The 52,500-nt window shown below is 46.3% G+C and overlaps 4 protein-coding genes across 7 annotated transcripts in view; 1 reads left to right on the forward strand and 3 right to left on the reverse strand.

Moving 5' to 3' along the window:
- Window positions 1-3,939: 3,939 nt before the first annotated feature.
- On the reverse strand, window positions 3,940-7,486 carry c3ar1 (C3a anaphylatoxin chemotactic receptor). The gene has a single exon (XM_083670458.1). It carries the CDS (start codon window positions 7,482-7,484, stop codon window positions 6,462-6,464), a length of 1,023 nt encoding a protein of 340 aa, XP_083526584.1. The 5' UTR covers window positions 7,485-7,486; the 3' UTR covers window positions 3,940-6,461.
- Window positions 7,487-8,183: 697 nt separating this feature from the next.
- Window positions 8,184-10,618, reverse strand: srp19 (signal recognition particle 19). Its single transcript, XM_083670893.1, has 5 exons — window positions 10,487-10,618; window positions 9,785-9,860; window positions 9,486-9,557; window positions 9,289-9,397; window positions 8,184-8,798 (listed from the first exon to the last, which is right to left on the reverse strand). Exons 1-5 carry the CDS (start codon window positions 10,522-10,524, stop codon window positions 8,668-8,670), a joined length of 426 nt encoding a protein of 141 aa, XP_083527019.1. The 5' UTR covers window positions 10,525-10,618; the 3' UTR covers window positions 8,184-8,667.
- A 2,409-nt stretch (window positions 10,619-13,027) lies between these two features.
- On the reverse strand, window positions 13,028-48,618 carry apc (APC regulator of WNT signaling pathway). Of its 3 annotated transcripts, XM_083670510.1 has the most exons (16): window positions 48,472-48,618; window positions 37,557-37,709; window positions 28,484-28,568; window positions 27,989-28,178; window positions 26,535-26,643; window positions 26,059-26,172; window positions 25,645-25,728; window positions 23,948-24,028; window positions 23,105-23,203; window positions 22,373-22,751; window positions 22,079-22,174; window positions 21,733-21,872; window positions 21,494-21,571; window positions 21,007-21,123; window positions 20,597-20,811; window positions 13,028-20,396 (listed from the first exon to the last, which is right to left on the reverse strand). In XM_083670510.1, exons 2-16 carry the CDS (start codon window positions 37,689-37,691, stop codon window positions 14,090-14,092), a joined length of 8,229 nt encoding a protein of 2,742 aa, XP_083526636.1. In that variant the 5' UTR covers window positions 37,692-37,709; window positions 48,472-48,618; the 3' UTR covers window positions 13,028-14,089. The 3 variants fall into 3 exon arrangements, with proteins under 3 accessions (XP_083526636.1, XP_083526635.1, XP_083526637.1); XM_083670509.1 differs by lacking the exon at window positions 48,472-48,618 and having other exon boundaries at window positions 37,557-37,721; XM_083670511.1 differs by lacking the exons at window positions 37,557-37,709; window positions 48,472-48,618 and adding an exon at window positions 28,687-28,782.
- A 2,419-nt stretch (window positions 48,619-51,037) lies between these two features.
- Window positions 51,038-52,500, forward strand: part of epb41l4a (erythrocyte membrane protein band 4.1 like 4A) — a gene marked incomplete at its 3' end in the record, with an annotated part of 52,476 nt that continues 51,013 nt past the window's right edge. For both annotated transcript variants that reach the window (XM_083669479.1, XM_083669480.1), the window contains exon 1: window positions 51,038-51,146. In XM_083669479.1, coding sequence (XP_083525605.1) covers window positions 51,048-51,146 — 99 coding nt within the window. In that variant the 5' untranslated portion in view covers window positions 51,038-51,047. The remainder of the gene's footprint in view (window positions 51,147-52,500) is intronic.

Raw genomic sequence — 52,500 nt, forward strand, 5'->3', positions numbered from 1 at the left:
TGCTTTGGGCGAGCCACTCTTCGACAATACAGCAAGCAAGCAACAATCAACAATGTAAATGCAAAAAAATAATAATCATAAAAACAATAACAGTAACATATTCCTTATCCTGAACCTCACAATACACCATATTCACATCATATCACTTCCAACTCTTGAGGCTTTTCATTGAGGCAGATATATCCAATGCATGGGTCACAACATAGTCTCCAAATTAATACATTCTGGGGGATTGTATTATTGTAAAATACGTCAAAAATGTAGGTTAGGCATTAACTTAGAGTGGTTAAGGTTAGGTATTAACTTTGAGTGGTTAAGGTTAGGCATTAACTTTGAGTGATTAGGGTTAGGGTAAGTCAGGGGAAGGCATTAGCAAATATTATCATAAGCAAAAACAATTAGCAACAATTAGCACCAAAAATAAACTAGCGTCCCCAGCGGGATTGGAACCAGCAACGTTGGGTTTCTCTTTATTACCCTAACCCTGACCCAGACTTATTACCCTAACCCTAACCCAGACTTATTACCCTAACCCTAACCCAGACTTATTACCCTAACCCTAACCCAGACTTATTACCCTAACCCTAACCCAGACTGTATAGTTAACGACCCGCCAGAACGTACTGATTTGGAGACAGCTGTGTCTTATCTATTTCAGCAGAAGGCACCTTTTACAGGCCACCGTTGGACGGATTCTACATTGGAGGCGTCCAGGATCAATGGTTAGGGTTAGGGTTAGGGTTAGGGTTAGGGTTAGGGTTAGGGTTAGCCAGGGCTGTAACAGGTGTAGTGGAGAGGAAGAAGGTTGAAATGGCTGATTCTGCCCTCCTCTCCCCCGCCGGCCCACGGGGGCTGTGGAGGCGCTGGCCTGGGTTTGCATTAAGCCCAGTGTCATTGGATGGCACCACCCTGACCGGGTGGTGTGCGTTTGTGTCTGTGTGCGTGTGCATGTGTGTATTCATGTGTGTGTGTGTGTGTGTGTGTGTGTGTGTGCGTGTATATATGTGTGTGTGTGTGTGTGTGTGTGTGTGTGTGTGTGTGTGTGTGTGTATGTGCGTGTGTGTGTGCATGTGTGTGTGTGTGTGTGCGTGTCCGCGTGGGCGAGTGTGTGCGGAGCCCAGTACCCAGGGGAGAGGACTGGTGGCATTCCTCCCTGCTTCTGTGTTTAGACGCTGGAGGACAGAGCTGAACAGAGGCCCGGTGTTATTGTTTCACACACACGCACGGCAGTGAGATAGGAGAGGAGGAGAGGAGGAGGGGAGGAGAGGAGGAGAGGAGGAGAGGAGGAGAGGAGTGATTGAGTGGCCATCAAAGAAGCTGCCAGAGTGCATCTGTTGGACGACAGGACGCCACACCTCTGGACGACTGTTTCAGACTGATAGCAGCGCAGCCAGCCCCCGTCACACAGAGGGAGAAGACACGGGGCTCCACCTCTGCAGCCAGCCCCCGTCACACAGAGGGAGAAGACACGGGGCTCCAACTCTGCAGTAAGTCTCCCTTTAACTGTGTTTGTGAAGTGTGAAATGTGTTCCTCTATCAGGTTTCTTTCAACTCCCTCAGATGAGTGTGTACCTCATGAACTATTTACAGAGTATGTGCCTGCACTCACCATGTGGGAGCAAGGTGCAACTTCAGGAGAACTTACAAAGTTCTGAATGTAACTTAATGCTGACCTCAACTCTAACCCTGAAGTAGTGATGGATCAATAGCCCTCCGGGTGTACAGTAGGAGTGATGTTACTTTAGGATACATTCCCTGCATGAACACAGATATAAATATTATTCATTCAAAAAGTATTCATACTCTGAGGGTGATGGCCTGACACTCCTGTTCTCCTAGAAGTTCCTCTCTCTTTGTTTCAGGAAATGAACGTGGCTCGGATTCACGATAAATACAAGTTAAAGAAATTCTGGGAGCAGAAAATCGAAAACCACAGCGAGATGATGGGGAATGAGGAATCAAGAGTGAATAGCAGTGCTTTATCAAAGTGAGTATCTCTGTCAGGAAGCACATGGTCTTATCAACCAAGGTATCAATGTCATGAAGAATAGTGCTGTAAAAAAGTGGATTTTTCTAACCTCAGGGAAAAAAACGTTTTTCTTCTGTCTTATTATAGCTGACTGTGGAAGGTAATTACCAATGAAATCCTGTCTCATACAATCCCATAAGAGACTACTTTGAAAAATGACTATAGGTCACTTGAGCTCATTGGCAGCAGTGTAGAGAGGGGAGAAAGCCATTTCCAAAAGCTCAGGCTATTGAGTAATTGGCTTTCTGAATTGTTCAGCCTCCATCTCCAGAGAAATCTCATTTGGACCAAAAATAGAATGTTTCTGCAGTGAAAACGATTTTCACACCACACAGCCTGGTGGTCGGTATGTAGATTACACCACCGGCTAGAGAGCTGAGGGTAATATCAGCACCCCAAATCTCCCATTAATGAGTATCTGTTCTTGTTGAAATGTTCCTCAGAACCTAACCCCCCGGTAACCAAGACAACCCCACCTTGCACCCTTGAAGCGCAAATGACAAGCAAATGAGTTTTAATCGATGGCAGGCAGGGTACCGGGATCTCGGATAGCGACTGGCAGGCAGGCAGGCAGGCTGGCATCATTGATTGGAGAGTCTGAGCTTGTTAAAGTGCTGGTGGTAATGAGCTGGTCTCCGGGCTCCGTGTCTCCAGGCTGCTATCTGCTCCGCTCCGGCCCAGGCTGTGTGCTCTGCACTAAGGTCAAGGGGAATTAACACATACAGCGGTACAAATGCAGCCTAATCCCTCCGCTCTGGTCCTCTGACTAATCAATATGTGAGTGTTGCCTTTAGAACAGCTGGGAGGGGCTCACAGAGCAGCCTGTAATGAATATATGGATTGTTCACACACACAATAACACACAGGGCTTAAAGGCAGATCCTCTGTGTATTAATATGTGTGTCTATGTGAGCCTCAAATCCTCTCCGCTACAGAAAAGACTGCAAAGGCCAGAACTGCAGGGAGTAAGAGGAGGGCTGGGAGGGAGTAAGAGGGAGGGGGGAGGGGCGGGTAAAGCGGAGAGGTTGGCGTTGTCTCACAGACAAACACCCGCAGCAGTATTAGGATTGCACCGGTGGCGTTGTTACGGGATAGCTAATATGATCAAAGTGGTTCAAGTAACACATGGCATGGCATTTGGCCAGACAGGGGCCTGAAATGCCATAGATCCTAATTAACATTCCCTGTCTGGGCGTTGATGGACACGTCGTAGGTGTGAATAGGATCGGATGTCAGCGCTACCTCTTGTTTATGCGGGTGGCAGTAGAGGCGACATCATTCCTGAATCAATGAGTCAGTCCTCGGTCCTGAGAGCCAGCGAGGATCACCAAAGAGGCACCAGCTTTTCTCCAACAAAATGGGCACCTATCTAAAATTCGTAAACCTGTCCGAGGCATTGTGTTCTTGTATTCAATGTAATGACAAATAAACAAAACTTGAACTAGTTCTGTCCCCCGACAGGCTGCGTGAGGAGTGGGTCGGCAGGCTGAAGTTCCGGAACCAGAACCAGGACAGCTTCTACGAGGAGCAGATCAGGAGAGCCAAACAGGCCCAGGAGGCTTTGAAGATCTAGACCCTGACCATCCCATCACAGACATGACAGACACCTACACCTCGATTTCACATGACAGATATTGAGGTGAAGTCATACATGTGAATTTTTATTTGATGGTAATATAAGGTACAATGTTTGATATGTTGCATGTTTAACATGACGTGGTAAGTTAAGGAACAATACACTCACCGGCCACTTTATTAGGTACACCTGTTCAACTGCTCGTTAATGCAAATATCTAATCAGCCAATCACATGGCAGCAACTCTGCATTTAGGCATGTAGACATGGTCAAGACGACCTGCTGAAGTTCAAATCGAGCATCAGAATGTTGAAGAAAGGTGATTTAAGTGACTTTGAACGTGGCATGGTTGTTGGTGCCAGACGGGCTGGTCTGAGTATTTCAGAAACTGCTGATCTACTGGGATTTTCACACACAACCATCTGTAGGGTTTACAGAGAATGGTCAGAAAAAGAGAAAATATCCAGTGAGCGGCAGTTCTCTGGGTGAAAATGCCTTGTTGATGCCAGAAGTCAGAGGAGAATGGCCAGACTGGTTCGAGATGATAGAAAGGCAACAGGAACTCAAATAACCACTCGTTACAACCAAGGTATGCAGAAGACCATCTCTGAACACACAACACATCGAACCTTGAAGCAGATGGGCTACAAAAGGGGGTCCAACCCAGTACTAGCAAGGTGTACCTAATAAAGTGGCCGGTGAGTGTATATATACGCCATTTAGCTGATGCTTTTATCCAAAGCAACTTACATTGCAGTGAGTGCATACATTTATCAGTATATATGGTCCCAGCAGGAATCAAACCCACAACCTAAGTGTTGTTAACACAATGCTCTACCAGCTGAGCCACAGAGGACCAGACATAAGGCTGTTAGCGGTGTGTGAGGGAGGTGACATGTTGAGGAAGAAGAGATTGTGACACATTATAACAAGTATAACAGGTGCTAAAGGAAACATGTCTGATATTCCAATGTGTTGCATTTGCATGTTTTTTGTTCTGCTGTGTTCTGCTCACCCCCAGACCCGGTGACAAAACTGAGAGAGAGAGAGAGGAAGTTCCATTCTTAGGCAATGTGTGACTGAAAATGATCAAAAATAGTGTGAAAGGTTCTGGGTCGCTTCTGGAAAATCCAATGTTACCTAGTTCCTTTTTTCTGAGAATATCAGTATTACGAAATTTGGGTACAGTGAAGAGAAATAATCTGAGTGTGCTTTAGTCTGATAATGTTATACATTATGCAATAATGTTAGTCTGATGTTGCATTCATGTTAGTTTTCTTTAAACATTGTCCTTTCTTCTTAGTTTGATGTGACAAGAAAATGACAATCAAAATAAACCCCTTTCAGAAAAGTCTAAAAAAGTATTTATTTGTACAACTGAAAATTGAGGAAGATATTACATAACAGAGTGAAAAACATGTACTGTAAAAATCACTGAATGGCCACTCATGGTGCTGTAACTACACTGCACAAATAAACAACAACTAAAGTTGAAGTTCCATTCCCTGCAGAGGAACACTTAATGGTCTGACTTCCTCTCCAAAGCCCATTTAAAATTAGTAATCACCCAAACAGCAGGAAATGAGTGTTTGAGAAAATGAAAACTGTCAACAAGATGGTGTTCGGAATGGAATCAACTAAAATGAACCCAAGCCGTGTTACGTCACATCACATCTTCAGAAGTTAACCCTCTACAATTCACCAACACCAGAAGGGTAAAAGTGAAGCGTTCAGGTTGAATTCCATTGCCTCTAGCACCATCATGTGGCAATTAGTGGTTTCAGCGAACCACCACAGAGAAATGACAATATCTAAAAGGTTCCTCTAAACTGGACAAGGTCGATCTTTGGACAGAACCTTTCATCAGGGCAGAAGATGAGGGATGAGCGGTGGATGACTTCACCGGACAGTCGTCACCACGTCCGTCCGTCCGTCCGTCCGTCCGTCCACCTCACTACTTAGTGACTGATAAAACATCATGTCTTTAAACAAACAGTGTAAGAATCAGGCATGGACAACACTTAGAAATCTTTGGGTTTTTCTTGTTATAATTGGTCAATGTTTAATTTCTCTATTGCATGTAAAATACAGACCTACACAGCCCTTGTTTTCCATACCCGACCATCCTCGTTTAGAAACTCAAGAAGTCAGAGAAAAGCAGATTTTGGCATCAAAGCGTGTGGGAAGTACCAGTTCTATAATTAATTATTATATTATATACTATTATATTACATATTATTTATTAAATTATACAGTACCAGTCAAAAGGTTGGACACACCTTCTCATTCAATGGTTTTTCTTTATTTTTATTATTTTCTACGTTGTAGATTAATATTGAAGACATCAAAACTATGAAGGAACACATATGGAATTATGTAGCAAACAAAAAAGTGTTGAACAAACCAGAATATGTTTTATATTTTAGATTCTTCAAAGTAGCCACCTTTTGCTTTGATGACAGCTTTGCACACTTTTGGCAAGGTGTGTCCAAACGTTTGACTGGTCCTGTATATTATTAATATATAATTATATTATATTATAGTTAGCACATCATAAAGCCCGTACTACATAATACTGTACAGCGTGCAGGATGACCTCTGTAAGACATGTAAACATGGGGTACAGAAATCTAAATCCACACGCTATCTGTTGATTTCAATGTTCAAATTTCACTGCAGATATAACAAAGCCTTACTCCTGGTAATGATTAAAGTGTGTATCTAAGAACCCTGGACCCAGGAGTATATTCAACTTTGTCTTATGATGACTGTTGGATAGATGATTCACTTACTTAAACAAATGTATTTGTTGTAAGTCGCTTTGGATAAAGGCGTCTGCTAAATGCCATCAATTTCTTAAACCTGAGCCTCAGATGAGTTGGTGGCCCGTGACATGTTGGTGGCCCGTCCTCGAGAGGACACCGTGGAGCGGGTGACGTCCTCGCTGAAGGCATTCTCAAAGACGCGGCGTAGGGAGAGCCTGATCCTCTCCTTGAAGTCCTGGCCCATAAACACGTAGAGCAGCGGGTTCAGGCAGCTGTTGACGTAGGCCAGGGAGATGGCCAGGGGGTCCAGAGCACGGCCCACATCAGCGTACTCCATCACCAGCCCTAGTGTGTGATAGGGCAGCCAGCACACAAAGAACGCCACCACCACGCTTACAATGATCCGAAGGGCCCTCTGGGACTTGAAGCGTCCACTGCTGACCCTCCTGGCGATGAGCAGGTAGCAGAGGGCGATGACCAACAAGGGGACGAGGAAGCCGACCGCAAACCTGGTGACGTAGGTGGCTCTGACGGCCCCAGGGGTGCCCACGTAGGAGCACAGCGTTCGGTCGTTGACGTGGTCGTAAAGGGTCTCTCTGTGGACCATGGAGGGCAGGCTGAGGAGCACGGCCAGGACCCAGGCCACCAGGCAGAGGAGCGAGGCCAGGGACAGGCTCCGGTGGTTCTGGGCCCACACTGGCCGGATCACCAGAGCGAAGCGGTCCAGGCTAATCAGGGTCAGGGTGAAGACGCTGGCAAACATGTTGAGAAGGACAACCGAGGGGAGGAGCTTGCACAGGGCCGCTCCGTAGGGCCAGCGGTGGCTCAGCAGCACCTCCGCCATGGAGAAAGGGATGGAGACGCAGCAGAGGAGGTCGGCCACAGCCAAGTTTACAAACCACGTAGTGTTGACTGTCCTCTTCATCTTCACCCCAGCTATCCATATGACGAAGGCGTTGCCCGGGATACCGAGGACACACGTGATGCTGTAGAGGACCATGGACACCACCCTTATGGAATGGCTTTCCTCTTCTGATACAGAGGTTTCATTGAACATATCGAAGACATCTGAATAGTCCAGCTCCAAGTAGTACTCTGAGATATTCCCGTTCATTGTGTCCCTAGAGAGGAATTGATACATGTTACTAATATTCTAAATCATCACAACAGTCAATAACTCTGGAAATCAATCCTGCTTGAACATCGTAACGAGTTGTTTGTTTACTCACTGTCCCACATCAGGCCGTTTCCAGAGCTGGCAGAACTTAGTGGCTTTAAACCATTCATGTTTACAGCTCAAAAGCAATTTTCATCAGAAGAACACATGCATTTGATTGGTAAACTAAATCATTTCGAACATGTAAAAGGTTACACTTTTGGTCATGGCAATTTGTTCAGTAACACATTTCACAAATACACATGAATATTATTATTACACATGAATTCATGAATATTATTTTAAAATGTGCGAAACATACCGTCTTTCTGTTCTCCCTTCTGACGAAGTGAGTTCACAGGAGGTTGGCCCACAAGTGAGAGAAAATAGCTTCAAACCCACAGGAAACTAAACAACATTCTCAAAAAAAAACTGCTGTCGATAGCATCTACCCAACTACAATCACTTCAATGGTCACTCCCTTCGCGTTTCTGATAAATCCTGTCATCAAACAAAACTGAAACCATGTGAAACACACGGACGCATCCTACTGGTAAGATAATTAGATGACGTGACTTTAGAGAGCAGAGACTGAGAACTTAATCATTCATTATTTGCATGAACGCAACAGAGCTTGAAATTAAAACCAACGCAAAACACTTTCCCCCGGTCATTTATTCATCTCTCAACACATCAAATGGACCAAGGAGAAGAAAGCAGAAACCTAATTCTGGTAAAAACAAACTAAAATACAAGTCAGGTTAAAAAATAAACTTTTACATGACTGTTACATTACTAACTAGAATGCAATAGATTATTGCTGTAAAAAAGGTAATTATCTTTATAATAGTTTTTCCCTCTTTAATGTTCCTATAACCCCAGGACAGTCATCTAATTAAAACAGCTGTCCATTGAAGGACAAAATACATTTGAGATATAAATAATTCACAAAATGTACATGTTTGCGTTATGACTTTAAATGAACCACAGCATCATACATGTATCCAACACACACATACATACATACATGTGTCTTCTCAATCTCCCTTGCTCACATATGTACTTGAAAACAAGGCAGTTCTTGCAAGATTTTTCCTTATGAGCAACAATACAAGGACCCTTTTGCAACCAGGAAGGAACTTCACTTCCTTTTCTTCTTGCTCTTCTTGCCTCCCTCACTCTGCTGAGAACCAGAGTCCGTTCCTCCAGTCTTCTGAGTCCTGGTCTTCAGTTTGGGGATCATCTCGGCCACATAGACCATCACATCTTTTCCTGTAGAGATAATCAGATAGATTTATGTCATTAATGATAGTCTTACCTATCACAAAGCTGCACAGTCAAGCCAGTATGCACGTAGGCCATTAAAAGGCAGTCCTTATAGCTGTGAGTGGCCTCATCCACTTGAAGAGCGAAGCGCTTATCGATAAACTGCTCTTTCACATCCTCAGTTATATATCGTGATGGCATGAGAGCCGGCAGGTCGTTTGAATTGTAACCTAGCAACAGTGACAGTGTTTAAAACTCTTATGTGCAACATATGTCAACATATTTCCGCCTGGGCGTTTTTGTACAATGGGCGTTTGGGTTTTTCCCCCACTACAGTACACTTAATTTCTCTCTCCCATCTCCCTGCCCCCCTGCGGTCCTCCCATCCCATCTCCCTGCCCCCCCCCCACCCTGCAGTAAATACAGCTACATTTTCTTTTCTCCTAGTAAAAGGCGGTCTGGGCAGAGTGAACCATGGCTGAGCATCACTACTCACTTGACGCAAATTTGTCTGAGCAGAGAGTCCCGTCCTCCTGCTTCAGCTGCACACGTACCCTTCCTCTGAACGCCACGTCCCTGTTCCACTCTCTGGAGTACATCTTGTTCTGCGTTGGTGAAGTTGAACAACATGATTGTCTCACACCACACTCTGACCTGCTATCAACAGTGATTTGCGATAATATCCACCATTACCTCCACGAGAACATTGGCCCCGGTCGCTGTCAGCACATCACGAATCTCAGCACACGTAGGATTTTCCACAGCCTGATTGGACACATTTAGAGGGAATAAAGCCATGATGTCAGCCTTACCTTCTACATACCCTTGTAAACATATCAACTGACTATACCTACATACCAAGAGTTAGACTTTGCTGTGGGCAAGAAGGAAGGGAGTGAGTGAGTGAGTGAGTGTGTGTACGAGGAGACGTCTGCTGCACTCAACCATGGTGTACTGAACCAGACTAATAAGACAAGATTCTTCTTTGTCACCTTTTCTGTCGGTATTCTTCTCCCCTCTGCAAGGGTCTTCTTACTGTTGACATAGGCCGGGTATATGCAGATAAACCTGGAACACAGCGGTCACAAAAGAACCGTCAACATCAACGATGATCCACACAAACGAGTCCAGATCTGGAGACACAGCAGGTTCTTGTCAGCCGACTGACGGAGGCCAGGCGGAGTTACTCAGCTGACGCCACAATCAATGAGCTAGCTAGCTAATGGAGGCTAGCTAATGGAGGCTAGCTTGGTACACGACACGTGAAACAGCAAAACCGCAATTAAATGTATGTACATGAACGACGCCACACCGTAGATGGTGTTTCACCAGTACGATGTTTAAATGACTTCAGTCAGGGACTCCACAGCCTACAAAGAGGAGAAACCTGCTCCTCTGTGTCTCAGTTGGTAGAGCATGGCGCTAACAACGCTTAGGTTGTGGGTTTGATTCCTGCTGGGACCATATATACTGAAATGTATGACCTCACTGTAATGTAAGTCTCTTTGGATAAAAGCGTCAGCTAAATGGAATATATATATATATAAAAACGTGTGTTTGCGGACAGCTGTGCTCAACGGATAGCACAGCTAGCTGGTTAGCACCGCTAGCTAGCTATCGTATCCGACACGAGGCAGCAATACTTGACGTTTCACTGCCACGTTTGATGGGACACCTTCAGATGGACACTTTACCTTTCTTTGTCAGCCGGGTTTTCGCTGAGCGGCGCCATGGTGTCCTGGATCAGACCCGGAGGAGCAGCAGCGTCAGCGGAGCAGCAGACCCGGAGCAGCAGACCCGGAGGAGCAGCAGCGTCAGCGGAGGAGCACACAGCTGAGCCGTACTTCTGTGATTGGTCAAGCTGTCATTGGTGGAGCTGTCATTGGACAACTGCATTGAGGTGTCGTCATTCTAGCGCGACGCCGCTTCGCCTGAACTACAGTGCGGACGGAGTCGCGCTGTCTGTCGTCAGAATGTGGCCGATTGTGACTACATTTTATAGATTTAATAACAACGATAAGAACTGAACTCAGCCTCGTTGCGCTGCTCTGAGACGTTACCTGACGAGGCCGAAAGCCGCATCTTAATGTTGTGTACAAAGTCTTACTAGCAAAACATTTGTATGCAATACAGGTTTAAGGTCAGGGTTACCGGATGAAAATCTGTAGTTATTCCTTAGGTGATATAAAATCATCCTTTTTGGTGAATAAAGACTTAGGGCCCCGGTTCACAAGTTCACAGCACAATAGCATAGTGCATTGTAATGCAGCATCCTGGCGTAGACACTTCTTGTAACAGAGATTTTTCTTTTTTTGCAGCTTTGGTAGCATTTGGTAAGAGTGTGCTTCCCTCACTCACTCATTCAGCAACAGACTGCCTCAATGTCTAATAGTCCCAAGAAGCAGGTCACAGTCAAATTAATAGATTTTATTTTTTAAAGACAAATGCCATGCCGGCCACAGAGGAATTTAAAAGTAGCCCAAAAACTTGCCACCCTCGACCAATACATCTTCACCTTAGAGAAAAAAGGAGATTTACAACACACCACCTCATCTGTGAAACATGGTGGAGGGGGTGTTATGGTTTGGGCATGTACAGCTACCACTAGAACTGGCTAACTCTGAATTGATTATGTAACTGCTGACAGCAGCAGCAGAATGTATTGTGAAATGTACAGAAACATCTTGTCTGCTCGAGAACAAGCAAGTGCCTTCCAATTAATTGGATGCCGCTTTGTCATACAGTAAGACAATGACCCCAATCATACTGCCATAGCAACTAGGGAGTTTTTTTCAGGCTCAAAATGCATGCAAATAAATTTCACACAATCAAAATCTGCAACTCTGGAGAGTGGAGCCCTCTCTGAAAATCATCAAGACTTTGAACCGATCCTTGAGTCATTACTGTGCCACGGTGGTAATGTTAATTGTGTTTTTCTCTTCCTCATCTTTAATCACAGTCTGTCTGCCATTTATAATGTCCCTCTTTGATTACCATGGCAGTATGACACAGATTGCAGTGAACCCGCAGATAATGTTTATGAGTGAACCAACCAGAGGGGTACTTGTCTGTCACCTTCTCTCATTCTTCTGAAATCAGACAGAAGCTTCTCAGGATGTTCCCTAAGTGTCTTCTCTTTAAACTGCTGTCTTGATTTGGCAGATTTTTTGTTCTTCTGGATAGCACAGCTATTTTCAGGTCTCTCCAGAGATGTTCGATAGGGTTCAAGTCCGGGCTCTGGCTGGGCCACTCAAGGACATTCAGAGACTTGTCCCGAAGCCACTCCTGCGTTGGCTGTGTGCTTAGGGTGTTGAAAGGTGAACCTGTTGAAAGGTGAACCTATCAAACATCTCTAGAGACCTCAAAATAGCTGTGCACCAACGCTCCCCATCCAACCTGACAGAGCTTGAGAGGATCTGCAGAGAAGAATCTCCCCAAATACAGGTGTGCCAAGCTTGTAACATCATACCCAAGAAGATTTGAGGCTGTAATCGCTGCCAAAGGTGCTTCAACAAAGTACTGAGTAAAGGGTCTAAATACTTATGTAAATGTGATATTTCAGTTTTTTATTTTTAATAAATTAGCAAACATTTCTAAAAACCTGTTTTGGCTTAGTCATTTTTTAGTATTGTGTGTAGATTGATGAAGGAAAAAATGAATTGAATCCATTTTAGAATAAGGTTGTAACATAACAAAATGTGGAAAAAGTGAAGGGGTCTGAATACTTTCCGAATACACTGTATATACAATCTCTGGCTATCATTGAAAAAATAACCATTGCTTCTCTTTCTTTCAAGTCCTCAAAGTATTCCCTTGTCTTCATATGGCTTGTTTCCTCTAAGTTTGCCTTCTTCTTTCAGAAATTGATGAAGCCTTTCACACTACAGTCATTTGGACAGAACCCAACAATGTACAATGCATTGTCTAAACTGTGTCCTGCCTTGTGAAATGATTCTGCAGCAAATTCAATTTCCCTCTTAGAGAAAACGGTGTTCTACTACTAACAATGAAGTATCACTGGTAGTGAAAAACAGACTCCCTGCACAATCCTTTCAAACGTATAACTGATGGATATAAATCATATTTCCATCTCAAAGTTATCCATCAAAAGCAGATTGAACGTTTACAGTACGTTATTCTTACGGTCCATTATACATATCAACATATCCATAACTTCAAGTGATTAATAAACATCAACCCTTTCTAATAACACCAATGAGACCCTTTTTGCACCAAAAATGTTAACGTTTATTATGTTGATTTACAATTTGTAAATTGACTTTTTTCCTTGAATATCCAACCACTTTATTGCATGAGAAAAGAAAAAAACATGAACAGTCACACAGTGTAATTTTTGGCAGAACAATACATCTCCTGATTATGTGCTTTAGCAGTTACAGTGACTACAGGGGAACGTAAAATGGGCTTTAAAAATTATACCAACACCAAAGCCCTACAGTAATAATTTATTATTTTGAAGTGTTCATTCAGTCTTTCAGAGACAGTCTCTTAAAAAGCAACCAACTCACCTGATAACAATAAACAACAAACAGCAGAGCAAGTATCTATCTACTCTCTTATATAATCTATTTCCAATGTAAATATTCTCATCCCAAAAAGCTTGTCAAGGTTACAGTTAATTCCTTACTTTCAGCGCACACATAAAATAGTGTAACATGTTACACTACAGCTACCAACACATCATGTGACCACAGAAATGTTCATCTTTACTTCATGAAACAAACCATCGGGTCAGTACATGCAAAGAGGGAAGTTTATAATACATTTGCAGTAGTAAAAATGAGAATTACTTTTCTGACCTAATGCAGGTGTATAATAAAAAAAAAAGAAATTCTAATGGAGTAGTATTAAATTCCACCTTAAGTGTTTTAACATCCCAAATATGCAACTTTAAGTGATTATCTTTGTCAAGTCTTACAAGATTCAGAATCTTGACAGGGGTTTAAATTAAATACATACATAATTAAAATCTGTACAGTACAAATTCACATACAATATCCTTCAGAGGTCTCTCTCTCTCTCTCTGATAACCAAGTGTCCCAGCCACATTCCTACCAGCAAAGAAACAGTGCCCTTAAATTAGGCCTCAGCTACAATATCCCTCTAGTGATTCGCTATTCACATGTTCTTGTGTTTACACCAAATGTTGTGATGAATCCTTGATCTTTGCTTTGATTGTTTGCTTGTTGTTTTGTTCAGGTCTTTACAAGAGGTCACTAGGTATGTTCAAGACATTTTCCTAGATCCTAGGTGTGTGTAGTACAGCCCCAAGAGACTCACACTGAGGTTACAATATAGGACCCACTTTCTCCAGCACTTTCTCCTTTAGAGTCTCTCTTTTTTGCACTGGTTGTGACAGGCGTGGGTATCTGTGATGGGCGCGGCGTGGCACTGTCAGCACTGCTCTTCCTGGGGCTCGGGGTGTAGTTGAAAGGGCTAACCCTGGCAGCAACGGCCCCACTAGGTGAACTGTGTTTGCTGGAATTGGAGGAGCTAAAAGGGGTGCGTTCAGTGACAGGTAGTTCATGGGCCTCAGGGACGGTGCTTGTGTTGCTCTGAGCCAGTTTGACATCGACCCCCTTCTTTTCCAGACTCTCACTGCTTCGAAACAAGTTTAAATTCGTCTCTGAACCTAACCTGCGAGCTGTCGTGTTTTCGTTTGCAGTGGACTGTTTGGCAGGCGTTTCGGTTGTATCCCGATCAACACATGGTATTTTAACCGGAACACTGTCAATTACTGGAGGTGTGTTTCCTGTTGGGGATTTTCCAGACCTTGGATTGTTAATAGGACAGTCCTCAATCCTGACCCACACATCCTCTGTCTTAGACACTGCTGGGCTCAAATGGTGCCCGGTTGCCATGTTGGTAGAATCACCGGAAGAATCTTGTCCTTCTGACAGAGACATTTCACTATCCTTCATCTTCCTCCACGTTCCTTTTAAAGGTGGGTTTCCATCTCTTCCATGTGGGGATCTCAGGGTTGGACTCGCTGGTTGCCGTTCATCCTCACTTTTGCCCTTTTCGCTTGATTCAGAGGAGGCAGAGAGGATGGAAGAGGAGCTGCCGGTTCTCTTCCAGGTACCGACCCTGGGAAGAGAGGAAGAGTGTTTGCTGTTCTCCCTCTTCCATGTTCCTGTTCTGTTGATGGGGAGCCTAGAAGGGCTCTCTGAATGGGACCTGGAAATATCCTGTTTCTTAAGAGGTTTTCCATCACCATTTTCTGAGGAATTTTGACTCTGAGGAGACTTTCGCCAGCCGCTGCCTTGATAGGGCAGAGTTAATGACATATCTGGCAACGACGGGCTTGAGACAGGCGTTTGAGACTGGCTAGGCGAGGAGGGGGACAGAGATTCGAACGAGGCAGATTCTTCCAATTTCCTCTTCAGTGTTGGACTAGGGGCCTCTTTGATAAACGTTGACTGGCGAACTAGGGCCGGTTTCTCTGACCTGTCAGACTCACTTCCACTAGACTTTGTGGATGACATCCTGGACAAATCCGCCTTTTTAGAAGTGCCAGCAACTCCACACTGGTTCAGACTCTTTGAGGCAGATTCACTTCTTGGGATTCCACTGGTGCTTCTTGGCAAGCCACTGTGTTTGGTTGGTGTCTGCTGACCCATCTGTCTCCCTGGTGAGGTGTAGGCCATCCTGCCAGAGCCAGATGATTTCGTTGATGATGCTGTGCTTGGAGAAGCGGTACGGGGCAGTTGGGATAATTTGTTTGAGGGGCTGAGACCATTTCTTCCAGGTGAGACAGAGGTGCGGCCAGGTGACTGCATGGGTCTGGTCAATGATTGCTGAGCTGGTCTGGATGGTGTGGAGTCTCTGGATCCAGATCGTGACGAGGCTTTACTTGATCCTCCTTGTGATCCGGGCGGATCCCTGGCAGGACTGGGGTCAGATTTTCCAGGTGGTTTGATGCCTCTGGGTGAGTTACCAGAGCTCTGTCCTTGAGTGGGAGTTTTTGAGACTGGGCCACGAGCAGGGGGCTTCTTTTGAACTGGGCTAGTGCTAGGGGAACTGCTCCTAACACCAGGAACATGGATCATTGTCCTCCCACGAGAGATCATGGGGACAGGGGCTTGCCTCTGCTGAGATGGAGTCTCAAGACTGGGACGTGGCTTTCCTGTTATTAGACTTTTATAAACTTTCTTGCCCCCTTTAAGGGCTTTGGCTTGATCCTCTTCCTTCTTCTTTAACTCCAAAGAGCTCTTTTCACCAGGTTTTAATATTCGTGGGCCTCCTTTGTTGGAGGGAGTCTTGTTATCTTCTGAATTAGAGGGCAGGTGGAAGGGGGATCCAATAGATATTCCAGATTTAAGGGAGAGAATTGAGTCAGAGTCCGATGACCCTTGTCTAGAGAGGCTAGCTGCTGCCTGGTGCAAGCTGCTAACGATGGAATTGGCACCCTCTTGGATGGCCTTCCAATCAAAGGACTCAGAGTCTGGTGATAAGGCTTGCTCGGAAATTGGACTGTGTGTATCAGTTAGGTCCAGAATGAGATCGGGCTCTTCAGCCAAAATGCCATCCATGCTTTTCTCGTCAGTGACACCTTGGTCATCCCCCTTATTTCTGGGTGTCTGTTTCTTCTTTTTTGGCATGGCTGAACTGATGCACTCTTGTAAAAGGTCGTCTTCAGAATCAATGCTGAGAGAGCTAAGCGAACTATTTCTTGAGAAGCACACAGGGGTGTCCTCAACATGAAAGGCTGTCGGTGCATAACCAGAGGCTTGGGGTCTAGGAACTTCCACCTGAGTTGTGTCCTCTTTCGGCTGGAGGTCTTTGTTGTTGTTTTCTTGGTCTATATCGCTTAATGAGCTGAGAGACGAATTTCTAGAGAAACACACCGGCGTGTCTTCAATGGAAAACTTCTGCTTCTCATCTGGCACCGGCCCTGTGCTTTCTTTGGGTGACTGCGGAAAAACTGCAGGCTTCTGTAAAGGTTTTGTTGGCGCGGTCTGTAACGCATGTGCACGGTTCGCCCTCAACAGCTCACCACTGCTTTTTGTTGATTTTCTCTGTTCCTTGTCTTTTCTGAGTTCAGCCTTTTCCTTGGAGAGGTCAAGATCATCGTCCTCAAAGTCCAACGAGCTCAGCGAGTCATTGCGTGAGAAGCAGTACGGTGTCCCCTCTATTGGCGTGTAATGATGTGGCGAGTCAAAAGCAAAGCCTGGGCGAGTTATCCGAGTCTCCTCTGCATTTGGCGGTTTATCTGTGAAATCTCTGGAAGCCATTTTTGGCTCTTGCTTTTTGGTTTCTTTATTCTTATCAGGATACGGCCCTGCTGAAAAGCTGTTTGGAGCATCTGGTCTCTTCAGCATCCTGGCCCTGTACTCACTGCTCTGTGGCATTGGCTTCACTGGGGAAGTGGGCTTTTTCTTCTCAGCCTCCTGCTGAACTAGACTAACGGGAGATGATGATGGGTGCTGTGGCTGATCATTCATTTTCTGTACTCTAAAAGGCTTGTGGGTTTTACCTTTAGGCATGGCTGAACTGATGCACTCGGCTAGAATGTCATCCCCTTCATTTTCTGTCGTGGCAGCTTGTGCAGTGGGAGTGACACCAGCATCCTTTTCCTCTGTACTTTTCCCTTCTGGAATAGTGTCCCTTCTTTGACTGGAGGACAAATCTGCACGAGGAGCACAGCTTTCAGCAGTAGCCAGCTCATTTGGGGGTGAATCGATGGTAAGGTCACTAAGAGATGTGGCTGTTGAGAAATTAATCGGGGTTCCTTCAACACAGTATATCCTTGGCATGTCCTCTCCATGAGTTAAGTTCACATGCTTCTGCTGTCCCCGGTTTTGTGAGGGAAGTAACTTGTACACAGGAAGTTGGCTTGGTTTACGGGCAACAGGCGGTGGTATTCTGGAAGTGGGGGACGGTGTTTGCTTTTTGGGTTTTCTTGACGACTTTGTTGGCATGGCTGAGTTGATGCACGCCTCCAAGATCTCTATATCATCGTCATCGGAATCATCCAAGATGTCTTTTTCCGCCTCACATGACGAGGCCTTCTCTTGACCCGTGGGTTCATTAACATCGTCCGTCTCATGCTCAGCCTCATTTCCATGGTCGTCCTCATGGACAGGCGGCATTATCTTGAGCTCGACATCCTTCTGGATGTAAGGTTCATCGAGGCTTAAAGCACTGAGGCTGGACGAACAGGAGAACCCATCAGGTGTGCTCTCCGTCGCAAAGTGTAACAGTGTGTCATTATCTGGAAGCACCTGGACCTTCTGAACAGCGGCATGGACAGCAGCATGCCTTGGAGCCATGTCTCTTTTTTCTGAATGAGGAGCTTCTTTCTTGTGTTTCATTGGGGCCGGGTGTTGCGGGGGTGGTGGCGTTTTGCTTCGGCTTGGGGGCATAGTCTGGCCGGGACTGTCAGGAAGATCGCTTGGGCTGATGATTCCACTGACCATCCCACTGCACAGTTCACTCTGTACTGAGCTAGCAATGGAATTACTTTCAAAGCTGTCCAGGGAGCTCACAGATGTGCATCTGCTGAACATAAGTGGCGTCTCCTGCACATAGTGTTCTGGGGGGCTTTTGGGTGTCTGCGCACCACTTTTGGATGGTGATTTGGCTCCAGATGAAAACTCGACAGCTTTGTGATGTCTGGATCCATCCCCGTGACCGTGACTCCTCGGAGGCTTCATCCTGACATACTGCACGGACGACTGGCTCTCAGTTGTCCGTTGAGCCCCAGAGGGCTCCTTCTCTGAAATGGGAAGGGTCGGGTAGTTACTAGCAGCGTTTACATTTCTCTTACAGCTCTCCATTTCATCCTCATCCGACGACAAGGACGACAAAGAGCTCCCCCTAGAGAAACAGATGGGAGTGTCCTCAACGCAGTACGTCTGTAATGTCTCTTGATTCTGGCCCCCCCGGGTGGGCCCCCCTACTCTTGCCTGAGCCGAGGAGGGATGAAGCTGCTTCTGTCTGCCTGAATTCTTAATGGACGTCACAGAGGATGTGGAACTGTCTTGGCTTAGATGGTCTTTGACTGAGCTCTGAGTGGAGGATGGCTTTGAATGGCTAAACAAGGATTTTTGGGAAGAGGTCTCTGAATATTTCAGACTGTAATCAATTGGCTGTTCCACATGGTGTTCCTCGTTGTACTTCATACTGTAATTGGTTGGCTGATCGTCAGGTTGTTCCTCCTCAGAGTATCGTTCACTGTAATTGGTTGGTTTGTCATCACCGTACTCGTCTACAGCGCATATGGTCTGGTTGATCTTTTTGTTCATTCCTTGACTGGGACCGGCACTGCTTTGATCAGGGCAGTTGGAGTTTCTGGATCTGAAACCTCCAGGCATTTCCGTTTGCACAAACCTGGGCTGATACTTCTTAATTTTCTCCTCCCCCTCACCGTTTCCCTCTGTGTACATCGGGTAGCCAGGGCTCTGAGATCGCACAGCCCTCTGATCAGTCCTCTTCATATCGTCCTCAAGGTGCTTAGGCCTAGCCCACCTCTCATTTTGGCTCGGACTTTGCCGCCCAGAGTTAAGCTGCTCGTCAGAATACTTCAAGCTGTAGTTAATGGGTGTGTCGAGGTCTCCGTCGTCATCTTCCATGTGATTAGCGTTGTGGATCTTGTGAGCAAGGTCAGCAGGATACTTCCTGTAGACACAGCACTTCCCCTCATCGTCCTCAGAGTAGGAGTCCACAGAGGGCTTCATCTGTCCCCTCTTGCCATAGCCATCAGTGCTGTTGACGCTGTTAAGGCTGTCATTGGATGCCCTGTACTCTAACTTGGGCATCGGACAGGGTCTGCCTGAGTGGTCAGGCTTGCTGTAGGTGTACACATTCGGATGAGCGTGAGCTGCAGTCACACGATGGGGCTCGGGCGGGTTCTCTGGCGTTCTGTCATCCAGGCCGAGGTGAATGCTCTGCACCTCCTCCATCACCATGGCAATATGAGCTGCGGTTGTGGGGATCCTCTTCGACTCCAGCTCTGGGTGGAAACCTCCGGGCGCTCCTCCCCTCCTCTCTCTGTCCAGGCTGCGATCCCTCTCAGCCCTGACGCTGTCCGCATTCCCCCGGGTCTCTCTGGGCGACGGGCTGGACAGGACCGGTGTGTTCATGTAAGGAGAGCGCACAGGCACGTTGTTGGGGTTGAATCCCTCCGATCTGGAGACTCCGTCGTAGTCGCTGTAGACGTTCTGCTTGTGTCTCGGCTTGCCCCTGTGGGACGCCTTGGGGCTCAAATTGTCAATGTTGTCGAATGTCTCCGAGAGGTGCTGTGCGTCCAGCTCCTCTATCAGGGCTTTCTGTTTCCTGACGTGGAGGGAGGGCAAGCTGGACCCGGGGGACATGATGTTGGCATCTTTGTATTTGGCAGGACGATTGGCCATCAGGTTCCTCAGCGCCGCGGCGCTGCCCATGGCGATCATCTTGTGCTTCGAATGGATGAGGTTCTTCAGCATGCTCACAGCGCCCATGTCCCACAGCGCCTCTTGGTCCTTTGCGTTTCTAGCGGAGAGGTTCCACAGAGTTCCACACGCGTTGCTGACGATAGTCAGGCTGTGAGACTTCAGGTGCTGCAGAAGAGTCTGGAGGCAGCTGTTCTCTCTCAGGATTTGCCTAGAAACAGATAAAATAAGTCTTGTTAGCTTTCAAGTATGAGAAGAACTAAGGGGAATCCATTACAATAATAATTATATTAGTAATAATGTTAATAATAATAATAATAAATCTAATTATAATAATGTTAATAATAATAATAATAATAATAATAGTAATAGTAATGTTATTAATAATAATAATGTTTGATTTTAGAAAACCTGTGATCTTCATTGGTGGCGATGAGACTGGACACATTGCGCAGGATGCCGCCTCCGCTCTCGATGATGGCGAGGGTGTTGGTCTGGCTCCTGTACGTCAGCGTGCTGACCAGGAAGGCCAACGCTCCCTCGACAGCACAGATGTCAGCTTTGTTCTCAGTGCAGTGAGCCGACAGATTCCATAGGGCACTGAGGACACTTTTCAGAGTCGATTCCTTTAAGAGAGGGAGAGGACAAAACTTTATCACTCAATAAATGCACCCTCTGCGGCGAGCAAATCTGATTATTTATATCACACATAACAAAGCGAAAGCTCCTAAAGCACTGTCCTAATCACAAAATTGCATCTCCTATTTCCCCTCTAAGGAGACCTGCTATTGGAGGCGTTTAGTATGCAGTAGAGTGCTCACCTTCTGTACTTCCAAGGCACACTCCATCAGAGCCCTGACGCTGCCCACCTCACGCAAGGTCTTCTTACTGTTCACATCCGCACGCCAGGACAGGTTCCTCAGGACACTGGCAATCACCTGGATGGAGCAAACATCATTTATCCAACTGAGGGGAAACCCATCAAAGACGATAAATGACAAGAGCCATCTGTAAATCAATAAAATATAGATGGTCCTCTGTGGCTCAGTTGGTAGAGCATGGCGCTAACAACGCTTAGGTTGTGGGTTTGATTCCCGCTGCGACCATCTATACTGAAATGTATGAACTCACTGTAATGTAAGTCGCTTTGGATAAAAGCACCAGCTAAATGGCGTATACTGTATATTAGATGGTCCGGAGGGCTGCAAATATTATGAGGGTTTACATGTCAACATGGACCATGCTGGGGGGGGGAGGTGCTGGGGGGGGGAACCTGAGTAATTTCAGTGCTCTTGAACTTCACAGTACCTGCTGGAGATCCTCACTCTCAGACTTCAGCTGAGCCACCATGGCCCTCATGCACCCCTTCATGGAACACAGTGTGGCCTGATGTTTTAAGACACAGAAAAAAGCTGTTAACTTAAAGCCATCACTCGTCACAAGCATACTCTTTGATGACCAAACACACGAGACAGAGAGAGACAGAGAGCAAGAGAGAGAGAGACAGAAACAGAGTGAGAGAGAGAGAGAGATCAGTGGACGTTCACCTTATTGGCCACATCTCCAAATGTGAGGTTGGTCAGGGCCATGCCTGCATATCTCCTCAGCGTGATGCTGTAATGGTCACTGGTGAGGCCGTAGATCTCACAGTCCACCTGCAGCAGCTCCCCTATAGCCTGCAGGCCCCCTGGGAAACCCAGCACAGCAACAAATCACCACACAAATCAATGACTTCTGAGAAATGGGTTAGCAGCAGTAACACAATCGGCATTTTCACAGTTGAAGATTAACGATTGGAATAACATTGGGATTAAATAACATTGGGATTTCTTTGCATGATGTTTTATTTTTATTTAAAAAGGGTAATTAGTGTATTTCTGAGTAGAGGCTTACCAAGCTCATTCATAGCATGCCTGTGCTCCTCATCAAAGGACAACTTCATTAGAACACACACCGCTGGGCAGATCTGATGTTCCACAGGAGAGGGCACTGGGGCGCGCGCACACACACACAATAATAATCCATTAGATGAAGAACAAGAATAAATGCACTCTCACAAATATGAAAAAAAAATGGGGGCAGGGAGTTTTTCCTGACCACAACTCCTCACCAGAGAAAGACTCTGGTCCCGAGGTCATCCACAACCCAAAGCAACAAATTCACAACATCCACCTGAGCGAGCCTTACTAGGGTTCTTGTCCTGGTCCACGCCCCGCTCATGACTCTCCTGCCACTCCCAGCAGGTCTCACAGTAGACCCGGATCTGCTCCAGGAGGTGCAGGACCCGGATCTCCCTGCGGCCGCGCTTGTCGTCCGGCTGGGAGTGGATGATGTTGTGGAGGGCGGCGCTGGCCCTGGCGCGGGCCTCCTTGCTGCCCCGGGAGTTCCCCAGCAGCACCGAGTCCTTGTCGTTGCCGTGGAGCAGCTGGATGAGCAGCGGCAGGCAGCCGGACTGGCGCATGGCGATGCAGCTGTCCTGCGAGCTGGACATGGCCAGCAGGGTGCGAGACATGTCGTCTTTGTCGTGCGTCCCCAGCATGGAGAGGAGGGAGTACACCATCTCCACCTAGGAGGCGCAGGGAAACCGTTAGGGTTAAAGCACGTTGTCAACACAAATAGCGCCCCCTCATGGCAAAATGCAGAAATATGCCATTAATATGGAAACTATCCCCAATTGGAATGCAATTGAATTTCTGTTAAAATAAAGGTTAAATAAAATAAAATAAAATAAAATAAAATATGTAAGCTACCCTCGAAATAGATTATCCTGATGAAATTGCATCAAGTTGATTTGAAACTAGATCGCATTTCACATTTACAAATCAGACATTTTGAATGTGATTTCACAAGAACAGCTGAACCTGACAAGTCTAAGCTAGTTGAACAGGCAGCAACCGGAGGGGTGGAGTCTCTGGTTACCTTGGTGCCCAGGTGACTGGTGAGCCTGCGGGGCACAGAGTAACTCCCCCCACAGCTCATCTCACTGCCGCTCTCCTGGTCCAGGCGACCGACTGAACCCTGGAGGAAAACAGACAGTACATGTAGAGTTAAGAAACTAGTCAGTAATGAAAACAGACAGTACATGTACAGTTAAGAAACTAGTCAGTAATGTGCCCTATATTTTTCTCCCCTCTGGGGAGCTTTTTCCTTGGCTTACTTTTGGGGGTCTATGGTTTGGGTGTTAGTTCATACTGTTTGTATTGTATTTACTGTTTCTATTGTTTAGTGTTGTTTTTGTTTATTTGTCTATGTAAAAAGCGCTATATAAATACATTTGACTGACTGATGACAGCTTCCTGGGAATTTAAGATATTTCCTGTTGACGTGTTGCCTCCACTCTTATCTCCCTTCTCTTGTAAACACCATTAGTGAACGTCCCTGTTTCTTTCCGTTTCCCATTCCCTGCAACCCCGCCTCACTCTGAGAAACATGGAGTGAAGTCAGACTACATTAAAATCTGAAATCTTCATTCAAAATACAAATCCAACCATCAACGCTTTAACCTGAACCTCAGGGATAAAAGCTACTCGGAAGTAAGACACAAATCATTGGCATTAGCTGAAAAGGGGAGGCTCTGCTCTGAGCATACTAAAAAGCAGCTCACAACAGTCCAGCTGAACCCTTTCAACCACCGCCAGTTGAATACAAAGACAACTCTGAAGGCATAACTGGAGCAGGGGAATCAAATGATCCATTTAAACATCGCCTACTTGTGCTGATGATTGATTGATTGATTGTTTTCTCGTACAAAAAGTGTCCAACCTGAGCAAGACCTGCGCTTGGCAGTCCACTGTCCCCAGATGCCTGGGCTCCCTCACTCTGGGCGGCCGAGTCATGCTTGCTCTGAGGGGGGAGAAGAGGGAGAGGATCAGACCTCAGGAAGAGGAGGAGGAGGGCAAACCATTCATGCAGCAGACGTACATGAGACTGGGACGAGTCAACGAGGGGGGGGACAGAACCAGTCACCTGGAAGGAGGGAGGAAGAGGCAGAATCAGTTCACAAAGAGGAAACGAAAAATCAGCCACCGTAGGGGGAGAGAGAGGGAAACACGAGAGAGAGAGAGAGAGAGAGAGATGGAGCTTCAGTCAATACAAGCTAGAGCAGCTGCAGGAGCATCAGGCTTCCTCCCTGACCTACATAAGCTTCAGCTCAGCCTGCAGGATTAGTCGAAGAGGGGGAGGGAAATTAAATGTGTCCAATGAGATTTATCTACACATGAAGGGGAACACACACACACGCACGCACGCGCACAAGACTATAGACCCACATAAAACACACACACACACACGACTATAGACCCACAAAACACACACACACACAATTACAAACAGACATGAATACACACAAGCACACTGTACAGTAAGCCACCAAATAACACAACCACACATGCAAGCATGAGTGCTCTGGCCTGGAGATCACATGCATCCACAGAGACACTGGAGAGCCTTATGGCTGTTCATCTGTGCATCCAACAGGAACAGAAGGCAGCCACTAGGTCGTCTAATGTGGCTGCAGTGGACGTCCCCCCCCCTTCAATTAAAACGGGACGGCAAACGGAGCACTTTAATATTTACCGTGAAGAGGGAGAACAAGTGAAAGGTTGATCTCACCCTTAAATTAGGGTCGGGAGTGAGATGTTGAACACCCGCACAATCAAGAGCCCCCTGGATGAAGGCTGCTCTTGTACAAGAGCCCCCTGGATGAAGGCTGCTCTTGTACAAGAGCCCCCTGGATGAAGGCTGCTCTTGTACAAGAGCCCCCTGGATGAAGGCTGCTCTTGTACGAGGCCCGGGCACAACACTGCAGGATGAGTGGAGGAGAGGACAGCGCGCTGGGTTCAGATAATCGCCACGTCGGTTCAGTGACAAGGCGGTATTGTACTGTCTGTGAGCGGTCGTCAGTAATGTAGGAAGTATACGGATCGAACCCAAGAGGCGCTGTGCGGTCACAGAGCCAGCAGAACACGGGGGGACGGGGGACGGTGGACGGGGGACGGGGGGGCGAGATTAAATGGATAGCAGCAAATGGGACGCTTCTGATATGGAACGAAACTGAAATGTAAGCAGCTTTAGGTTCTTTACATGACTAAAAAGCCAACAGGCCAACCGTGAACCACAGGTCTGTTGAGACGTCCACACAGGCATTAGACAGAACCAGAGAGAGAGAACCACTACGAGAAACAAGAAAAGAAACCAAATCTCATGGTCACAGTGATTTTTCCTGACCATGTGACCTCTGGGCCCTGGTTAGAGTGTATAACTTGGGCCTCTGACTAGTCAAGAGAAATACTCCAGACCGCACACTTAAATACACAAAATGCAGCACTTCCCTTTAATTCGAGAGCGCTACTGTGTACGTCTAGGCTGATGAATATCTCATCTACCTCAGGTTCTGAATATCTCACCTACCTCAGGTTCTGAATATCTCACCTACCTCAGGTTCTGAATGTGTCACCTACCTCAGGTTCTGCAGGCTGAGACTGCAGGTGCTGCCGGATTCTCAGCATGTCCTTCTCGATCTGCTGGATTCTCACCACCCGCGCCTAGAATCAGGACATTTAACCAATCACAGAGGATAATCACATACCCCAATGTGAACGCTTTTCTCAGTGAAGTAAGACAGTTACTGTACGTATATTTAATTTATCTAGTCAATTTACTCGTAACCCATACATTATTTCACCCTACGGTACCACTCATTACCTTTCTGACCATTGTTCATTTTCCCTCCCTGACTGACTCATCGTGAACCTGCCCTTCCCCAACCTGGACTGACTCATCGTGAACCTGTCCTTCCCCAACCCGGACTGACTCATGGTGAACCTGCCCTTCCCCAACCCGAACTGGTGTTCATCACAGGCCCGTTCTCTCACCTGGGCCCTCTTCTCCATGTCCTGGCAGGTGCCGAGCTGTTCCTCCATGGCGGCTCTGATCTGCCGGGCCTCATACTCCAGCTGTCTGCGGGTGATATCGGTCTGCATGGAGAACTGCAGGAGATGTACAGAGTCAGAGTGAGGCAAAGCAAAAGGGAACAGAAAACACCCATCAGAAGGTTGACTCCTCAATCAATGCTCAGACCAGGGGCCATAGGCAGTCGTATTAACAGGAGAGAACTTGTACAGGGGGGGGAAGTGGGGGTGAAGAGGTCTCAAGGGTTGGGGTTAGGGTTAGTACAGGGGCGGTAGTGGGGGTGAAGAGGTCTTTAGGAGGGACTGTTAAGATGTAGCCTGAAGAGATGGGTTTTCAATCTACGGCAGAAGATCGGTTGTGACTCTGCAGTCCTGACAGTGGTGGGAAGCTCGTTCCACCAGCGGGACACCAGGACAGTGAAAACGCAATTCCCACTCACGTTCTCAGTGAGCGGCAGGCTGTCGATCCTCTTGGTGAGGTTCTGCAGCTGTGCGTAATACCAGTCCTTCTCCTTCTCCTCTTTCTCCAGCTCCGCCATCAGCAGAGACCTGAGAGAGACGTCCACAAACACCACACCATCAGAAACCCAGAAGACAGAACTGTACACATCAGGCGTAGCACACTAAGGCGCATACCATATCATCGCACAGTCCCTGGTTCGATTCCGGCCATCGACATATCCTGCATGTCATCCCTCCTCTCTCTCACCCATCCTTCCTGTCAATCTCTACCATCACTATCCCAATAAAGCAGAAATGCCCTAAAAATATATTTAAAAAAAAGAAATAATAAAAAAAAAAGAACTGTACACATCAGTGATGATACAAACACACCAGTCAAAGACCTATAACACACATCTGTCCAATCTTTGAAGGCCGAGGAACTAAAATGATTAGGCTTGAATTATGATACCAAATATGCCATTCACAAGCACCCGCCTGAGTGGCAGATGAGATTCAGCTGCCACAAGGAAAATGTTAGGCCTACCGCATTTAGCACTTGGCAGGAGTACACACACACACACACACACACACACACACACACACACGCATGCACATTATGTATACAGAGCGGAGGCTTTCACCAAAAGGAGCAGAAACTGTCCAGTAAGAAAACATTTTCTCTCAGGAGACCTCATGATCTGCAGTGCCTGATCATCTGAACACACTCTAATTCGGTTTGTGGATAGTTGTTTAAAGGACAAGTTCAACATGGTCTCTCCATTCCACATCCATATGACTCGTCTTGGCCTATAATGTCAGTGTTATGATTGCTGCCTGGAAGGGCCGTGTCCTGCATGCGTCTGTAACTAGGCCGGTACAAGGCCGTGGTAATGACCAGAGGAATGGTGAGCAGACAGGCAGCACAAGCTGTCTCTGAATGCAACGCCAAGTTCATTTCTAAGATAATTAGCCTACTCACGCTGTTCAATTGCGTGAATACAAATTAGTGCGACCAAATCACGTGTTGGTGCCACCAAATGAAAAGGTTGATGCCACCAGGGGAACAGCTTAGTCTGGAGCCCTGAAACCATAATAATAATAATAATAATAATAATAATAAAGGAACACACTCTGTTCTGAATAAGACCACATACACTTGCTGGATACTGTGACTCAGGCCCAGAATACATTATGCACCTTCTAAAATCCTCGTGATGATGAACACTGAACCAATCCTGACAAATCGCTATCTGTAGAGTGCACACACACGACGGAAGCAATCATAGTATGAGTAACACTATGCATAGTATAAGTGTGGAATAATCACATTATATTCAACTGTGCAGTACTGCAGAGTTGAATATAACCTGATTACTCAACACGGATCAGTGGGAGCGGTGAAGATCAGGTAACACCACAGGTGCAGAAGTGGACTAACTGAGCAGCTCACCTCTCCTTCTCCAGCTCCTCCAGGTATCCAGCGGTGTCTCGACCCCCGTTGGAGGCCCCTGGCCTGGGGAAGGAGCTCATGGGGCTGGGGCTGGGGCTGCTGTCTGCAGACCTCCCAGAGCCTGAGCCCTGTGTGGACGGCTTAGATCTCAGCTTCACCCCTGGGAAACTGTTAGGGTCCATGCTCATTTCTACAGGGGAAAGGAGGGGAAGATGATGCTTCTTTGAGGAAACGTTTGGGTTTCAGTGAGCTATGCAAGACATGTATTCTGCTCTGTGTGTATTAAATGGTGGTCCTCTGTGGCTCAGTGGGTAGAGCATGGTGCTAACAACGCTTAGGTTGTGGGTTTGATTCCTGCTGGGACCATATATACTGAAATGTATGCACTCACTGTAATGTAAGTCGCTTTGGATAAAAGCATCAGCTAAATGGCAGATATTATTATTATATATTATTATATATATATATAAATGAAAAATGCACGTTTCTAGATACCCCTTAGTCGTTCTAGTAGATCAGTTTGTCCTGATGAGTCGGTAGAGTCTTCTTCAATGCTTCCCTGTAGGTGTTTCAACACCTCCTGTAGGAGAGGACAAAAAAATCGGCAATTTAGGAAGTGTTTCTACACACACACACACACACACACACACACACACACACACACGCAAGCCAGCGAGACTACACACACACACGGCCACCTCTCTGTAGCAACAACATTGTCAGGATGTTCATGGACAAAGAACATTTCTGCCTGCAGGACAGTATGGAACAGAGAGGAAATACATCCAACGGCTGCCTTTGAAGTCTGCGTCAAATAGCTTCCTTGTCTGACACACGCACAGACAGCTCTGAAGTCCTACAGCACAGGCTCGGCAAGATTAGAGAATCAGCACATCTCCCATTTGATCTCTGCCTGGCTGTGGGGAGGGGGGAGCCAAATGATCTCTCTGTTAAAACTCATCCTCCTCAGCAAGTCACTAGATGTTGCTAAGCGGAACGCAGACCTCTGGTAACGTTACGAGACCTTTCCTCCTAGCGGGAGAACAAAGACGGCAGCGACAACAGGACGTTTCATGACAGAGTGGTCGCCATTCAGAAACTGAAAAAAGAAATGTGCTCTTGGATGAGGTCTAATGACATGGTCAGGTGCCTTTCCGATAGTATCGTGAAATTTAACTAACAAAATAGGTCACTACCTCGAGGCACTGGTTCTGATAAATGGTTTCCACTGTTGAGAGACTCATTGGATTAAAATGTTTCTCCTGAAAGAAGCATGAATGATTGCAGCACTAATGTTCAGACTTCAGAGCACCTGAAACGGATCACTTGGCTTTAGAAAAGCTAAAAATATCTTATTGCTAATGCTAACCCACTTTACAGGAGCATTGTAGTGTGGTGTAGCTGGATCGTCTGCCTCTGTAACTAAGGAGCATGCCAGTGGAACGGTTTTCCAAGAGCGGTTTGATGTGATGGTGACTTTGCCCCAGAGGAAGGATGTTTGTTCCCAGTGTGCGGTGTTCTGTAGTCAGCCAGCGACTGTAAACCGGCCGTTCTCAAAAGATAAAGATCTCTGGTCGTAACATCTCTTTTCACAAGCCTGCAAACTCACAGCAACACACAGTTTGCATTGTATACGTACATTAGCACTTTCTTAATAACTGAACCGGTTGTGAAGTGAAAATAATGTGTCTCAAGGGTTGTATTTGGAAATACTCCGCTTATCATGAATGACAACACTGCTTCACATACACCACAGCACAGGGGTCTTATGGATCTCCCAAAGACGCGGACTACATGCCCTACATGTCCATAATCAGTTTGCATAACTGCACAAATCGGTTTAACGTTCCACAACACAAGCCTGGGAAAGAACATCAGGCTACTTGAAGACAACAAAACTCCCTCCCGCAGGACTTACCACAATGAACCCACAGCGATCGTAGAGTGAAAGGTGGAAAGGCATAGTTCCAGATGAGATCGAGTCCAGAGCCAAACCGATTCTCTAAACTATCCAGTATTACGAGCGAGAGGCCGGTCAACATGCCCGTAGCGCAGGGCTTCAGAGGACCGCAGGAGTGACGGAGCGGACGACATCCTCCAGTGTGTCTGAGCGTCCGAGCACAGGCCGACAAGGCGACTGGTCTCAGGAAGCCGGGCTTTCCTTCCACCCTGGCTCAGGGAGCAGGGGCCACCGAGAGGCTCCAGCTGCTTCCCATTAGGGTCAGGGGTTACTCCTACATAACCCACGCACGCCCTGGAGGGTCAACATGTCCCCTGACCTCTAACCTCTGACCCTTGCCCTAGCCGTGCATCGAGGAGCAGACTGAAAAGGGGTCAGACAAGAGGCTTGATCTGTTTAGAGCCTAACGATGCTAGGAAGTGCGTGCGCACACACACACACACACACACACACACACACACACACACACACACACACACACACACACACACACCCTGGACCGTGTGATGCAGAGATGACCGAGGCTGACGCTTTCCCCCTCTGGAGTGTGACGTCTAACCACAGCAAACAACGACTTCATTATCAGGCAGGGATCATATGACAGAGTCCCTTATTCTATTCTGAGTCACACAACTGCTGCATTCAGTGCATTTGGGATGACAAACATGTTGTTGCTAACATATGAAAGACAATATCCTAATTATAACAGCAATAGCTGACCATAAACTAAACTGAATAGAAAGAGCAGGAATAAGACTTTAATTGCATTTATTAAGTAGAATAAGCCTTAACCTCACTAACTGCCAAAGAGTTCCGGAACACTCAAAACCTAGTGTGCCAAGTGTTTATGTGGTGTTTACCTAGCAACAACACTTTGATTGGCTACAAAAAGAACCATCATGATTTATGGCACCATTTAACAATTTGGGCGACTTTATTCACCCTCGGCACTGAGTTAAAGGAGTCATTCATATCAATGGAGTACAGTCAGAGGTTAGGGTTAGGGTTAGTCAGAGGTGCATCAGCCTAAACAATGTCTTTCCTTTAATCTGAGGGAATCATCCTGATTGTGACATTCACCCTGTTTCACCTTCCTTCCTGTGAGAGAAAAAACCCAATCACCCCTTTAATTTTTTTAGAGTATGCTGACTGGTCCGGCTCTATTTGATGTTTCCCAAGGGCCAGACATACGTCAGGTGAAGAAGAATGTGAACTAGTGTGTGATCCAGCCGGTTCTTCCAGGCTACCTTTCCTCGTCTACGAGATCTTAACTCCAACCTTAACTCTGGCCCGTGGAGCAGCTGCAATGGCATCTTCTGCGGTGGCTAATCAAGTCTGACTGGGCTGAGAGTCACAAGTCTCTGTTGGCAGAGATGGGGGATTTGTCCAGAGAGAGAAGTTTGTCTAATTTCGACTTCAGTGTGCGGTGGGCCAAACATTATTGCCAAACTTTATGGTCGTAATGGTCTTTATTTGGCTTGATGAAATTCCACCGCATATAGAGAGGCAAATGAGAACTTTTCTTTTTGGGCCCAAATGTGTCAACGGTGCAGTACCACTGCTAACCACACGGGCATCCTGAGCCAGAGTTCTCTCTGGCTTTGTTCAGGGTTTTCTCAGGACTCTGTATCTGGCATACATAAATCACATAATGGGGGACAATGAGAATTAACCATTTAGGTGGTGCAAGCATAAATAAACCTAACCAAGTCTGACTTCATTTCAAATCGTAAACAAGTACGAGTCTAACCCAATAAAAGCAAAGCAAACCTTTCAATTCCCTTGAGGTCAACTCTCATTAGAATCTCAGTCCACTGATGGCTGCCATTTTGTTTCATCCCAGAAGTAAACGATTGTAACCAAACCAAACCCAACTCATTCCCAAAAGCAAGTCCAACAGGGAGACCAATTATATTACCAGGGCATCCCTGCAGAGTGCTGCATGCCCTGTATACACACACACACACACGCTTTTAAAAGGGTCACCCAATACTCCCAGTAATGGAAATCAATGCTTTAAAAGTACCCATCAGCCATGCCAGAGCCGAGCACGCTGGGGGTGTCTCATTTTCATCCAGCTTGGATTTCATCTGATGTGGACTCCCACGAGGCCCCTGAGGTCTGGTCTCTGCACTTGGGAGGTGGGGGGGGGCTGAGCTGATAGGGAGGGAGGGAAGGGGTTATGTCCTGCTTTTGTACACTCTGACTGAATAAGGTAGTGTCCTTGGATGTAGGAAAACATCACGACACACGTGGTGCACAATAAGGAAAAAACAAGCATGTCGTCATGGGAAGGCAGGCGTAGAGAGTGAAGATTAGGAGATTAATGCATGGTATACTATACTTAATGTTATGTTGTGTCATTTTAGGATTACAGTGAACCAAAAATAAGACTTGTAGGCTTATTTAACTCAGGCTAAATACTGGATATGAATATTGAGAGTCCTCTTCCTTCCCAAGGACTTTAGAGCCTACTTATGTAACTAGTCAGACCAGAACTTTTCACAACAACATTGGAGTAGGGCAATTAACAGAACGATGCTGGGACTACGCTTTAACGTATGCCAAACAAAAACCCTGGATAAACTTTGTTAACAAACTACACAACTCTATGCACAAGGACTACTTCTAACATTTCCAACTGAAAAACATAAATAATAATACTTTAAGAAATAATACTTGGCAGATTCATAGTTGTAACGGAATGACAATCTCCCTGGGTTTTTAATCGTTTCCCCAGAACTGCTCCAAATGAAGGCTGAAATATGTCTGCAGAAAGAGGGGACCATTAGCCATCGTTCGTATCCTTGACTTCGAAAAAATCTAATGACTTATGGATTTGAATGTCCTTCTGTACATGATGATGTAGCTAAAATATGGAAACAAATGGAAACAAAGACAGAAATATACAATACACACTCTCATTAAAGCAATAACATATTTGATTAACGTATATCGTATATAATATTTAAAAAATTTATAAATTAACTGAAAATGTGCTTTGATCCTAATGGGTCCTTTTACAGGAAACTGCCCAGTGCGAAGCGATGTGTTGAAGACTTAATTCATAAAACCTATCATGGGAGGTATATCTAAGCATATATATATATATATAAAAAATGCCATTTAGCTTTCATCCAAAGCGACTTACATTGCAGTGAGTGCTTACATTTTTCAGTATAGATGGTCCCAGCAGGAATCAAACCCACAACCTAAGCGTTGTTAGCGCCATGCTCTACCAACTGAGCCACAGAGGACTACAGAGCCCATAATGCTGTGAACAGTCCACACATTAACACCAGGCACCTTTGAGTCATCTTGTGACAGGTTCCTTTGATGCACCATGACAAGACAACCACAACCCCCTGTCACTCCCAGACAGAACACCTCCCCCCGCCTCCACCCGCCTCCACCCGCCCTGCCCGTCTGGGTCTCAGAGCTGCCAGGACAGGACTCGTCAGTGGGGCAGAGCTGCTAGAGCTGATCCCCCAAGGAGACTCCATCACTGCCTTTTGAACCTTTCTGCCGGGGACTTGAGGGAGATCGCAGACGACATTTCACATTCTAGCGCTCCACATCCACGGACAGAATCATTCAGGATCTTCAAGGTCTGAGGTCTTATGTAAAAGCTTTAGGGCTGGCACGTGTATGTCACACGTGTGTGTGTGTGTGTGTTAAAACGTAACGGATCTTCCCTCTGCAAAGTGTTCAAATGGAGCTGTTGTTGTGTTGCGTTATTTGGCTGGTGCTGGGAGGGGAAGCGTGCGCTGACGGTCTCTGGCGCTTCCTCCTCCGTCTTCCTGCAGCTGTGAAGCAGAGAGAGGAAATGGCCGGAGGACGGAACTGAGGCACATTCATTACATACAATGGCAGGAAGGGAAGGACTAAAAAAAGCCTCTGCCTGCCTCCCTGAAGGGAGGGGAGCGTCTCAGAGGGAGCCACCTCAATCGATGAAACCGTGCCAGGGGAAGATATGGTTTCCATCAGAAGAGAAGCAGTCATCTTATCCGTTGTTTGATGACCTCAACAGGGGATTCTCCTTCACACTAAAGTGGAATGTTATTTTACAATAACAAACTGATTATAACATTTTTTTTAAATAAATTAAAAAAACAAACACAAATGGCTGAAGAATACTGGATTTTAATTGCCATTACCTTTTCATCACTCAAATGTCTCTCGACAGAGAGCATCACAACTGTAGAAGCCCACCACTGTTCAGCAGAGGAAGGACATAAAGACAAGTACATCAGACACTGCTGAGCGTGCCAGGGTGAACAGCCTACACAATTCAACACAGCAATTGTCTTAATGTTAGCTCAAATTCAACAACAACGCCTGATATTTAGAGATACCCCAAAAGAAAAAACAGCACAGTTCCACAACACAAAAGGTTGCCATTTTCCCCAGCATGAAATTCAGACTACAGCACAGCAGGTAGGCTTACAAATTCACTGAGTTGGCAAGATTCTTGGTTTGAGCCAGAGCAGACACAGAGCTGATCAGGCACATTTTTAACAGACTGACACATCCAGCCCCGGCGCTGAGCTAAGGCCAGACCTCCACACTCAAAAGTGTGAGGCGAACACAAGCTGGACACACACACACACACACACACTCTCTGTGCATCAGTAACACTGATGACGTCTGTCCCCAGCACAGTCATCAGTGTTACTCATGGTAAGACTCTCCCCAGCAGTCATCAGTGTTACTCATGGTAAGATTCTCCCCAGCACAGTCATCAGTGTTACTCATGGTAAGACTCTCCCCAGCACAGTCATCAGTGTTACTCATGGTAAGACTCTCCCCAGCACAGTCATCAGTGTTACTCATGGTAAGACTCTCCCCAGCAGTCATCAGTGTTACTCATGGTAAGACTCTCCCCAGCACAGTCATCAGTGTTACTCATGGTAAGATTCTCCCCAGCAGTCATCAGTGTTACTCATGGTAAGATTCTCCCCAGCACAGTCATCAGTGTTACTCATGGTAAGATTCTCCCCAGCAGTCATCAGTGTTACTCATGGTAAGACTCTCCCCAGCAGTCATCAGTGTTACTCATGGTAAGACTCTCCCCAGCACAGTCATCAGTGTTACTCATGGTAAGACTCTCCCCAGCACAGTCATCAGTGTTACTCATGGTAAGATTCTCCCCAAATAAATGGCCAACTGAGATTCTATTGTGAGTCCTTCCGCATTACTGATCCCCCAGTACCAGGGAGGGGGTCCTGCCCAGAGACGAGCAGTGACCCCCTTCATTCAGGCTCTCCAATCTCGGACCCTTCCCCCTTGGGATGGGGAGCCCCCAGCAGCCACCTCCATCATTAGCATGCATGGGACAGCAGCAGCAGCATCCTCCGGGGAGGGACTGGCATACTGGAGTCAACCCAGGGAGCAAAGCCTGCCTCTGGGGGTGAGACTTGAGAGTCTGGCTGGCATGTTCATCTGCAGAGCCAAGTCCTCTTTCACATTACGTGAATAACAATTTAAAAAGGAAAAGAAAAAAGACGCTAAACGTCCTCAAAGGTTCCCATGCTAAGAAGGGACAGGGTCAAATATATACACAGGCTCTTACTGTGTAAATTGCTTCTTAATAATGCATGAAATAATTTACTGCCGGCTGTTTGTCAACCCAGCAAATTCATGTGGTGGGTGGTCACTCTGGCTTACTGTTACATTTCCATAACATCCAGACTGCATGCCTGTAAACTCAGAGTAATATTCCTTTTATAGTCCATTAAGATATGAGTTACATGCCTTGCTCAGACATAACTTCATCTTTCTGCTGACCTACATTACTCCCTTGACAGTCCGTGGGAACGTCTGGAAGTTTTGGGTTTTGAACATGACATCGGTTACAATTCAGCCTACTGCCCCTGATAACATTTATGTAAAACATCACCAGTCTCTCCTTCTCTTCGTGTGTCCCTCTCTCCTTCCCCCAGTTTCCTCACCAACCACATGTAAAGTAAGTCCACTTGAGCACCATTAACAGCAGCCTACTGCCAGCTCCCTAATTTTACAATGAAATTAGACAAGACCAATTCAATATTGACCAGGATAGGAGCGTTTCTGATCATTCTTCCCAAATACCTTCACTGGTAAACTTGAGAAAGCAACTCTCTAATTTGAAGTGGCACCACTGACTGCCCAGGAGTTCACGAGGGGTGAGCCCAACGTGTCCCTCTTAGAGCAAGGCAGGCAGTAGGCCCCCTCTTAGAGCAAGGCAGGCAGTAGGCTCCTCTTAGAGCAAGGCAGGCAGTAGGCCCCTCTTAGAGCAAGGCAGGCAGTAGGCTCCTCTTAGAGCAAGGCAGGCAGTAGGCTCTCTCTTAGAGCAAGGCAGGCAGTAGGCCCCTCTTAGAGCAAGGCAGGCAGTAGGCCCCTCTTAGAGCAAGGCAGGCAGTAGGCTCCTCTTAGAGCAAGGCAGGCAGTAGGCTCCTCTTAGAGCAAGGCAGGCAGTAGGCCCCTCTTAGAGCAAGGCAGGCAGTAGGCTCCTCTTAGAGCAAGGCAGGCAGTAGGCCCCTCTTAGTGCAAGGCAGGCAGTAGGCCCCTCTTAGAGCAAGGCAGGCAGTAGGCCCCTCTTAGAGCAAGGCAGGCAGTAGGCTCCTCTTAGAGCAAGGCAGGCAGTAGGCTCTCTCTTAGAGCAAGGCAGGCAGCCCAGGGAGTCCAATCACATCTCCTCTAACCGCCTCAGCCTGCCAGCTCACAACGGCCCATGAACAGAGCCTAAGACTGGACTGCATTGCAGCGAAGGAGGGAGGGAGGGGAGGGAGGGAGCGAGGGAGGGAGGGAGGGAGGGAGGGAGGGAGGGAGGGAGGGAGGGGAGGGGAGGGGAGGGGAGGGAGGGAGGGGAGGGAGGGAAAGGGGGGGCAGGGTTTTACCCAACAGAGTGACAGAGGAGAGAGTGCATCTTAGAGAGCGGGTGAGAGGATAGAGTATTTCAGTCTCAGCGCCTGCGAAAAGCTCATCCTCACGTTTTCTATCCGTATTACATCACCGGTCTTCCTGGTATCTAAATGAACGGGGAGGGGGGGGGGGGGGGGGCGGGATTACGGCCCAGAAATTACTTCCTGACCTTCAGTGAAGCATTCAGCATTGAGACACGTGATTGGGTGTTCAAGGCTAGAGACGCTAATTACTATACTCTAAGAATTTGGCGAGGGAAAGAATACTGTTGTGCTGGAGCGAAGCCCACTGAACAGAGTCAGAACTGAACAGAGTCAGAATTGGGACAGACACGACAACGACTGCACACTATCCCTATTTGCAAGCTGATATCTATTTGCCTCGAGGGTTTGGGTTTTCTAACTGGTGCATGTCATCCCTCTACATTCAACAAAAAGGAATCTGAGGCAAATACAACCCCAACAAAAGGCCCTCCGCGATAAAACATTCAGGCCCGTCTTTGACCAACACCATGACTACTGCCGACACCAAATCAAACCTCATGACAATGGCCTCTCGAGGTTCCGTTTCAGGATTCCACACTTTAGTTTGGCACATTTAAAGAACAACAAACACAAGGGGACGATTCAGGAACAAGGGAAGGGAATATGAGAAGCCTGTCAGGTGTTTCTGATGAGTCCCGTAGTAAACCGTCCGTCTGCTTACCTTCATGTTAGAGGCTTCCGACTCTAGTTGGGTCAAGTGGTTCGAGTTGTCCTCAAGCTCTTGTCGAAGGTTGGAATTTTCCATCTTCAGCGCCTCCACTTGCTTCAGCAGCTGATCATAAGACGCTGCAGCCATCTTGGACTACCTCTTGACCTGAGTGGACATAATGAGAGAGCTGTTATTGGGTCGTTTCAAGCCCTAACCCTAACCCTACCACTGATTAAGTGTCCATAAAATAGACATGATTGTCTATAATGCACGCATTCTGATTGACGGGCGAGATGATCACGTTACAGTCTGTGGTGAGTGCTCATCACACATAATACCAGTTAATAAAACCCCTTGTAGAGAACATCTAGGTAGCAAAACGCTTAATACATTAATATAACTAGCATACACAGCCTAGGTCTACGATTAAACTGGCAGCATGACCAACACGTTGTTCAGCAACGGTGATAAGAACTGAATCTTTTTTTCCCCGCATGATTGACGCAGTCACAGAAGACTAAGTCAAAGAGCAGTGGACCGCTTCAAAACAAAAGCAGGAAAGATTCAATGAAAACGGTTGAGAAAGTAGGGTATGTTTGACAGAATCAAAACGAGAAATGCCTTACATGGCTTTGGGATAACAGCAATTCTCCCTCTCTCTCTCACACACACGTAGGTTTTAAAACCCTGCCTGTGTATTATTCATGCCTGGGCAGGCGTTCAGGCCGTGGGGTTGAGCTTGCTTTACTCTTCACAACAACAGAGTTCAGACCCAAAATGTCTGAAGAGGCACAATTATGATCACGTTCACCCTGGCCTGGCCACAGTTATGATCACGTTCACCCCGGCCTGGCCACAGTTATAATCACATTCACCCCGGCCTTTGTTTAGAAACCATAAGTGTTTTGATTGTAGTCATTGCATGTTGGCTAAACATATTCAGAATCATTTCTTTTGTTCAAATGCTGATCAAGGAAAGATAAAATGCAAGGTCAGACTTGGGTGAGGTTTAGATACCAAACTGGCATTGAAGCCTCCCGGTCCCGCAGGCCCTGGCAGGTGACGGAGGAAGCAGAGCAGACCCTCCTGCCATCCCACCTGTGAAATGATTCATAGCCAAGTACCAACCTCCCCAGATTCTCAATGCACATTGCATAAGCGCGTTGCTCTCTGCAGTACACACACATATCCCCAACCAACGTGACCACCACCAACCACAACACAGTGGTGTATATCTCTGAACAACTATGTATAATAAAAATAATAAAATTGCAAGTCTACTCTAACCCTAACCCTACACTGCAAGCCTACTCTAACCCTAACCCTACACTGCAAGCCTACTCTAACCCTACACTGCAAGCCTACTCTAACCCTAACCCTACACTGCAAGCCTACTCTAACCCTACACTGCAAGCCTACTCTAACCCTAACCCTACACTGCAAGCCTACTCTAACCCTAACCCTACACTGCAAGCCTACTCTAACCCTAACCCTACACTGCAAGCCTACTCTAACCCTACACTGCAAGCCTACTCTAACCCTAACCCTACACTGCAAGCCTACTCTAACCCTAACCCTACACTGCAAGCCTACTCTAACCCTACACTGCAAGCCTACTCTAACCCTAACCCTACACTGCAAGCCTACTCTAACCCTACACTGCAAGCCTACTCTAACCCTACACTGCAAGCCTACTCTAACCCTAACCATACACTCTGCATTGCAACTTAACGCCTTGCTGCTTAACCCCGCTCCCCCTGAGATCAGCTGAGCAGAGGAGGTCTGGGAGACAGGCGGCGAAGGGAACACCATTACACACACACACACACACACACACACACACACACACACACACACACACACACACACACACACACGCACACGCGCGCGCCTTATGATGAGAACTCTACATGACAGGAGGGGGAGACTCGCAGAGGAAAGGCTCATATTTTTAGCCCATCCATTACAGAGGGGGCTACGGTGAGCCAGCAGGGACATACTACATCACTGAGATACTACATCACTGAGATACTACATCACTGAGATGGAAAAAATGCATCACACGGTTGCTGCTGAATAATCAGTGACACGTTAAATATCAGCGTTTCTTCGGTCATGTAGGCCACTCTTCTGTGCACTGACTCCTGCACTTCTCCGCCTCTCTGGCAGATGTCCGCATCTGTGACGGTACAGATTTAACTAGCCAGTGGCCTATATCTACTGGTTGACAATGACATAATCGATCAGCTGACCCCTAGCGGTAATAGGAACCGTGGTCTCGGGTGCCACAATGTCCAACTGAATCTTTGTTTGCCAAAGTTCACAACAAGCAAATCAAACGAGGAGCCGATCGAATTCAGTGAGTCAATTCCACTGCTGGGCAATCAGTCCTGAAACGTCAATGCGTTCCTCTCGTGTTCCTGTCTGTGTACATACGGTGGAGGGCAGTCAGTGGCCATCCCAAATCATCCTGTGAACTAATGCAGCCATAGGCTAACCAGAACACATTCATCAAAGCATCATCTCATCTTAACTGGGGGGGTGGGGGTGGAGGGTGCTTTCTTTTTTTTTTTCTTTTACATTCTGAATATAGTCTACCTCCATTTCTTGCTTTTAAAATTTTGGGTAAAACTGCAGAAGGTGAGCAAACACTAAAGTTTTAAAGGGGTAGGCTAGCTAGGACACTTCAATTGGCAGCCATTTTAAAAGATTCAATGCCAGCCAATGCCACATAAGAGAGAGGTTATCATCACCATCATCTAACAGTACATCTGCAGAGTAATGTACAAGCACAAGGTTGCAAAAGAGCCGGTACCCATACATGTTACATCCTGTATTCTGGTGAATACTGACATGTGTAGATACCGCCAGATACGGTTACACAAACTGTATTATAAATTGCACAAGCCTCTCCATCATTTCTTAATTATGTTATCAATTATGTCAACATGCACATCTTTTCATAAGTGTATTATCCATTAGGTCCATCTTCACGCTAGACTACTTGCTGTGCGCCTGTGTAACGCTTACGGTAGCAGGCCTACTTCTCAACGCTGGACAACGCTTACGGTAGCAGGCCTACTTCTCAACGCTGTACAGCGCTTACGGTAGCAGGCCTACTTCTCAACGCTGTACAGCGCTTACGGTAACAGGCCTACTTCTCAACGCTGTACAACGCTTACGGTAACAGGCTTCTCAACGCTGGACAACGCTTACGGTAACAGGCTTCTCAACGCTGGACAACGCTTACGGTAACAGGCTTCTCAACGCTGTACAACGCTTACGGTAACAGGCTTCTCAACGCTGGACAACACTTACGGTAGCAGGCTTCAACGCTCCACCATCTCAAGTAGTCTCAGAAACGTTCTCCAGATATTAAGCTAATATTTTGATTTTGGGATTTTTTTCTCTCTCTCTTTTTTTTTTTTTTTTTTAATTTTTTAATTAGAAATATTAGGCTACATTCTCCCCTCTGGCTCATGCACAATATCAAATTCAGGCCATAGATGATTCTTGTTATTTTATCACAAATCTGTCCAATACAACTGCATTAAAAATACAAACACTAGCCTAACAAAAACAGTTCTAAAACCCTTACCAGGTCCACTCCCTCTGCTCAACGTGCACTTCCACCCACACGGCATCTCAGCCCGCGACAACAAAAACCTGTCAGTAATATTCTAATGAGGAAAAACCCAACACGGCAGCGAATAAAACAACCCACTTAATGTCATCTGAGCCAATTAAAACATCCAATATTTTAGACGACAAAGGGTTTGAGGGGGCGCAGGAGGAGGAAGCGGGGAGACGGACGGCCGGCTGCAGGAGAGGGGACTGCCTCATGAATATTGCATCACTGTTCTCCGAATGCATTCACTTAGGGAAAATTAGCCGTTTCTGGCATCCATTTCAAGGGTGATGGTGCATTCAGATGAATAATGAAGGAGACGGACCCGTGGCGTCCGTCAGACACGGGTTCCATTTCAGAGACGGTTCGTCTGCTCTTCCTCCCCACCAGGTTAACGTCCTGTTTCCCAACCAGGATTCCACCTTGACGCCATTCAACTACCAGCCGTCCACATTTTCCCTGACGCTGTCAGCGTTGCAGTGCGCTGTATGTTGCTGCGTGTGAGGGTGTGTGTGTGTGTGTGTGTGTGTGTGTGTGAGGGTGTGTGTGTGGATACCTCCTCTCAGCACAGAGCTAGTAAAGAAACCCTGCAGTCAGCTGCAAAGCGACAGAATGCCCTTCCTTCCTTCCTTCCCTCGACATCACAAAGAAACAGTAGGCAGCCACTTAGCGTTCCCTCACACACAGCCCCGCTAACCCAGCGCTGCACAGCCCGGTTCAGCCCGGGATTAACCACGGTGTCAACCCAGCGCTGCACAGCCCGGTTCAGCCCGGGATTGACCACGATCTCAACCCAGCGCTGCACAGCCCGGTTCAGCCCGGGATTAACCACGGTGTCAACCCAGCGCTGCACAGCCCGGTTCAGCCCGGGATTGACCACGATCTCAACCCAGCGCTGCACAGCCCGGTTCAGCCCGGGATTAACCACGGTGTCAACCCAGCGCTGCACAGCCCGGTTCAGCCCGGGATTAACCACGGTGTAAACACAGACAAAGACACAACCGAGCCGGTACTCCCCATCAGCTTCCAGAGGAAGACAGCTCAGCCACCATGACACATCTGCTTTGTCTGAGCATAACCAGTAACCAGGACTAAACCTCAGGACCAGTAACCAGGACTAAACCTCATAACCAGTAACCAGGACTAAACCTCAGGACCAGCCCCTCTCCCCATCATCTGAACACACGCGCACACACATATACACACATACACACATATACACACACACACACAAGCACTGACATTTTGGGCGTTTGGCCATGAACAGGTTCTCTCTTTCTCCGTCACTGTGTTTTAGAATCCTTCTCTTCCCTCTCTCTCTCTCCTCCTGAAGCACAATGCAGCCTTTTTTTTGCGCAGCCCTTGCAGCTCCTGATGATAAAGTGAGAGTGGAGGATCCATGCACATCCCCCACACCCTCCCTGTCCTCCTCCCTCTCTCTCTCTCTCTCTCTCTCCCTCTCTCTCTCTCTCTCACCAACCAACCATCAAAACAAAAGGCTTAGTGGCTACGCCTCGCTATTCACACAAACACACCATTCTTCCCCCCCAGGAGCTCCCGGCTGGCCCTAATCCCCATTAACACACAGAGAATAAAAACCTTTCTCTCCATTTTTTGGTTCCAAAGCAGAGAGAGGACGAAGAAAAAAAGAAAAAAGGAAAACCTACCCCATTTCGGTAGCAGTGACGGTCTCCATCCCTTCTCCCTCTCAACTGTGTCAGACGCCAACGCACATCCAGCCAGCCCCGGTCACATGGCCACGCGGCGAGCCAATCGGCTGCCTGGAGCAGCAGCGTTCAGGGGCTCTGCAGTGACCGAAGCTGGCTGGCCCGCTTCCAGCCCCATGCACAGCTGCTTCCCCTGACTCAATTAAGGCTCTTACTGGGGGGGGGTGCTGGTGGGAGCCCCAGGCAGGGAGGGGTGGAGTGGCAGGTCAGGGGGACGGGGACAGACAGACTACTACTACATTGATAACAGTAAAACATACAATTCCCAGAGATCAATGATGAACACAGATGGGATCTGTGTTCCCCCTCCCCCCTCCCCCCTCCACACACACACACACACACACACACACAGAGGACCAAAACCAACAGAGATGTTATACCCAACACAATAGGGTTAACCCCCTCCCCCCCCATACAAATGATAGCCTGGAAACAAGATGAGGAAAAACTAAATTGACAAAGATGAACTACAAGCTTTTATGCTACGTTCAAGGCAAGACCTGAGAGAAGACCACACTAATGAAAGACCACACTATGAACCCACAATAGACAATCTGTGGCTCAGCTGGTACAGCATGACGCTAACAACGCTTAGGTTGTGGGTTTGATTCCCGCTGGGACCATATATACTGAAATGTATGAACTCATTGTAATTTAAGTCTCTTTGGATAAAAGCGTCAGCTAAATGGTAGACATATAACAAATACAGATGACATGTGTCTTTTCAGTCATCTTCTCGTCATCATAAATCTCCAATGAAGGAGTGCTAATGTCTGCTCCTGCCTCCCCTCCGACTCTCATCAGTCATTGTTCAATGAATAAAACTAAATCCAATAAGACCATTATTTTAATTCACAGTTCTCCAATATGAACGTCATCGTTACCTGCACCAGTGACTGTTGTTAGCAGGGCTTCATGGACAGCAGCACAGCGGTTGTTCAGAGAGAGAGAGGCGCCTGACTGACAGGCTGGAAGCACGAGTCAAACCCCTCACCCTGTGAGACCTAATTCCATAACAATGGCAGCCCATCTCCCTCAATGGATCCCCATCATGTGAGGAGCGCGGTACCATGCAGGAACACTAAACTTCCTGGCCTCCACAGCAGGAAGCTGGGCCCAGGAGTCTGTTTATATCAAGAGAATCTCATATTCCAGCCAAGCAGAAAATAGTCCCACGCCAAAGGGCAGCGGTCTATATGTTACAGCCTACACTTACGCCTCACTCACACAAGTGAACGTCAGATGAAGGAATCAGCTAACTAACAACAAACTACTACAGCTACTGCCCAACGCTGCTGCTGTGTTCTGTTGCTATACGCTCTACGTTACGTTATTGTTCTTTAGTATTACTAGACTGTATTGCATTGTTGATTGCTGTTTGCTGCATTGTGAGGAGCTAGCTTGTCCTAAGCAACTCATTGCACCTTCTACGACTGTATCGTATTCATACGATAAATAAACATTGATTTGACACGATCACGTTCATTTCTAGTCGGGCCAGGTGCTGAATCGTCAAACTAAACCCAGAAGAAATCAACCAGACAGGGTCCACTCAGGGTCGTATGACTGCCGGCTCAGGCTAACATGGCACTGTGCTGCAGCCTCATTTAGAACAGCAGCCACACGCATCTGAAGAAGAATTAAGAAAGAAACTAAACCTCATTGGTGAAACAGCCCATTTATAACACATTTATAGCAGCGTCCCCATTAAGAGACAGAATAACGGTTGAGCGAAGAGCGAGATCACCAAACGCATTTCACTGTCACGTCCGGCTGTATGCGGCGTACGTAACCAATGACATTTGATTTGGATTGTATTCAGTAAGCTCACAGGAGGGTTCACGCAGGCCGCATACAGACCAAATTAGTGGACACGAACCGAGCCAAATGAGTAGCCTAATTGTATCATATCCTCCATTCTCCTGTAAAAAGATTAATTCACACAGACAGTACTTTGTCCAGAGATATATTTAGAGAGGAAAAAGAGAGATTGCTCCTACTGTCTCTTACTGGGTTCAGTGTCACCCTTCAGGAGATTCCCAACTCAATAAAAACCTGACAAATAAATACTTGTGAATGAGCGTCCTGTTGGTGTTAAGTCACCGTCAACACTCTGCTGTTTCTGTCTCAGCGGGTCTGAATGGATGACCTGTATCACCATGCAGCAGAGGGGGAAAAGTGATTCTGAATGTGGGGTTTTTTCATGCAAATGAAGGGTGTTTGTGAAAGAGCAGAGGAAGGCAGACGTTGGCAGGGACCCTTGTTGGCTGGTCCCCTCTCCCAGTTCAGTTGTCCTCGGGAAAGTTCTCTCACACATTCTCCCATTTTGTGTGGGAAAATGTTTCATCAATGCCGTTTGATTCCGGGCAACAAGCTCTAGATGAGAGAAGCAGGCCAGGGCTCAGACTCCACAGCAGGCATCAGAGGCCATACCAGTCATTTCTATAGACAAGCTCAACTGTTGTCATTTCCTGACTTTCCTTGGTGATCATTTACATTTACGCCATTTAGCAGATGCTTTTATCCAAAGCGACTTACAACAAGTACATTTGTCTAAAGTAAGTGAACCATCTATACATCAGACATCGTAAGGCAGTCACAATGCCAGAAGAAGGAGGGATTCCTTCTTTCTTCTTTATCCATCACTGCTGGCATTGCTGCAGAGGTCAATGAAACACAATGAAAGTAAGATAATATAAGTGCATCTACTGGTAGACCAGGGGCTCTAGATAGGTTTGTGTATTAGATGCCAGTTGACCGTCCCTGGATAACCTGTGGGTGTTGGTAACCAACCAAAATGTGTTTGAGGAAAAAGTACAGCTGCATCAACCGATATTAAAAAGGTGAAGTTTACACAAAATCCATTTTCATTTCTGGTCAATACCGTTCAAACTATCACCATTCAGTTTGAAGCTCCATCATAGCTATTGAAATATGAGTCTGTGTTTACTTCCTAAAACATTTTCATACCGTGTTAAAAAACGTCAGACAGGAGTTTTTGCCCTGCGACCCTGCTGTACTACGACCCTGCTGGACCACGACCCTGCTGGACCACGACCCCGCTGGACCACGACCCCGCTGGACCACGACCCCGCTGGACTACGACCCCGCTGTACTACGACCCTGCTGTACTACGCCAGTGATTCCCAGAGAGCAGCAGGGGCTAGCTCTAGCGCTGTTCAACAGGAGGACCTGGCGTGGGAGGGAGAGGGGAATCTTGGGAATTGCAGGATTGACTCAAATCGGCAAGAAATCTTGAGAGATCATTTTTAAAACGCAATTTCTTGTGAACGTGTCGACTATTCACTAATAAACAACACATCCACTGGATTACAGGGGAGAAAAAAAACGAAAACTATTGTGCCAAGAAGTGTAACAGGCCAACAAACAAAAAGACATTCCAAAGAACAGGTCAGTTGTCGAGTGGATGAACAAAGAACAGGTCAGTTGTCGAGTGGATGAACAAAGCGAGACATCATGGAGGCTTACTAGGCTAGAGAGTTGGGCAGGTATAAGGTATTACCGGGTGAATACGGTATTTCAGTTTATATCGGTTTATTTCTGTCAATACCGTCTCCACCTGTATTTGGCCATTATAACACCCACCAATGTTTAATAAACACTGTCCAAATTAAACTTGCACACAAGCATCACAAGGCATGATCAATACCTCTAGTCTGAGGGCCCGGAGTGGAGGTCATATTTCTGACTTCTGGGCTGGTAACCGTGGCCGGAGACAGAGGAACTACAGGCCGGAGATTTGTTGGAGTCATGCTGAAAGTCTGCTAAAAGGTATTACCGTATACCGGGGTATTTTGGAGGGAAGGTATACGGGTTTGAGAATTCTAATACCGGACCAAGCTTACTAGACTACATAGACTACATCAGCAGACAGTGAGTGTAGCAGTGGATGGATCACTGTATCTGGTGAAGAATCCAGACTTTCCATTTTGCCCAGGAAAGTTGCTTGCTTTGGCTCTTTGTTCATTGGGTTTCCTAACCCAAAATATCTGTCAAATTGTTTCCTACCAGACCACCAAGCTGCACAACTTCAGGAACCAACCACTGCAGTACTCCCCTAATGTCAAACAGGCCATACTGCTCTAATACTACTACTAATAATAATAAAGTCAAACAGGCCATACTGCTCTAAGGTGAAGAACAGCACCTGGCCTAAACTAATCAACACTTCCCAACAACAGCTCTCGTTTTTCACACATTTCAGTCTAGCAAAATGTCCCACGGAACTCCCCAACTTTAAAATCACGGATATCTTCACAATTTCATATTCTATATAGTTAATACACTACCAATCTTCCGCCATAGATTGAAGACCCATCTCTTCAGGCTACATCTTAATGGTCCCTCCTAAAGACCTCTTCACCCCCACTACCCCCCTGTACTAACCCTAACCCTAGAGACCTCTTCACCCCCACTACCCCCCTGTACTAACCCTAACCCCAACCCTAGAGACCTCTTCATCCCCACTACCCCCCTGTACAAGTTTCTCTCCTGTTAATAAAACATAAATAAAATAAAAGTAATTTTTCCTTCTTCTAGCATTATGACTGCCTATGGCCCCTCGTCTGAGCATTGATTACTTTATCTTATGATGACTGATGGATAGATGATTCACTTACTTAAACACATGGATAAAGGCGTCTGCTAAATGCCAGAAATGGAAATGTAATGGATATCAGTAACAACATCTTATCAGCAAAACGGAGTTTCTGCAACTGGGCTCTGGCAACCTAAAGACTGTGTTTCATCTGCTGTAAGAGAGACAATGGATCAAGAGGAACATGGCAACTCTTCATGTCTGTCCGTGGTCTGATTCTTCCACTGTCACATCAACCCCCACATCAACACTCACTTCACAGTCAACACCACACTTTGGAAACTGACTAATGATTTCCCGACAGATTTCCAAATGTTTTATCCACTTCGAACTGGAACAGGTATTTCGAGTCTTAATTCTTTTCTTTTAGCAAGTAAGACATGTTCTCCTTCCAAAGTGTGGGCAGGCAGCCAGAAACCTGGAGTTGTGTTCCTGGCTGGGGTCCGATGCTAGGCTAGCCTCGGTGCAAGTCACCAGCCAAAGCTACACTGACAACTTCATGCCAGCTCATTTTCAGAACAATACTTTAAATAACTAACTGGCAGGCATCGTGTCCCAGCCGGCCGACACGGTCAGTCGAACATACTGTACTTGTATGACTAAAGTATTGTTGTTATATTCCTGACAACAGCCTGCTGGCTAACTAGCTGGCGAGAAGAAGATTGCGGGTCTGAACAATTCCTGGAATGAAAACAGTCCATGAAATGTTACGAATTACAAACATTATGTCGTATCGGGCGGCTAAATATAACTTCCATAACGCGGGTAATGAGTAGACTCTTCCCACAGTAAAGACGTCATTTATGGACGGTACAATTTCATTTGTTTGACTTTAGCAACATTTCACAAGTACAACGTCCCATTCCATTCCAGCTGATAGGCTGACCCGCACATTTCTCGCTAGCTAGCGCTAGCTAACATTAGCTAAGCAAGGTAAAAAAAAGAATCTCTTACCTGTAGCAACATTCGCCCTAATGCACCTTAATCAAGGAACGCACCCCAGGTAGAAAACGCCCGATTACGATCCTAGAAGTAACTTTACACCAGGGCCCATTTCTTTGATCTCAGGACACTCTTCTGGACTCCAACTAAACTTTTTCTTTTGTGTCTCCCTCCGCTTTTCTTCCTCGGACGACGCTGGCTTCCATCGTTACGCCATGTTGTCTGTTCCGTCAGCTTCCGCGCATGCCTGATGAGGAGGAGGAGGAGGATGAGGAGGATGATGAGGATGAGGAGGATGAGGATGAGGATGAGGATGATGTGCAGTAGCCTGCCCGCCCTCCAGCATACTGGAGCTGTGAGGAAGAAATACTATTCCAACACTGCATTACATTTTACATTGATGACATTTAACAGACGCCTTTAATCCAAAGCGATTTACAACAAATCCATTTGTTTAAGTAAGTGAATCATCTATCCATCAGTCATCATAAGATAAAGTAATCAATGCTCAGACCAGAGGCCATAGGCAGTCACAATGCTAGAAGAAGAATGATTATTATTATTATTATTTTTATTATTATTAACAGGAGAGAAACTTGTACAGGGGGGTAGTGGGGTGAAGAGGTCTTTAGGGTTAGGGTTAGTACAGGGGGGTAGTGGGGGTGAAGAGGTCTCTAGGGTTAGGGTTATGGTTAGTACAGGGGGGTAGTGGGGGTGAAGAGGTCTCTAGGGTTGGGGTTAGGGTTAGTACAGGGGGGTAGTGGGGGTGAAGAGGTCTCTAGGGTTGGGGTTAGGGTTAGTACAGGGGGGTAGTGGGGGTGAAGAGGTCTTTAGGAGGCAATTTGCAGGGCCGTCAACACACAAATGTCAACAATGGAACAAATGCCATCCAGTGATATGTGCACATGCAGATAGCGCTTGATTTCTATACCGGTAGGCTCTGTCTGTAGCTGAGAACTCACAATGACATTCCATGGGAGTAGGCCTAGCCTACTTTTCTGAAACATGTTTTGAATATTTCATTTGTTACTACAGTAAGTCTCATATGACAGCAAAAACATATAGCCAAAACATTGTGTGGGCCCTTTTTAGGCCCTTATTGGGTTTGATAAGCCCTAGTCTGATTCACTTAGATGATTCACTTACTTAAACAAATGTATTTGTTGTAAGTCGCTTTGGATAAAGGCATCTGCTAAATTCCATAAATGTCAAAATGTAAATGTAATCTAAAACACTTATCTCTCGAAGTAATTGTATTCCATATCGATGGGTGTATTTCATTCATTGAAATTACTGACAATATTGCAGACTATGACTTTAAAGTTTGACTACAGAGAAAGTAGATGTTGCAATATAATGTTTAAACGCAACGTTTCCCCTCTCCATTCCATAAATATGGATTATGATTGTATGCAAACAGTTATGTGACCAATAGACAATAGAGATCTTTAATCTAACGGTCCTTTCTATTGATAATAACAGGGTCTTATACAACCACCAGATGTCAGTAGCATACAAAGCAAAACAAATTTGTCTGCAATATTGTCGCGATTAATGTGCTACCGAAACTTCAAGGGTCGGTTTCCTAGACACAGATTAAGTTCTGGACTAAATCACACTTTCAATCGCAAATCTCCATTGAGGATTTTACATTGATGGCATTTAACGGACGCCTTTAATCACACACACACACACACACACACACACACACACACACACACACACACACACACACACACACACACACACACACACACACACACATACACACACACACACGTCCTACGCTAAATCTCCGACAGGTGGCAGGATGGTATCGTGTATGATTGCATATTGGCGATGATGGAAAGTCCAGATAGGCGGAGTCATCTGTGCCGGAGCTCTGAGATGGGCACCGCTCCTTAGCAACGGGCTGTCTGCGGATCTGAAGAGTAACAAGGTTTTAACGATCAGATCTCGAAGCCCACAAGTGGAAGTCTACCTTTATTTCAAGAGTTGCCGGATATTGCAGCGACGATGAAAGACTAAGCGAGCAAAAATGCTTGGTTTTCTTGGACATCTATGAGGACCTGAGGGACGCACTGAAAGGCGCACAACACATGTGCTTATTGGATATGCAACCCAGCCGAACTCACTGACATAAAGGAAGCCTACGGTTTTGAATAAGTTTTCCAGATAAAAGAACCATTGAAAAGCTCCTGTTGCAATATTGATCAGAAAATAGAGTCACGTCTCTGATTTGAGGGAAAGGGCTGACTTGTGGAAGAAAAGGACGGACAAAAGGTTTTAGAATACTTCGGAGAGGACATCAAGGTGTGTATCAGGCCTTCTTTCTGTGTTCATCACTTTATTAAGCAGGTGCATTTACATGTTGTGTTTACTTTCATGCATTTTCTATGACTCTTTATTGCAGATCAATGACTGAAGAAGTATTCTATTGGAAAAACCTGATGAATTGGATTCTCATAAACTCAACGTTGTTTTTTTTTAACTCCTTCCTATGAGCACTCCTTTATTACTGAATAAAGGTCTGCATCGGTGTTTTCCGCTCCTAAATCAGTCTGGCAGTAATCTAGACAAGAACAGAAATGAGTTGCTTCTGTGCTGTTCAGGAGGAGTTCTACTGTGAAGTTCTTCTGTTGGATGAAACCAAATTGACGTTAACCACTCAACAACAAGGAATAAAGGTAAGAGACGATCCATTACGCGCGCTTCTGTGGTTCCAGGTTCTGCGGTTGACAGGTACTGTAGGCCTAATCATCTGCTAATGACAGATACCGGTGTCTGCCATCACACCCGGGAGGTTCGTCAGTCAGTACACCCGCCACCGTTCTGGTTGATGGGCTGTAGTTGATGTTGTTGTTGTTGGCATCAGACTTGTTGACTAAAATTCTTAGATTGGTTTGATTCTCAGGATGTAATGTAGCCATTGAAATATACTGTAGGCCTGAATGTGCTGTGATCTGTAATCGCATAGCCTGACTCATAACACAAAGGCCCTAAGGGCCTAAACCTGGCTATGTAAATCCCTCTAATAATCTCCCTGATTTATTCCTGTTTGTAAATTAAATCTTAAAGGATAATATGGGAATTTTCCTACGATAACAAAATAAGTATGACGTCAATGAAAGTCTAAAACCTAACCAGAAGAGAACCTGTAACTTACTTGACGTGTCAAAAACTGCTTTGAAAAAAATAAGTAAGCATTCTTTGCATGTTTTGCCTGAATGGGAAACAGAGACTGGACGTGTCAACACTGTGTTGTCTTACTCCTCCACCTCAGGACCCTCCTTGTCTTTACTCTCTGTTCAACACTGTAACTGTACTGTATCTTATTCAACCAAAACCCCTTTTTCATGTGACATTTCTAAGTATAATAGTATAATATAGCTACTGTATCCTCCATGAATACATAGCCCAATATCAACAGACAATTCCAACTCAGGAGGCCAGACTGGGCTCAGTGGAGGCTGAGAAAATGGGTTGATGGGCTGGATGTAATCTGGCTGTTGTAGAACCTCAGCTCTGTAGGATCCCCAGAGGCAGCAGAGAGTCGTATCCTAACGCAGGGTGACTGCTGGAGCTAAACAGGTCAAACAAATCATCTCCTGCTGCATCTGTTTGTCTGGCCTTGTGGTGCCCTTTGACCCCCCTGAACCTTTCCCATACTGCCCTGCGTGTGGCCTGGTATGATTTGATCCACAGTAGGAGGGAGACTGGACAGTGGACACTCCCTGCTCTTCAAAGAACACCCGTGCTACACTGTACCTCTGTCACAGGTAACGATGGGAAACAGCATTATGACAAAACAGAGGGAGGTCATTGTTTACATATGATACACTACGGTGTTATGTTATGGTGTATAAACACTGAAAAGACAAAAGGAAACGTAGTTATAATCGTTGTATAGTCTTATTTAACAGTTGGGCAGGTGGGCATTGGGAATAGTTTGTGGAGAGTTGTATGTCTTCAGAGTCGTACATTTGAGAGGGTTGACCCTTTACTGGTTTTTGGTCACAATACTCAAAGGATACCCCTAAT

This window comes from Argentina silus (genome assembly GCF_951799395.1).
Source record: "Argentina silus genome assembly, chromosome: 5".
NCBI classification, from domain to species: domain Eukaryota; kingdom Metazoa; phylum Chordata; class Actinopteri; order Argentiniformes; family Argentinidae; genus Argentina; species Argentina silus.

What these genes read in the sequence shown, in the direction of transcription:
- c3ar1 (XM_083670458.1), bottom strand. Translation starts at nt 7,484, where the DNA reads ATGAACGGGAATATCTCAGAGTACTACTTGGAGCTGGACTATTCAGAT.
- srp19 (XM_083670893.1), bottom strand. Translation starts at nt 10,524, where the DNA reads ATGGCGCCGCTCAGCGAAAACCCGGCTGACAAAGAAAG. An exon ending in AACCCGGCTGACAAAGAAAG is followed by an intron (nt 9,861 to 10,486) that starts GTAAAGTGTCCA and finishes GCTGTGTTCCAG; the next exon opens with GTTTATCTGCATATACCCGG. An exon ending in GGGCCAATGTTCTCGTGGAG is followed by an intron (nt 9,398 to 9,485) that starts GTAATGGTGGAT and finishes TCACCAACGCAG; the next exon opens with AACAAGATGTACTCCAGAGA.
- apc (XM_083670510.1), bottom strand. Translation starts at nt 37,691, where the DNA reads ATGGCTGCAGCGTCTTATGATCAGCTGCTGAAGCAAGTGGAGGCGCTG. An exon ending in GAGGAGCTGGAGAAGGAGAG is followed by an intron (nt 26,644 to 27,988) that starts GTGAGCTGCTCA and finishes CGTCTCTCTCAG; the next exon opens with GTCTCTGCTGATGGCGGAGC. An exon ending in CTCAGCCTGCAGAACCTGAG is followed by an intron (nt 24,029 to 25,644) that starts GTAGGTGACACA and finishes CTCCCCCCTCAG; the next exon opens with AGCAAGCATGACTCGGCCGC.